Raw genomic sequence first — 68656 nt, forward strand, 5'->3', positions numbered from 1 at the left:
ACAAATCTTGAACATCTTCAACTTGTGGTGGGATTCAACATATTATAATCAAGAGAGTATATATACAATCGTCACAATTAATTCAATATTAATTGATGCCCCAAGGGAGCCCGGGCCCGGGTACAGACCCTGACCCGAGAGGTTCTCGAACTCGGGCAAGATCAGAGCAGAGAGAAAAATATCAAAGTGCAATTACTTTCAGTAAGCCGGGGTGAAAAACAGGATCCCGAATCTTCAGACGCCCGGCAAGTTGTGCACTTAGTTATCTAAGGAATTCCCAATAAATCACTTGGCGAGCCATCGTCCAATGAACAATTAGCCAATACCCGCGGTAAAAACTTCCCAGGCGGAAAAGTACCTCAGAGGCACCCGGGTGGAAAATACCCGGGAAAGAGACACGTTCTCTCCCTGACAAACACGTCTTCCGGACATCGCGGAGCCCATCCTCCCACACTCCATGACCAAGTCCACTCCCAGTACATGGCCCACTATTTTGCAACGTGGCCCATGACCCCAAGTCATGGACCACCATCCGAGCTTTGCGGGCAAGTTATCTACCAACTTCATCTATAAGTACCCTCCGTTGGGATTTCACAGAGGTATCGACTCTTCTCTGAATACTCACAAGCACTCACAAATATTCTTACTTTCTTCCTCAGTTTTCCTTTGCGTACATCACTGACTTGAGCGTCGGAGTGGATACGCCGGAACAACTTCCGGCGCCCTTCCCCCCCTTTTTACGTTCTGTGATTTCAGGATTAATACATAGGTCATCCCGGGCGTTGGTTCTCAGGCTATAGGGAACTCAAACTTCCCGGACCACCGGTCATTCATTATAGAAAATTCCAACCGCACAGATATTCAAACACCAGACTTGGCAGATTGCACATCCGGCTATTACCCGATTTGCGCGGTCGACATCATTGGCGCCGTCTGTGGGAAACTGTAGCTAAAGACGTAGATATGGTTACCACTCGTAAAACTACGGGGAACCACTCTGGTCCTCAAAATCCGGAAGGAGGTCAAGAAAATTCATTGCCCAGTCACCTCCCAGAGGAGTTGGCTCAGTTGATAGCTGCTGCGGTCCAAAAAGCCCTCGCAGAAAGGGGCCTACCTGAACCCAGCCACTCAAAGGAAAATGAGGCAATGGGAGAGTCTCCTCTTGAAAAAGAAAGAGACAGGGAAGAGAATTCCCAGGCGTTTTCCAAAGCTCCTACCTTTGTTATGGTCCAGGAGCTAGAAGATTTGAAGAAGAAAGTGAAAGAGTTGTAAGCTAAAGCAGGGTCATCTCAGGTTTCAACCCCGGCTGCTTCCCAGGGATACCCTTTCTCCCTGGAGATTGTGAGTGAGCCCCTCCCAGCTCATTTCAAAGCTACCAAAATACGGGAGTATGATGGAAACTCAGACCCTGACGAGCATCTCACCCGATTTGAGAATATGGCCATGTTACATTGCTACTCTGACAAAATCAAGTGCAAGGTGTTCCTCACCACCCTAGTGGACTCTGCCCAGAGGTGGTTCGAAAAGTTGAAACCCCGGAGCATACAATCTTTTGCAGGTTTCAAAGACACTTTCTTGCACCACTTTAGCAGCAGCAAGAGGTATAAGAAGACTGCCTTTAGCTTGTTCGAGGTAAAGCAATCAGGTGATGAATCTCTTCGGGCGTACATTCGCCGGTTCAATAAAGCATCCCTGGAGGTGCCGGCTTGTGCTCCTGAAACCAAAACTACAGCGTTCACTCAGGGACTCAAGGAGGGAGATTTTTTCAGGTCTTTGGTGAAGAAGCAGCCCGAGAATTTTGAGGATCTGCTGTCCCGAGCAGAAAAGTACATAAACATGGAGGAAGCGCAACGGCAGAAGAGGGAATCCACCCGCCGAGAAAGAAATGATCGAGTCGGGAAAGTTGAGGACAACGCCCGGGGAAATAATCTCGGGCGTTTCTCTAGATACACCCCCATGAAGCCGCACCGGGGTGAAGGAGTCCATCTTTGCAGCGGCGATCAGGGACCCAAATTATATCGGTCACCTCCAAGCCTGCCACACACTCCCAAGAGGTGCTCCTATCATGGAGAATGTGCTCATAGCACAAGTGAGTGCCGAAGACTGAAACGGGCCCCTTCCCAGTCGGGCCCCGGGGAGCAGACACAGTTAACAAAGAAGCCCCGGGGGCTCCCGTGGGTAAATAAAGATGCAGGGTACAAGCCGGGGGACAAAGGCCAGGTCAGACAAGAAAAGAAAGATAATACCGGTCAAACGTCTCGTGGTCGGGAAAACAGGGACGGAGGAGGGTCGCCCACCCTTGGGGTGATTAAAATGATCTCGAGGGGATCAACGGATGGAGATTCCAACCGGGCCAGGAAAGCACATTCCCGACAAGAGAGTTTTGGAGTGGAGGATGTAGGGAGGGATGAGGGGCCGGTGATCAGCTTTGGTCCCCGGGATCTTCAGGGAGTCAGCCTCCCACACAATGATGCCTTGGTCATCCAAGCGAAGGTGGCAAATTATGACATTCGTCGGGTTTTCATCGATTCGGGAAGCTCGGTGAACATTATTTTCCAGGAGGTCCTGGACCAGATGAATTTGGAGGGCTACCAGTTGCAGACAGTGGATTCGCTTGAACTTGGCATATTGAAAGTGTTGTTTTTACCGCACCTGCATTTGCTTATTTATAGGCAAAGGGTACTGAATACGGGGGAAGTCGAAGAGTTCCCGACCATACCAAACGACTGCGCATTTATGCAGTAAAAAAGTTAATCACAGCCGTTGGTGTAAGAATACGTGTATGGTCAGCAACCGCCTCGTAAATTGGTCCGAGTAATCAAAGGGACATGAGCCAATATCAATGCCGCAGTGTCATCATTGCCTCGGGGAATGAGGAGACCCCCGGCACGATTTTCGTGTCGAAAATCAGGGTTGTGTATGATTGCGATACTATACCATAGGTCGGGAAGTCTTAGGTTACCGACATTTTGTGAAGCCCGGGAAGCATAAGTCCTCGGTATTTTACGAGGCCCGAGAGACACGAGGCTCAGGCGTGTCATTCACAGCCCGAGAAGCACGAGGTCCCGACGTTTGTATTAATGTCTCGGGAGGTATTAAGTGCAGGGGTCCTGGTAAGTCATTTCATCAAATAATACAATCCGTGATGCACGTGTTAATTAATAGGTTTAAAATCGTCGTCTCCGGGCAATGATAGAGAAGGAAAATGAGATAAAATTTTTATTTAACCGTGTACATTGGCACGTATTACATCATCATATTTCTCTTCTACAACAATTATGCGTATCTTCAACCAAGCAGACAGCGGGGGAGTGGAGCCTTGCATGAAGCTGGGAGAATCGAGAATGTTCTTCAAGAGCTTCAATTCTTTCCGAAGCATCAGCTGATATACATGGCCATCCGTGAAGATGTCCACCCACTCAGCTATGTGTAGTTGTTTGCGCATTTTCTTTAGTTTGAGTACCAGGGTAGGGGTGATGGTCTCCTCATAATCATAGAGAAGTTTCAGTTCTTGAAGCTCTTCCCAATAGCCGAGAACTTCGTTAAGAACTTCGTCTTCTATGATGGATTTTTGGACTTCAAGGTTGGGCTCCCTCAGGGCCTCAGCCATCCATGGGGTTCTTGAGCTGCTTGCACCGGTCATATCTATTGAAGTAATCAGCAAGGGATAGTGGAAGGGTTGGAGGATACTATATAGGGAGGAGAAGTGTATCACAATCGTTGCTTCTCGAATATATCAACGGTTGAGATGAGTATTGGAAGTTGCACCGAGCAGGCGAAAAGACAGGCGTAAGTATCGAGATATCATAACAGTCTTCGAAACACGAAACATTGCGGATAAGTTTGAATTTTAGGGCTTACGACAGCATCAGCAATAATATCCACATCTGTAGAATTCTAAAAGATTCCGCTATCACCAGGAGAACTGTTTTTTACTGATCGGGACAGCGAGACAGACTCTAGCCCGACTTTTTTAGGCGGGAGTGGTGATGCCCCAAGGGAGCCCGGGCCCGGGTACAGACCCTGACCCGAGAGGTTCTCGAACTCGGGCAAGATCAGAGCAGAGAGAAAATATCAAAGTGCAATTACTTTCAGTAAGCCGGGGTGAAAAACAGGATCCCGGATCTTCAGACGCCCGGCAAGTTGTGCACTTAGTTATCTGAGGAATTCCCAATAAATCACTTGGCGAGCCATCGTCCAATGAACAATTAGCCAATACCCGGGGTAAAAACTTCCCAGGCGGAAAAGTACCTCAGAGGCACCCGGGTGGAAAATACCCGGGAAAGAGACACGTTCTCTCCCTGACAAACACGTCTTCCGGACATCGCGGAGCCCATCCTCCCACACTCCATGACCAAGTCCACTCCCAGTACATGGCCCACTATTTTGCAACGTGGCCCATGACCCCAAGTCATGGACCACCATCCGAGTTTTGCGGGCAAGTTATCTACCAACTTCATCTATAAGTACCCTCCGTTGGGATTTCACAGAGGTATCGACTCTTCTCTGAATACTCACAAGCACTCACAAATATTCTTACTTTCTTCCTCAGTTTTCTTTTGCGTACATCACTGACTTGAGCGTCGGAGTGGATACGCCGGAACAACTTCCGGCGCCCTTCCCCCCCCTTTTTACGTTCTGTGATTTCAGGATTAATACCCAGGTCATCCCGGGCGTTGGTTCTCAGGCTATAGGGAACTCAATCTTCCCGGACCACCGGTCATTCATTATAGAAAATTCCAACCGCACAGATATTCAAACAACAGACTTGGCAGATTGCACATCCGGCTATTACCCGATTTGCCCGGTCGACATCATTAATAATTGCAATTAGCATCATCATTAAATTGTAAAAAAATAATAATTCTCTCGAATCTGACAAAAAAAATTACTTGATATTATACACTAAAAAACCCCAAAAGATGGATTAATATACATACATTCCCATGCAAATACAACAAATTAAATGGGACGGAAATGAATCACATGTATTGCGGTAGCTGCAAAGAATAAAAAATAAATTATTTTCAATTAAATAATTAAAGGGAAATCGTCTTTTGTTCATGGGAGTTTCCTTTATTTTGATTTTGATAATTTATTTTATCAAATTTCAGTTTTAGTCTTTTATATATATTTCGATTATTAGCAATTTTATACATTTGTCATCGAAATTGATGATATTATACTAAACAAGTTAGTGTCGCATTGATGTTATACACGCTAGAAAGGATTGAAATTGTCAAAATAATAATAATAGACATAGCAAATGAAAAAAAAATGATAAAAAAATACATATAAGAAAAAAATTAAATTTTCCTTATTTTAATCAGAACGGCTTATCTTTTTTTCCCCTCTGAAAGACTATCTTTATTGGATAATAGGAAATAATATATGGGAGAGAAAGTAAAAAACCTTCCAAAATATGAACCATATAATCTTCAAGCATGAGCACAAAATAATTAAGGTCACTCTATCCGATCTAGCAGACTTTTAATATGAATGGCATATCTAATTTTAACCAATTTAGTTCAAGCTAATGATCCATTTTTTTTTTCGAAAACGAGGCTGAGATTTCCTCTATAGCCGTTTCTAACGTTCAACTTTGACTAATTGCAAATTTCGATAATTTATTTATCACTCTTGTATGAGTTAGAGATTTAGTGCGCATGGAAATAGACCCTGAAATTCAATCGTATGACACTAGCCAGGGGAGAATATAAACCCTGAAATTCAATTTTGTGGAAATAAACCCTGAAATTTACTCTTGCAAAACTGCAGTCTGTACGCGCGGAAGCCGAACCCGAATCAACAGAACATTTTCACCGCTCAGGGAAGAGAAGGCCGAATAAGAACACCGGGATTTCGATCCAATATGGCAAATTTGCGGCCGCGGCGGATTTGCTCATGACTACATTGCAACTGAACTAAACTTAGCCCGCTCCTGTCACGGTATATATGTGCTCTTTATTCTATTCTCATTTGGTAAATACATGTCACTCTTTATTCTTCTGCTCGAGTGGTAAACATGTATGAACCTTTTTGGAAGGTATTGTATCAAACACATCATTGTACTTTCTTGGTGATTATTTTGTAAGTGTCGAATTGTGCATCTTTGGATGAGCTGGAAGTGTTTTGTGTGTGGTTTGGGCTACGTGGAAAGAACTTTCTGTCGGGAAACATGAGTCAGAGAAGTCTAAGCAAACCATTCGAGCAGATAGGGCTTCCAACTTGCTATTGGAATTTCAAATTGCTACCAAGAAACTAATGCAACCAGATCTAATTCAAGACTCCAGTATGTGCCACAAATGGAAAAAGTCCTCGTTTGGACAGTTTAGATTGGATGTAGATGCGGGGTTTAATGATATTAAGGACTGGTTAATTTACAACAAAAGGTATTATTCGGGATCATCGGAGAAAAATAGTAGCTGCTATAGCTCAACGAATTCCCAATCCAGGTTTGGCTTTTAGAGGTGAGTTAATTGCCATTCTCCTGTGAACGCACCTATGCAAACAACTTGGTATTTTTAATGTGGCGGTGTATTTGGATTATTTAGAGGCAATCCGAGCAGTGAGTGCAACTGTGGAGTTCTTTGGCCCAGAGCTATTGGTACTGATCAATCAAATTAAATATGTTCTCTTGGAGCATGACTTTTTAGGATTTCATCATCCGAGAAGACTTGCTAACCGAGCAACACGTAAACTAGCTAGATTCGCTGCTTCAATTCCTCATAACGTGGATAAATTCTTTTGTCATGTTAGCATTACATTAATTAGTATCAGACACGAAAAAAAACTAAAAATAAAATAACAAATATTATTCAAAGATAACATGTTAAAAGTAAAATTTATCAACGTACGTACAAAACTAAAATCTTAAAACGACAAACACGTAATTGATTTACATCAACATATGATATTCCTTTGTAAGTATGAAACTTAATTACCAGACAATCGAGGCCAATTCTCCTAATGCTCAGCAAACCTAATGATGTCATACGTTAATTGTTAAACATATCACATTATTATAATGTTTTTGGCCCGAGATTCTAAACTCTTGAAAGTAAAACTTATTTTTGCTTGATTCGATCGACTATATTTAACGGGTCTTGCTAAATATATTGTTATTGAATAAATGGTTTACACAGCCAGCACGAGGAATTCAGTATTTCCGCCGCTTTCTCCGATCGACTTGATCACTATATATTAATTCATTACAGCTTGTTAACAGCATGCATGCATGCATGAACACAATATAAGTTTTTGAATGAATTGAATTACAAGACGGTCTCACGGATATAAAATATGAGTACACTAGACTTTCGAAATTAATTTAATTATTTACTACCAAAATTTTATGTTCGAAATTATTTATTTAGTAAATAACGAAAATAAATTCTGGATAGGAGATTTCGGATATTGTTGTTTGATATTGTGATACTGTATTGATTATAAACGTACTAAAAAAATTTGATTAGACGACTAGATTGGATCTTATTAATAATAAAATATTTTGGATCCTCGTGTTGCTGCACCATGTTCTCGACTTATTTAATGCATCCGATCAGATTAATTCTCGATGCTAAAAAAAAAAAAAAGCAGATCACAATTGTTTATGTTGGTTGTGTGATAGTCCGACCCCTTGAGAATTTAATTTTGGCAAATCTTGAACATCTTTCGGCTTGTGCATGGTGATCTATATTTCATTTTTTTTAATTTTGTAATTGTAAATTGATTTAATCGATAATAATTAATTATATATATATATATATATATATATATATATATATATATATATATATATATATATATATATATATATATACGCACAATAATTTTTATTTTCAAGACAATTAGTGACTTCAAAAATGACGGATGAAAGCGATCCCTCCCAAGTTTATAATGTTCAACTCTGACTAATTGCAAATTTCGATGTATAATATATTTATTGCTCTTGCAAAGGTTGAAATTTCCTTATATATATTACATTATTGAAACCGAGTAGAGACGACTATTAAATGCACATGGAAATAGAAACCTGAAAAGATAATCAAAATAAAATAATAAAGAAACGAATTTATTATTCAATTTCAACGGTAGAAAGTTAATGCTTATTTAAAAAAACAAGTTAATGCTAAGTAATTAAACAAATTTCTTTTCATCAGATCCGCAAATTTGTGGTCAAAATTATTTAGTATACGGGCTGAAACACGTTTTAGGCCAAATTTATCATATGATTATGTATTAATATAATAATAATAATAATCTATATTTAATGTAGCGTCATACATACTAGAATTTTCTCTAATTTTAAAATATCTCGATTGTATATTTTTACATGATAAAATATGGAGTTGACTATTTGGTATATTTAATTTAAATGAATAAAGAAGTGAAAAGATGAAATTTGTCGATCTACGTCCATTTTACAAAGCATTCCATATTTTATACTGAAACAAAAAAATTTACGACCATTGGTTATCATCAAAGTGCATTTGAAGTCGTTATCGAGCTTATCCTATTTGGTATGCGATAAGAATAGGTTTCTCGTCAAACAGTTTTACAGATTTATATTAGTGAAATTAGTCCATCTGGTACATATATGGAATCAAAAATAATATTTTTGACATAAAAAAATAATATTTTTTCATAAGTTGGGATCAAATGAGAAAATTTGTTATACAACGTGTTACATATTTCAATTTCATAATATGACGTCCTATCTTCTATAGATTTTTTGAAAAAAAAATTATAAGAAGCACAATCTATTTTGTGCAAAATGTGAATGTCATGGAAGAAAAAAATTAAAGAAAATTATAAATTAAATTTTCCCGAAACGAGATTTTTATATTCATATCACCTGTATTTTGTGAATTGGATACTTAAATATTTTATAAGTGTAAAAATGTAAACATGTAAGACAAAGTAAGTGTAATACGACAAGGGGAGTCAATACCAAAAATCCTTTGTTATACCGTGATGATTAAAATTTAAAAATAGTACATATCGAAAATTTTGGAGAAACAAAAGCTAAATTTTAAATATTTTTTGAAGATTGAGGATCGAATAATTAATACTATTTTTTTAGTATTTAAACTTTAAAGGCCCAAATAATCTCACTCAACTGACCCCTTCAATTTTCAAAGTCCCGAAAGAATGAACTCCAAACTCCTGCCTCTATCGGCCTTTCTAGCATTCTTACTCATCGCACGCCCCGGTATTTCTCAAACTTACTCCGACACCCCAACATGTCAGAATACATCGTACCCCGAGCTATGCGCCAACACCGTCGAGTCCATACCAGACCACCACCGGAAAACGCTCCCCGAAATCATCTCCGCCACTGTAAACGTCTCCATGACGGAGATCAGAGAATCCGCCTCCAACTGCTCTGCCATCCGCCGCAAACTCGCAAAGAAGCTCGAGCCCATTGACCTACGAGCTCTCGACGATTGCCTCCAGCTCTTTTCCAGCACAATCTCCCAGCTGATAAAGGTCCTCGCCGACTTATCCACCAGCAACTCGTCCACTACAAATTACTACGACGACTTGCTGACGCTGCTCAGCGGCGCGATGACGAATCAGGCCACCTGCCTCGACGGGTTCGCACACAGCAAGAACGACACCCGGAAACTCATCGAAGGCAGGGTGAGAAGAATCTCAAAGCACTTCAGCAACTGCCTGGCCATGGTCAAGAAGCTGAAGAAGAGAGAGACAAAGAAAAAACACCCCCGCTCCCTACTGCAGCAGGAGTTCCCTGAGTATGGAACAATAAGAGACGGTTTCCCCACTTGGCTGATCCGAAAAGACCGGAGATTGCTGCAGACTACAACGAACCAAACTCAGGTGAATCTGGTGGTGGCGAAAGACGGCAGCGGCAACTTCACCACCATTAATGCTGCATTAAACGCGACGCCGAGCAACAGCAACACAAGGTTCGTGATATACATAAAAGCTGGAGCGTATTTTGAGTACATCGACATGAGGAGTTCGAAGAAAATGATAATGCTTTTGGGAGATGGAATCGAGAAAACATGGATAAAGGGCAATCGGAGTGTGGTTGATGGATGGACTACCTTCCAATCTTCTACTTTTGGTCAGTTCTTTCTCTCCAGATTAATTATCCTTTCTCATATAATTAATTTCTCATAAGGAAAAAATATAATGAAAATTTAAAGTGTTAATAGGAACCCATTTATGCTACTGTATTCCTTGTAGTTTCTTATGAAAGCATTGAAGCCTGAAGTGCATGTGGAGTGAATGAATCTAATTAATTAATTGCACCACAGCTTTTAAAGTTACGTTATTCAAATTGAACATGAGTAGGTATTGAAGAAACGTTTTAATGGGTTTTATTAGTGAGATAAGTCAACTTTACTCATATTTACGATAAAAGTGATATTTTCGATATAAAAGTCATACTTTTTTATTGATGACCAAAATAAAATATTTGTCTCATAAAATTGACCAGTAAAACGTTCTACGTAAATTTTTGTGATCGAAAATTTACCTCAATTGGAACTGTAAAATCGATTTATGCAACAATTATTTTGTATTTATTGTCGGTTTATAAAAAAATATTGACTCAATTTGTTGTAATAAACGTCTTATAAAACATTTCAATTATCTAAATACTTTTTTTGAATATCATTTAATTACCTAAATACTTGAGTTTGATGTTTTAAAATTCATTTGAAACATATATATTAACTATTTAAAAAGACAACATTATATATATAAACAGAATTTGATCAAGTTATAATTTAATTTATTAAATTTTTAATACTTGTATATATTAATCATGTGTTATATGATCCTACATTGTATATTTTTTTATACCCATGTTTAATCAAAACCAACATACATAATATCGAAATATTAATATATTTTCAACCCCGATAAATTATTGGTAGAAAATTAGGATCCATGTATTTTTAGGTGAGGGAGTCACGTCCATTTAGTGTAGCACTTACCTTGATTTGACCTCGAATGTGTATATTTTGAACTTTAATGAATAATTTGATTAATAAAATTGGGTCTTAAACCGGGTCAAAATGATTATTAAAACATCTTAAAATTTTAACGATAAATATTTGACTATTAATCTATCCTTATTTAATCAACTCAACCAAACACACTCATAGTGTTACGTGGTGACAACATGGACAATTCATATAATTAATAAGCACAATAATTTTTGTGAGATTATCTCACAAGTCAATTTTATGACACAAATTTCTGAGCCAACGTAAATAATGAAAAATATTTATTGCGAATATAGATCGAGCCAACCAGATTCGCACATATGATTCTGCTCATTTGTGTTTCTGCATGCATGCAAGAATTCGTACTTAATTATGTATTTCTCAGACATGAAATTATAATTAATTTCTCAATTCTGTTTTTGCAAATAATTAAATCTCATATCGTTTGATCCCTTTATTTCTTGCAGCTGTAGTCGGAAACGGATTCATAGCCAAAGGCATCAGCTTTGAAAACTACGCCGGCCCAGATAAACACCAAGCCGTAGCCCTCCGCAGTGGCGCCGATTTCTCCGCCTTCTACCAATGCCGCTTCATCGGGTATCAAGACACTCTCTACGTACACTCCCTCAGACAATTCTACCGCGAATGCGACGTTTATGGAACAATCGACTTCATTTTCGGGAACGCCGCGGTCGTCTTGCAAAACTGCAGTTTATACGCCCGGAAGCCGAACCCGAAACAACAGAACGTTTTCACCGCTCAGGGAAGAGAAGACCCGAATCAGAACACCGGGATTTCGATCCATTACGGAAAAGTTGCGGCTGCTGCCGATTTGCTTCCTGTTTTATCACAATTCAGAACATACCTTGGCAGGCCCTGGAAATTATATTCCAGGACTGTCTATATGCTTGCAAAAATGGAAAGCCTTGTGGATCCTGCGGGCTGGTTGCGATGGGATCAGAATTCCTCGGTGAGTTTTCTTTATTATGGAGAATATCAGAATCGGGGACCGGGTTCAAATACGAGTGCTAGAGTGACATGGCCAGGTTACCGGGTTATCACCAATGCGACTGAGGCAGCTGAGTTTGCTCCTGGGAATTTTATTCAGGCGAGTCAATGGGTGCCGGCTACAGGGATTCCGTTCACTACAAATCTGACAGTGAGTTGAGTTTTACGGTGGTTGTTGGATTCCAGTGAATGTGGAATCGTTTTATGGTACGGTTGGCCGGAATTTTATGTCGTCTTATAATGAATTTAGAACAAGACATTATTTTTGTTAACTTTGATTTTGAAGTATGTTCCACTAATTTGTTGTTTTACAATTTTATTTTGCCAACTTGACTGGAATACCAACTAGTCCTTGAATCCTTTCCTTCTTTTCTATACATAAGCCATTTTAAGAGTAAATTAATCTGGTTCATATGGTTGATAGATAAAGCTTTGTACGTTATTTATTATTCGAATTTTCTTCCCAACCGAAGATCAGATTCGGGCAGGAGATCATCTCTACACGAAATAATTCGGCACTGGAATCGACCTTTAAATAAATTGAGCTTATAATTGTAGTAAAAGTTCATTATCAACTCAACATATATATATATATAATGTACTAGAGTGAGTGAGTGATATATAAGTGAACGTTTGATCAAATCAGTCTACATAGAGACCAGCATCTCAGTTTTCTAATATATATTCCCGAATCTCTGGCTGTCATGAGTTAAGTTAAGCCCTTGTGGAGCCGCTCTTCTTGTTTCTATGATCGATGAAAGATACATTTGAGTGCCTGAAGCTGGAATGAGAGCTTTCGGAGACCTTCTCCCGTCTACCTGTTTCATAGCGGCTAACCCGTTGGCCAAAAGACAGACCTAACAGAATGAATGGCTTAAGGCTCTAACCGCTGTGACACACCCAAGAATCTTCCTCTAAGAGCAGTTTGTTTTCTTGCTAATTAACCGCTTGTATGAAATTGTTGGCATATATATAATTATGATCATACTAGACATAAGTAGCTCTAACTCAAACTGTTTCTTTGCTTTGCTTGTATCAATCGAATGATCATCAACCCAATTCAATTATTACAAATGTGAGCCAATTTTCATCCACACAACTTGAATATATTCTTGACAAAATAATCCAATAATTTTCCGATCTTCTCTGAACCACCCCATGTAGTAGTACTGCATAAATACACTAGATTATAAACATCCAATAATCTTTCACGACATAGAAAAGCGGCTCTCTTCCTCCCCCGCACCTCAATGATCTTGTCCAATAACATAATCATGCACAAAAAAAGCTGCCATTTTGATGAAAAATCCAACACATTGTCGAACCAAGAAAGTTTATATATGATTAAAATGGTTTTGGCATGTGATCATACCTCAGAAGAGCACATGATAGTAGGCCCTAATCATTCTAAGCTCTCACTGCCCAATCAGTGTCGGAATCTATCTTGAGAATTATTTTATGCAGACTAGACCCCTTTAGTCTTAGACTATCCAACAGAATATTATATTATTATATACACCATATTATAAAAATTTAAAGATTTTGTGGATGACCACATGAGTTGGATGAGGAATTTTTTACAATTAAGTTTGGAATATAACATCTCGTCCAAAATTTGAGATCTTGACGTCAGATTTTTTATAGCCTACGATTCATTGGCCTCCATGAATTTAATTTTGAAAAACACTTATTAATGAAAAAAAAAATGAATGTGAATACCTTTAATTCTAAGTTGGACTCATATCTGAGAATTATTAGATTCGACCCGGCCCTGACCATCTTCGAAGCTCAAGTCCTCTGATCCGATCCCATGGCAAGTGAATTTCTTGATTAAAGTGCGACTACGCACATGCATGGGCTACTTTGGACGCTTTTTGAGTAATTCACAGAAATAGAATATGCGACTTCCTAGACCCTCCCCATCCTCATGATCACACCCTTTAACCGACAACACGTTATTTCTTACTTGTTCATTTTCAGTTCATGTTGTATGGATATGATCCCATGCTAATATTATAAGATAGATAAATTTTAGACATTATAATATATTATATTGAAAGATACGGTTGCTATACATACTACATACATAGACATATACATATATAGTTTTATAGAAATTGCAATTTAGTTATAATGTGTATCGTAATGTTCTTGATTACTCATCAGATACAATATTTATAGAGAACTTCATATTTTTAATATCGTGAATTACATGTTTTTCAATTTTAATCATGTTAGAAATATCCGAGCATAGTTCCATAGAAATAAATATATGGGCATTCATCGGATTTTCATAGATATCTGGGGTTGAGTTCCTGGAAAATGGGAATGGGGTAATCGTTAACTGGTAAAAGGAAAGAAGATTATTACACGTAACTGCTACTGTCCAATCCAAGGAAACAAAGCCAATTCTCGTGATAAGTCATATTCATTCTTACCGTTGTCAAAGTAACTCCAAATCCAATTAAAAAATAAAAATCATTCTTTTTTCACCCCATAAACCAAACTAAGCACGCTAGTAGGAGCAATAGTCGTATTTTAGCTTTATAAATATACTGGCTGGTGGTTCCTCTGCCAGAGTTGACGATTGGTTGGCACAAAATGGCTTCTTGTTTTCCCTCTTTTTTTGTTACTTCAATTTTCTTCTGCGTTCTGGTTTGCACTCTGCAATTTTTCTGCGATGCTTATTACCCTGTGAGGAACTACCCTTTCGGTGGCCAACGTCACCCTCGCTATGCTTCTCACAATTACAGAGATGCTCTCACGAAATCTATCTTGTTTTTTGAGGGCCAGAGGTCGGGGAGAATCCCCCCTAACCAAAGAATCACATGGAGAAAAAACTCTGGCCTTTCGGATGGTGCTGCAGTGCATGTATGTTTGCTGTTTGTTTCTTCTTGTCTTTCCATCTCAAAATGCGTAGATTTTCTTGGGGTGGTTTTTCTTGTAATGTCTGAAAGGTTCGTTCTTTTAGAGTATTCTGTCTGAATGACGAAAAGTTTGAAATGGGTTTGGTGTATTTTTTGATTATTTTGCGTTGAACTGAAAAGATTTGAGGTGGATTTGGGTTTAAATGTGAAATGCAGGTTGATTTGGTGGGAGGATACTATGACGCAGGGGACAACGTGAAGTTTGGTTTCCCAATGGCCTTCACCACCACTATGCTTTCATGGAGTGTGATTGAATTTGGTGGGCTTATGAAAGGAGAGCTGCAGAATGCCAAAGAAGCCATCCGCTGGGCCACAGATTATCTCCTGAAAGCAACTGCTCATCCAGACACCATTTATGTTCAGGTTTCCTTCTCTTCCTGTTCAACATTCTACATTGTTAGTTACAAAAATGGGAAAAAAGTTTGAGCGAAAATTAAAAAGAAACTGTGGGGTGAAATGAGATTCTTGAGTGATTCTGTACATTGTAATAATGTATTCTTTGCAGGTTGGAGATGCAGGGAAAGATCATGCTTGCTGGGAGAGGCCGGAGGATATGGACACTCCAAGAAGTGTTTTTAAGATTGACAAAAACACTCCAGGCACGGAGGTTGCCGCTGAAACAGCCGCAGCTCTTGCAGCTGCTTCCTTGGTTTTCAGAAAAAGTGACCCTAATTACTCCAAAATTCTTGCCAGAAGGGCAATGGGGGTATAAAATGCTAAGAAATTGTGAATATGTTATCTGCAGTAAGAGTATTGAATCTGATCCACTGTTCTTACATTTGGTTTGTGCTAGGTGTTTGAGTTTGCTGATAAGTACAGAGGTGCCTACAGTAATGGCCTGAGACAATTTGTGTGCCCCTACTACTGTGATTTTTCAGGGTACCAGGTAAAAAGAAAAATCTTTAGCAAGCTCTTTTGCACTAGAACCAATAGTTAATAATTCCTTTCCTCTTCTTAATGTGAGTTGTCAGTGATGAAGTGATTTTTTTTTAATCTATTTGAATGGACTGAAGGATGAGCTACTATGGGGTGCTGCTTGGTTGCATAAAGCTACCAGGAATCCAAATTATCTGAGCTACATTCAAGCCAATGGGCAGACCCTTGGAGCTGATGAATCTGATAGCACATTTGGGTGGGACAACAAGCATGTTGGAGCCAGAATTCTTGTTTCTAAGGTGTCTTTCTTGCAGATTCACGTTTTACTTCCCATAGTTTTTTTATTCCATCCATCCTACATGATCATTTGATTATGTTTACAATATCTTTGTTTCAATTTTCTTCAGGCGTTTCTTGTCCAAAACTTTCAACCTCTCCATGATTACAAAAGCCATGCAGATAACTTCATTTGCTCCGTTTTTCCAGGGACCCCTTATTCCTCTTCTCAGTACACCCCAGGTTCATTTTCTCAACAAAAGCCTACCATTTTCTTGATTTGTGCTTTTGATTAAATCCGTGGTAATTAATGAAATATTTTATGTTTGCTAGGTGGCCTTCTATTCAAGATGAGTGATGGTAACATGCAGTATGTAACATCCACATCTTTCCTTCTTGTGACCTATGCTAAATACCTGACATCTGCTCAAAAAGTCGTCAATTGTGGCGGAACCATTATCTCACCAAATAAGCTGAGAGCATTGGCCAAGAAACAGGTTGTGAAATTTGTCCTGACACTAATTATATTACAACAACAATAATTTAAACTGATGATTAAAGCTTCTGTCCAGTTACATTGTAGTTCTCCTTACATTCTTGACATGTGGAATATGTGTAGGTGGACTACATACTAGGAGACAACCCTTTGAAAATGTCCTACATGGTGGGCTATGGTCCAAGGTATCCTTTAAGGATTCACCACAGGGGATCCTCTCTCCCTTCCATCGCTGCACATCCAACAAAGATTCCATGCTCATCCGGGTTCAGCGTCATGAATTCTCAATCCCCGAACCCGAATATCTTGGTTGGAGCAGTCGTGGGCGGGCCGGATCAAAACGACCGGTTCCCAGATCAACGGTCAGACTACGAGCAATCGGAACCGGCCACTTACATCAATGCACCACTTGTTGGAGCCTTGTCTTATCTTGCACACTCATATGGCCAGATCTAAGGATTAAAAAGCATCAAAATTCTGTGCCAGATTTTCATTTCCCTAGTCTCACATTTATTAAGCATGTGGGGGTCCATTTTTACTACTTAATTATAATTATCACGTTATTTATCAGTACTAATTGTAATATTATAACGTTGTCTCTATCAAAAGTAGTTCGTTTATGTTACAACAGTTTGCAGTGTAAAACTGTGTGGAATGAATGCGACTTTCGTGCCCGAAACGGCGCATTGTCTGATGGGCACGCGAGTCCATGTAATTTATATACATCTTCTGTTCGCATTAGTTACAGAGCTGCTTTTGGGTATGTTGTGTTTTCCATTTTTCTTGCTTTGGGACTTGATGTGTGTGCTTTCCACTGTTCTTGACATAAATTTAGAAATTTAATACTTGTGTACTCTTGAGAAATTTCAAATTGAATATACAAGTTTTAATAACTCTGACATAATATGTAATTTGTATTGTAATGTTACTTATAAGAAAATTAACTAAAATTTTTAAATCAAGTTTCACTTTTTATTATCCTTAAGCTCGTTTATTTTAACCCTTTTGATAAAGTTCATGTGAAAAGTTTCAGTAATTTTATTGTATATAATATAATATTAATGATTCCGCAAGTTTCGCCATACCAAATTAGTGATTATGTTTCCACTGTTGGAAAAGATATAAAGCATTAGGCTTTTTATATTTATTGCTCTTGTAATAGCAATAAATTTATCCAAGCCCGGTATAATTATGGCGTATATATCGTTACTTTTTCTCCAAACATAGTACTCCTTTGACTAGAAAAAGTCTTTGAAAGTCGAAAAAATATTTGGATATGTTTTCCCTTTTCTTTTTCTTTTTCTTTTTCTTTTTCTTTTTTTTTTTTTAAAAAAACCTAAAAATAATGAAGTGAAAAAAGATGACATTTTATGACTTCCTACTTCATCATTTATTTTAAAAATGGTTTTAATCGTATTATCCAAAGAAAAATCGTTTCTTATTAATTTGGTGTGTTTCAGTCTATATTTATGGCTAAATTTTAATTTTAAAAAAATACACTTTTTCACTAAAAAAATTATCATACCATCTTTGTGAATATGATTTTGGCAAAAATTTTTGTGAGACGGTCTCACGGATCGTATTTGTGAGACAAATCTCTTATTTGGGTCATCCATGAAAAAATATTACTTTTTATGCTAGGAGTATTACTTTATATTGTGAATATGTGTAGGATTAACTCGTCTCACAGATAAAGATCCGTGAGACGGTATCACATGAGACCTATTCTATGCTTTTTAGAACAAATTGACGTCGTTTTTTAATTCAAATTGACCAGAGTCGTTTTTTAATTCAAATTGACCAGAGTGTTGACCAATTCTCCTTATTAAATTTTTTTCCCTAAAAAAACTACTTATAAAACCTAAATTTATAGAGTTATTTAAAAAAGCAAAAAACAAAAAAGACAGTTCCATTTTTGAGACCAAAATGAGATGCTCGAATAAAGAAAATAGTGTCTCTAATTAAAATAAAATAGTGATGACCGTTGGCGGGGGCCCAACATTTGACCGTTGGCGGGAAATTGGCGGGTAATAATACCGATAGTCACGTGGTCAAAAAGCTGCGCAGTGTGTCAGTGGCTTGATTTAAGATTAAAGACTCGTGAGGCGAGGAGACATTTTGATTCCGGGCTTTCAGGCCCGACATACATGACTATTTTTTAAAAGAAATTTATAAAATAATTCCGCTTCCTTCACGTGAACTCAAAACTTACACGTATATTCCATTTACTGGTTTTGACAAAAGATTTTGGTACAATATTCTAAAATTGAAACTTTAGTTGAAGAAGCATGCTTGTATTAATGGAGGACCAAATCCCATTGCAGATTCGGAATTCAGAAGAATAAGCATGACATTGGGGGAGCTAATGCTTTTGCTTTTTTATATTCCAACTTTCCGTCTATCATGCAACTGCTGTTGGCAGGAATGACAAGGCCCATTGGAAAATAATCAGTTATTTCCATTTACCATTTTTATGCGCGGTTCACTTCCTTTTGTTCGATTCTAATGAGAAATTCAATCGTTTGATTTATTTAGTTGCGAGTACATATCCAGAAGCTACAGCGACAGCTACGGAACCAAGGGAGGCATGGTTGCAAAATTATAATGTTTACTTTTACCTTGTCTAAAAAAAATTTATATTTTTCTTTTGTCACCCACCTCTATTTTCGGGCTTGTGCTTGTTTTGGAGATCCAAAAGCTCCAGCAGACGTGTTACGTAGTTAATACCATTCATTTGTAAATAAATAGAAGTAAAAGAAGATAAGGAATTATAAGAGTGCATCGTCTTCGTAGAAAATACACAGAAATATATACATATATACGCATATTTTCTCATCAACCAAAGTTTTGAATACATGATCTTCATACTTTATTTGTCATTCTAACATAATGCAGGTAGCAAGCATTTTATTTTGATTAATAACTAGGACAATTTAAGCTTACACATGAAAGAAAACAAAACCTATGGATCAGTGGCAAGAATTGCGTCCCATCTACTTCGATTCTTCATCTGCCAAGGGAACAGATTTCACCTACGCAGGAAAGGCAAAATCATAAACGTTAAAAATACATCTTTTGTTCCAAAACAGCATTCATTTTTTTTCTATTTATAAATGAATCATACTCGTTTGAAACTCACCAAGTTACGAAATTTGAGAATGTAGAACATCTCAAGATACCGACGAGTTTCACGCCTCTCAAGCTTCGACACATGTCTCCAGAAACTATATACTCCAGCCAATGTCAACAGCCTTTCTGAGTAAATCTTCCATGTGTACCTATAAGAATATATATATATATATCGTGGCACTTAGATTTCAAATGAATTCCTGTGTCAAAAGAAAGACAAGAAGCATGATAATAGTCGAGTGAATCCTGGGGTTCGGGAGAGAGGGACCACTTGATGGATTTTGAGGGTAAAACTTGCAATTTAGAAAAAAAATTAGTAAGGAACTACGTTGCTGATCTGCAAATGACTATATTATTGCGTTGTACAAAAGTGCCACACCTTTCTTGAATTCTTTGAAGCCCTGCATCAGATATATTGTCCCAATAGTTTGGATCTTCATTGCAATTTTTAAAGAACTCTGCCATGATGGCAGAAGCCTTTTCAGGATGATATGGGTCGATATGAAATCCAGATTTACCATGTTCAATAATTTCTAACGGGCCACCATGGCATGTTGCAAATGCTGGAAGACCGCAAGTCATTGCTTCAATAACTGTGAGCCCGAATGCTTCATATAATGCAGGCTATAAAAGAAAGGAAAATTTTTAAGTATGACGGTGTATTATGGGATGAGATTACAGCAGATGCAGATGAATCTTGCCTGAACAAAAATCCCTTTATTATCAGCTATATAACGGTAGAGTTCACCATTCCGTGCTTTATTTGTTTGTGAGGTTATCCATCGCATCTGACCCTCTAAATTGTACTGCTTCATAAGATTATGCATCTTCTCGATTTCTGATATTTCTTCTCTGTCACTCGACTGTTTCACATTAAGGTACCCCGCAACCACCACGAGATTAGCAAATTCTCTTAGCTTGTCATTCTTAGCATACATCTCTACCAACCCCGAGATGTTTTTAACCTTGTCAAGCCTCGCCATGGAGAAGATTATAGGCTTTGATGGATCTTTCAATATGCCACTGTTTCCAGCATAACGGAAAATAAATATCGATGCCACATTCCTCCTCATTTCAAATTCGATGAATCTTTCAAGAAAAGAGAAGTTTAAATAGCTTACACATGCTCGTCATTCTGCTGGGGATCATACAGCAACTTTTCAAGTGATTGATGAAAGCACGTAAGTCTTTTTTCCTTTTCGGAATATGGAAAGTAAATGGTATCATCTGCTGCGGGAGAAACTATGTTGAACTTGGGATCAAAGACATCAATACCATGAACAACTCGGTATAGACCTGGCATGGTGAATGCTGTATGATGCTCATACTGACCAACGGTATTCTTCCTGCAAAACAAAAAACCAGAAACAATAGTTGAAATGATAATATACTTAAAACTAAATGTCAAATGTGTAATAAAAAAACTATGGCAAATGCACAAAAATTCATCAACATGATCAATAAAAGTGAAATTTATTAACATACGTGCCAGCTATTTCTTGGTATGTACTGGCGATTATAAAATCCGAATTATTCATGGCTAGTATATCGGCAGTGAACTGAGACGAGAAGTGGTATTTGTCCTCAAACTTTTGCCAGTATATATCAGAATCTGGATATTTGGTTTTCTCCAGAGCATGGGCAATAGTGCACTGAAACGCAAAGAATACAAAATTTTACCATGAAGATCTACATCAAAGAAACTATTCAAGATAAAACACTATCATCACCTGCGTGATTCCCATCTTATATGACAAAAGAGATGCCACCAGGTTTCCGTCACTATAGTTTCCAACAATTAGATTCGGTAAACCCTGCAACTCTGCCACGATTTCATGTGCTGAATCCTGATCATCAAAATGAGATTAAGTTGCTGAATTACCGCTTCACATTAAATCCATATAACATAATACTCATTAAAGTCTTCCGAACTAAAAGATATTTATTTCATGAGCGAGACAATTGTCTGATCCAAAATATTTTTTCTATTGTTCTTAATGGTTTAAAGCTATAAAAGGAAATATTTTGATCATTAATGAAAATAAGTCTGGAAGAAAACTGGTTCATTCTCTACCTCAGTAAACTTTTCGAGGTAGGGCCAGACATCAAACCTCGAGATCCATTGGCGAAGAATGCCATTCTCAGTTCTAAAAGGAACTCGAAGGATATGTGAATACTCGCATCCAGTAATCTTTTCTAGTCGTTGGTTGCACGTGGTACCTTTAGCATCGGGTATTAATCGAGTAACCTGGAAAATAAGAGAGAACAATCTAAGATAGATAAACCAAACCCAAAGTATTAGCATAAAGGTAACCTGATCAAGTCAGATGGGCATACAATAAGAATTCTTGGAGTGATATCTATCCCTTGCTGTCTTATTCTTTGCAGCATCTCACTCTCCAAGGCACGTACTTGATCTAGTATATACACAATCTGTATAAATCAAAAAATAAGAAAGAACTTAGGAACAACAGATTTTGCATCATAGAAGTTGCATATTTTTAAAAAAAAAAAACTGATTACCTGACCACCCGTGTCGGGCAAGCCCAAAACATTTGCTTGACCAAAATAGCCATGTATTGACAATATGACTACATTAAACACCATGGGTATTCTACCAAGAAATTTTTCAACAGTAGATGGATCAGGAGCATTAAGGATGTCGGAGAGGAGCCGCATCATCTCCAAGGCCCGTTCGGCAGTGTCCCCCCAACCTCTCTCAAAACCCATTCCTTGCAATCTGGATCATTTATCTAACATCTATGAACAAGTGTCGCAGGGTGGATCCAGCAGGGGCAAAGGCTGTGGATACCAACAAATTTTATAATTTGATGTATTTTAAAAATTATAAGTTTCACTCCCTAAATTTTAATGAGTTGCCCCTTTGTACTAATTCTTGTGTTTGCTCCAATTCGTATGTATCTTATTGAAAGCGAATAAATGCATACACAGAAACTCACTCATAATCAAACTCAGTATAGGGTGTATCTGGATGTAGCTTAGAAACATGATCCTCTGCCTTGGCCAATGCAGACTCGAGCTTGGATATGCCTTGTATTCGATCATTCATCATCATCACCTTTAAACATCAGTTTAGCTATAGCTTAGGAACAAATTTATTTATAGAGTTCAAAGAAAAAGATCACACAGCCGAGGCAAGCGGTTTTTCTTATGTTTGAACTTACATGGCCTTTATGATTGTGCACGCGGAGAAAATCTAGCAATGGTTCAAGGGATTCTTTGTTGTGAAACAAGAGTGAAGAGAGATGACGATTGAGAAATTGGACCCCGTTTCCAATAGCTGATGATCGAGATGGGCGAGGAAATGTTGCATTGAATGGCTCAAAATCCAGTTCAAGAACATAAGGATCATCATGACTACAACCATTTAGAAAACCACTATCATTATAAGATCAGAAAATCACTCATAAAGGAATAAAACACAATAGAAGCCACTTACTGCCCATCCACAAGTTGTTCTCTGAAGTGTAAATATTCAGACACGTTCAGCTGCTCGACACTAAGTTGATGCACATTAACACGTACATATTCCCAAACACCAGGTCGTGGACGAATGGCCATAGCAACAAAAGGTGGTACAACTATAGCTTCCTGCACTCAATGATGTAGCAAAAGCTTGAAGGAGACCCAAAATATTTATCAGAACATCTTGCCAAAGTATGTGACCCCAATGAACTTAAAAGCATACTCGACAGTTGAACCACAAATCTAAACGTTGAGAAAAATAACACAGCAATTATACTAACATGGATTTAAAGAAAACAAACATTATTCCTGAAAAAGTAGAAAAATAAGAAAGTTTAATCAATAAATTCATATCCAAGACAAATACTCCCTCTACAGTATATTGGATTTACCAAAATGCAAGACGACATTTATCCTTGATAAAGTATACTTATGTGCCATACTGCATCCACCTGATAGGAATGAAATACTCTACTTTTCCTGCTACCCAAATATACCAAATAATGAAAATTACGGATAAAATATGCCCATGTGTATTTTCCTAAACAAATAGTAGCATAAGATTTTATTTCCACCCGGTATAGGTCACATCTTTCATACCGTTCCCAACAAACACTAAAAAGAATTTACGAGCTCAAGCCTAAAGCTGTGTTTACTCTGAGATATAATAAGATTACAAATGCAGAAGTATTACTGTGATTATTAAAAAAAACTATTCCTTGACCTTCGGCCATTTTCTCTAAACCAAAGCTTCAATGAATTCCCATCAGAAAATACAGTCTCGAAACCAAAACCCGGACTTAGTTCTTACTAGCATTCAGGGCTAAAGTGAAATAAAAGTACGACTGAAACCTACCTGAGCGGACTTCAAGACTTCACTGAAGGGGCCATCGTTAAGTTTCTGCATTGAAGCATCCTTACTGGAGATGTTTTCTAGCTCATCAATCAGGTGACGTGGCTGTAATATAGTTTTCCCCTGCGCCACATATCTTCACACGAGCAGAAACCAAATCAGAATATCAGATACGAAACAAGTCCAAAGAACGGCCGACCACGAAGTAATCAAACTTCATTTCTTGAAACATTTTCCCATCTTTATTAATCAATTGCAAGAAAAGCCGTGACAATATTTCTCATAATCAAAAGGGAAAGATCGTAAAAATGCATGCTAAAACGGGTACCAAATATTTTCATGTTGAACCAAAAATCAAACAGTACCGTGAAAAGAGGGAGATGAGTTCGTTGCGGTGAGCGGAAAGAGTCTCGTCAACTGTCTCCCTCATGCTTGGCGAGCTTTCCAGTTTCGTACTCGCCATTGCAATACAGACACTGCACTGAAATCCTTTACGAATTTCCAGTTTCTTCAGGTGGATGGAATCCAAAAACGCGACATAAAAGGTGACTCTTTTTCGAGTTTTATTACTCACTCAACAATTTTAATTTTAGGATTGATCAGAAAAGTCAAGACCGGGGTCAAAGTTACGATGAGTAGATCAAAATAATAATGGCTGAATTGGGTTCGTGTCCTTCGGAGATTGACGGTTGAGCCTCCCAAGTGCCAACTTCGCGCTGATTTGGTTTTTTCTATTCCAAGAAATTTCTGTTTGCGCCATTTGGCAATACATCTCCCACTTTCTATATCTACCCCCATTTAGGTTTTATTCCAAGACAAGTTGAATAAATTTGAGTTCAATTAAACCCGAGGATTTTAATTTTGGCCCATGTTACAAGACCTTTAACCCAATAAAAGAAGGCCCAAATTTATCCAGTAAGAATGGGTGGAATAGGAGCCCAATAAGAGAAGTCCCAACTTTCACGTAATTGCCAAGTCAAAAGCCCAAACAGAAACCTAGTGCAAATAGTGTGACCTATAAAAGCTTCAGTTTCTACGTCGCGCAGCAACATCTGGAGGAAGGAAATGGTGTCGCTAAAGTTACAGAAGCGGCTCGCCGCCAGCGTACTCAAATGCGGCAAAGGCAAAGTTTGGCTTGATCCCAATGAAGGCAGTGAAATCTCCATGGCTAACTCGCGTACGCTCTATTCTCTTTTGTACTCGACATACTGGCGATTATTCGAACAAGTTTTGTGTGGATAGCGTGTTCATTCTTTGGGAGTTGTTTTGTTCGGTGCTGTTGATCATGTAATTGAGATTCTAATGGTGCACTTTGGTATTGCCTGTTATGATGAAGAAAAATGGGATCGTGTTTTGTGTGCTAATTGTTTTGTAGGTGTTTATTATGAGCTGTATTATTTGAATAGAGTATGATTGTATGAGAGATTAAGGTTTTAAGTTGACTGAACTCCTTGATTCAGAATATCATATTCCATTTTTTTAAATTTTTGGATGAGCGGTTTAGAAGTGAGACCGAGAGCTTTGATTTCTTGTGGAGGTTATATTTTGATTGCTTAATGGATTATACGTGTTGATGAACTGCATTTAGATTCTACTTCCCAAAATGTAGTGTGGTAAAAACATAAGATTCACCTGTGTTTATGATTATAATTTAAGTGCAATCGATTATGCATGTAGTCTTATTGTCACTGTCATACATTCGTGATCGATTTCTGGTTCTCACTGCAGTGAAGTGTGTCTATTGTCGGCTGGTGGTACTGTTGCAAAAGTGATCCTATTTCTTTATTTCTCGTTACAGGGCAAAATATCAGGAAATTGGTCAAGGATGGTTTCATTATCAGGAAGCCAACCAAGATTCACTCGCGATCCCGTGCACGCCGAATGAAAGAGGCCAAAAGAAAGGGACGCCATTCTGGATATGGTATCTTTTTCTGATTTTGGAATGCCTTATTATGTGGGAATTCTTCTTTTAAATTACCTCAGACTTTTCGCCTCTTTTAATATTTGCTGATGGCCTCTGCTTGTCATTTGAATACATGTTATCTTAGCTTAGACCAGTGTTGTAAATGGCGGTACCGCGGTGACAGCGCGGTCAAGGTGGTTGAATTGTTTTACACTATTTGTGTACGTATTATATATAATCATGCAATATATGCATACACTAGCTGATGTTTATGCATGTATAAGCTCATACGATATGATAAAATTTATAAAAGGTGCAATTTAATATATAAATTCAACTAACAAGATCATTTCTTTTACCAAAAGCCTAAGTTTAAAATTATTCGAAATTAAAAGTTCTAACCTTGTGGACTGGCTAGCTGGGGCCGGCGGTTGAGGTGGAAAGAGGTAGGGCTTGTAGCACTTGTGGGTGATTGGGTTGGCTATTATGTTTTGAAGAGATAGTGTAAAATGTATTGATAACTAGTGTTTTTTATTATTATTTTTGACTTTTTTCACCCCTGCCCGCCTTGCCGGGGGCCGCCTACACAATCTCCTAAGGCAAAGGATTGCCACGATGAAGTGCTTTTTTTAGCTTGGTTGCCAACTTAGCTATCCACTGAAAGTGGACAGCTCTGAGCCTTCTTTATAGGATTGGTTTTGGAAAATCTCAGGTAAACGCAAGGGTACCAGGGAAGCGAGGCTGCCCACTAAAATTCTCTGGATGCGGAGAATGAGAGTGCTTAGGCGCCTGCTTCGCAAGTATAGGGAGGCAAAGAAAATTGACAAGCACATGTACCATGACATGTACATGAAGGTTAAGGGTAATGTTTTCAAGAATAAAAGAGTGTTGATGGAGAGCATCCACAAGTCTAAGGCTGAGAAGGCTAGGGAGAAAACCTTGTCTGACCAGTTTGAAGCTAAGAGAGCAAAGAATAAGGCTAGCAGGGAAAGAAAATTTGCCAGGAGAGAGGAAAGACTAGCTCAGGTATTACTTTGGATAATATTTATCCCTATAAAATTTTGTAAAAAAGTGTAATAAATCAGTGTTGCGTCTGCGCATATTTCTTATGATTTTGACAAACAGAATTGTTTTGCCATATAAATATTTTAATGGGCTGTAGACAATGAGAGTGTGTGTACAGGTATAGCTGCAGCCCCATTTCACGTTTTTCAAATTGTTTCTTTGATGTGCTGCTTAGGTTGTATGTTTCTCTTAGATCTAGTGAAAAATATTTGTCACCTATCTAATAAACTTCCTATTTTTTTAAGAGATTTGTTTCATTTTTCACTATTATAGGGACCCGGAGAGAAAGTAGCCCAATCTGCAGCAGCCGCCCCTGCACCCTCTCAAACGACTCAGTGAGTGACTTGTAGCGTCGTAAATAATTGGCAATTTTTCACTTGTTTGAGTTGTGCGAGCTGACGAGTTTGAAAATTTGTATGCGATGTAGGGCAACTAAGAAGTCGAAAAAGTGATCTGTCTGCGCAACTGATGTCAGTATGTAGGTGCGTCTCTGTACATGTTCCTGGTATCACTCTCCGGTTTTTGTATCTCAGCTCTTTTTGGTCGTGTCACATTTCTGCCGTTTTGTTTGGTGAGAGGAACTCTGAAACACACTTTTATTTATATATATTTGTACAATGTTTTTTCATAAAATGTTTTTATTTGATGACATTGAGGTTTACACTTGCATCTGTTTTTTTTTTTTATGGTATGCGGTTTTTTGTTTAATTTATGTTTTAAAATCTTCGTTCCCTTTCGGCATACCTCTACAAGTTTCCAATCACTTTTCTATTTTCTGGAAATGATGGAAAGATGTCAGAAAACTAGGGAAAATATATTTTAGAAAAAAAATAACGGAATATTATTATTTTTTATTTTATTTTGGGAAGGAAGAAGATTCCTTTTGGAAAAATTAAAACAGCTCAGGTGGATATCATTTTCAAAGATTGAATTAGTTTTATTTTGCTGCCTTTGAAAGGCAATGCAACATTTGAAATGAACAATAAACAATAAATTGGCACGGTTTGAAGTTGAGGTTAAAATAATAATGTGAGTATCAATAATATATTAAACGGAGAAAATAAATAAATAATATAGTTAATATAGTATTTGGTTTGTTTTATAAATAGAAATTTTTTTTGTTTAATTGATTAAATTTGAGATAAAATTATTTCGTATTTTTAATATTTAACAAAACTTTGTTACTATAATTTTTTATTTTTTGTGAGTTGAGAAAATATTGTTACAAATTGAGTATCGAACTCAAAATTTCGTCATAAATTTAAGATTTTGATGACAGGTAAACTGCAACTCTCGACAATTTCAGTTCATTCTTAACGTAGTACGTTCCCCCTTCCACCAAATACGGATACCCCATGTGGACTTTTACGATAATGGTAATCAATTTCATAATGAATGTCATTTGCTCGTCTAGAGTCCAAACAGGGTTATTCCATCCTACATATAGAAACACTACTCACATGATAGAATCAAGGGTTCAAATTTATCCGGGTACATTAATTTTTTGAAAATCACATATGTGTGCGAATCTTGTCCATCCAAATCATGTGAAGACATTGTTCCCTTAGATAGCATCGATTTAACATCGTAATTTAGTAGACACGGAAATTATAAAATTTTAGAAATATTGTTTTCGTATTTTTATGAAATAAATAATGTTTTTAACAAAATGTCAATTTTTTTACCTCGTAATTAATAAAAAGAATTTAGCAATAATATCACTTGTTTAATTACATAATTTTGAGAAAAATATTTAAAACTGATCATCAACCTAATTATATAATTATAATTGATTCAATAAAATATACACAATTAAAAATATAATTACTCTATACATATCAACTGAAAACTGATATTGTGTCCAAATTGGTACGCAGCGTTAAACAAGAAAATTGGGCCACGAAAGGACCAAACAGAGAAGTGGTCCCTGACCTTTATGGGCCCCGTCCTTTGTCTGGTAACTAAGTGATGCCAGCCAGCCCACTGTTTCGGATTCAACATGAATCTTAAGCAAATGTAAATCACACGCCATTTGGACATTAACGTTTGGGGAGGTACGACCAATAGCATCTATTGGTACGGACAACAAGAATTCTAAAGCCATTTGTAAGATTTAATTAATTATTAATTAAATTAAAAAAATTACCCCAGAAAAGTGGGTTTTTTCCATGTAGGAATTTTTCTCCGTTTTTTGCATAATATAATTTATAAATTATTTGTAATTTCCTATACGCATTATTTGTCTATGGACTTTTAAAAAAATTTCCAGGCTTCGTCGTATGATTTCGAAAAGTGGTGCGATAAAGCTATCGTTTAATTAATAATTAGAATTGGAGAAATAAACGACCAAAATTCCCCACAACTCCCATGCATAAGAACAAATTCCGTCTGCCAGTCCTCCTCCATAATTACGTGTTTATTTTGTCCTAATTGTGCTTAATGCATACTAATTACATCACATCATAAACTTTTCCTGTGTTTTCTTGTTACACATGTATATAATATATATTTAATGTGTGTGTACGTATGTGTAGTTTTATCTTGTAATTTGTAACGATGTTCGGACGAGATAATGACGGATGTTAGAGAACTGTTGGGTTATGTTATGTCGGCGTACATCCGTTGAACTTGAAAAATCACGGGAGTGATTAATGGCTCCTAATTGTGTCATTTAATCGCTTAAACTGTTACTCAGACGCACTTTCCAGATATTTTCTTCATGTCAGTGGAGAAAAATCCATTTCTTCGCCGAGAATATACCATTAATTATCTTTCAGTACTCGTGTGGGGGAGGAGACGTTTCTTGATTATTTTTGGGTCCAAGTTTTTACTTTTCTTCTTAATCGCCACTCCTACTCTTGTAATCACGCTCCCTTTTCATTATTGTTTTCTCCTCCTTTTTTCTTTTCAAGTTGCTGTTAGTGAAAGATTTTTCTTGAAGGGCAGGATTTTAATCTGGGATTGAGGAATAGAGGCATGAAGAGGCTAGTAAGTACGTTCTCATTTTTTTTAAAAAAAATTGTCTGTAATTTACTGAGTGTTTCGTTATATGGATCGTTTTACCTTCTCGGCGTTTGTTTTTGCAACCAGAAAAGCAACGAACTGGGTTGAATTTAGTTTGAATATTCCATAAAGTGCGAAATTTTACTTCTTTGTTTGAAAAAAATCTTAGCATTGAACTGCAGTCTCGGTTTGCCTTTTTGGGCTTTTTTGATGAAATGCTCACTTTTATGCAAGTTAAGGTTGTATCGATCTTCACCTCAGATGAGTTGTGTATCATTTAACTTGGTGTTCGTATGTGTACATGACTTGGAATTTTTTACTATTGTTTTCTAGATCTGTGGATTTTTAATTTTAAACAGGAAACTGAGCTTAATCAGTGAACTGATTATCAATCTGTCTCTGTTTACCTGTGGGCAAGTGATTTTTTTAGTCTATCAGTAAATGAACTCGTGTTACTAGAATCCAGATTTTCTTGGTTCTAGTATATTCTGAACTGGTTCTATAATCATAGATTGTGTTATGAAATGTTGTCTTTGTACATTTGGGCCTTTTGAGCCCTAGTAACAAGACTACATTTTTTTGTTAATGGTACTCATAAAATTGATTTTCTTGCAGAAGTTGTGTTATTTTGTATCCAGAGTTTAAAGTGTGATTCAAGGTTTTAGTATCCTGTTCAGGTAACGATTCATTTTGTTTTCTTTCTTCTCAGATAGTTTTGCTTCTGCTACTGGCATGGAGTTGTGCCGCACAATACGATGGAGAATGTGAGTCAGTCAGGCCTTTAAAGCCCAGACCGCACAGTGTGTCGGTCTCTGAGTTTGGAGCAATTGGTGATGGGAAAACTTCAAATACCGTAGCATTTCAGAATGCTATATTCTATCTCAAGTCCTTTGCAGACAAGGGCGGTGCCCAACTTTATGTTCCAGCAGGAAAGTGGCTTATTGGATGCATCAATCTTACCAGCCATCTTACCCTTTTCCTTGAAAAGGGTGCAACTATTCTTGGCTCTCAGGTTATACTCGCAGTATGAAAAATTTAAGCTGCTTTTTCTGAAGGATACGAGTAGACTCTTAGGCTGGAAAGACCATTGTTACTGTTTGTATTTCACTTAATTCAACTGCAAAGTTGCTGTAGTTTTCATTTTTTACATCATTTTAGCAGGATTACAGCAATTGGGCTTTAGTTGAGCCCTTGCCTTCTTATGGTCAAGGCCTCGACGTTCCTGGTACAAGATATCGAAGCTTGATCACTGGATATAATTTAACTGATGTGGTTATAACTGGTAGTTATATGTCCTATAGCAACATTTTTAGTTTTCAAACAGTATTAACATTCTCATGCGATATATGTTCTACTTATTGCTTAGGGAATAATGGAATCATAGATGGACAAGGTTCGATTTGGTGGCAAATACTGAATACCAGGTCCTTGAATCACAGCCGACCAGATCTAGTAGAGTTTATTTGCTCAGACACTGTTGTCGTATCAAACTTAACCTTCTTAAATGCCCCGGCTTGGAACATACACCCAGCTTATTGCAGGTTGATCGCTTAACTTCTCCGAAGTTTTGATTTCTCTTCTGTGCTAACACAATAAACTATTATTTTTGGCATGGATTTAACTCATTTTCCTGCTTTACATTCCATGATGCAGTAACTTTCTTGTTCAGAACATTACAATTTATGCTCCTCCTGACTCTCCATATACTAGTGGAATAGTCCCAGGTCTGTCTGTTGATTCATATTCTTATTTTATTTTCACATATTAAAATTCTTGTTTTTGCCTGAATTTTATGATTGAACGCAAAAAACAAAGAGGGTAATTTTTCATTTTATTTTTTTTTCTAAATAGGATTGTAAAAGTTTACTCGTTACATTTTAACATCAAATATCAAGACTTTGTGACATTTCATTGTTCGTATGTTATTTTTTCACAATCTTAAAGCACTAAATATGCAAATTTCAGATTCTTCACAGTATATCTGCATCGAAAACAGCAGCATCAGTATAGGATATGATGCTGTTTCCCTTAAAAGTGGTTGGGATGAATATGGAATATCATTTGGAAAACCAACGTCTAATGTGCATATTCGAAGGGTTCTTTTGCAATCTTCTTCCGGCTCAGGTATCGCCTTTGGTAGCCAGATGTCTGGTGGGGTTTCCAACATACTAGTGGAGCATCTTTCTGTGCAGGACTCTGTGATAGGGATTGAGCTAAAGACCGCAAGGGGGAGGGGTGGATATTTAAAAGACATTTTTGTATCTGATGTTTATTTTGAAAATGTGCAACAAGGAATCAGAGCAACAGGTCAAAGTAAGTTTCATCCGGATGACAAGTTTGATCCTCATGCACTGCCAGTGGTCAGTGAGATTACATTTGAAGACATGGTCGGTGTAAATATGACTATTTCTGGGTTTTTTTCTGGGATTGATGAATCTCCTTTCACTTCGATTTGTCTGTCAAATGTTTCTTTCTCTGTTGGTTCCAACATAAACGAATCTTGGGTATGTTCCAACGTCATGGGCTGGTCTCTCAATGTGTCGCCTGAACCATGTTCAGAACTCCAAAACTTGTCTACTGATTGTTTTGATTTTTCACATCCAAAGAGCCAATTTTCTGTCTTGTGATGCACCGTTCTTGAATCCCAATTTTTCGTGTATTGGTTGGTTCAGATTCGACAACAAAGAAAAAAGCTCAGTTCCATTTATGTTCTTGGTTTCTCTGTTTGTGTGTGAGGAAAGTTTTGGTAGTGCAGAAAGAAAGGATCATTGTTTCTTTTAGCATTGTTTGTTCATTTCAAGTGGACTGATGATTTTTTTTTACATTGTACATTCTTGAACTGGAGGTTGCTGTAAGATTGATTGACATAGGTTGTGATTAGAGGCTTCATTTTTTTTTTGATAATATTATTTTCATGTTTAATCGTTAATATGGAGAGTGAATGTTGGGTGCTCGTAAAGATAGAAGACAAGCTGCTTACAAATAAAGATGCCACTTTTTAAATGTTTCCAAAGTCTTTTTATAAAATTTAGATGGCTTCCGACTTTGCCATTTGGGTTTTACTGAAAAATCCCTCTGCGCTATATTTTGTTATGATTCAGTCTCTACAATATGTTTTTTTATTCAGCCCTGACAGGAACACTTTTTCGTCAAACTCCTTGGGATAAAAAATTTACGCATAGCCCTCGTTACCTTTTTTTTTCTTTGCATTCTTCCCTATGAGTGTTTCTTTTCTTTTGATTTTTTTTCCAAATATCTAAAATTAACAGCTCCAAAATCTCCTAAAAATTGAAATTTTTTGATGGATTTTGAAAATGAACTAGTTGTAAAGCAAAACTTTTTTCTCCTGATTTGTGTGAAATCGGAGTCAAAAACTCGGAAAAGCTCGATAGTTATGAAAAATAAGCTGAAATTGCGCAGTTTATTAAAAGTTATGGTTTTTTCTTTCTCTCGGTCAACTCTCATTTTTATCACTTCTTCAAATTTTCAAAATCCATCGTGAGGTCGTTGAAGATCATGTCTATCACCTGAAAATCTTAAAATTTTGTGTTATATATTTCGAAGTTTCATGTTATTTTCAACCAGTTGCAATTTGTGAGACAACTTGTTTTGGTACAATATTTCTAATAATTTGAAAAACAAAGCTTGAGGCTTTTTCAGTGGCATCCAATTACCCAATGAATTCGTTTATTTATGTCAACTACTTGGTTTGTTACGTTATTGTAAAAATGCTTATTTTCTTGGTAGATGAGATCCTATCAATGTGGGCACTATCTTCACTTCATTTTAATGGGTAAGATCTTGCTTAACATACAATTTAAAAAAAAAAGTGGGTCCTATATATGCATGGTCAAATCTTGATCATCCATCCTATCATGGGGACAATCCCACATGGGTAAGATGAAATAATCATGTTTTTTCTTGGAGTAATGTATCGTGGTTATTGGTTGATGTTTTATCTCAGTAATTTGCTAGATATATTTGCAGCAAAAGCACATGTGAAATATCGAAAATGCATACTTCGTCCTCATGAAAATTAAATAGACATCTTAGCCTTTGAATTTTTATAAAAAAATGTTTTTTTCGGGTACTCGACTAATAAAGTGGATTACATGGAGTGTTTTCATATCTAGGGGATATCAGTTCATCCATTCTTGAATTGTACCAAATATTTCCCTATGATCATTGACGATCCACCATTTGAGCTAAGGTCGCATAATATGTCCTTATTCATACTGTTGTACTTAAGTTGTGTCAACTCCCATGATACACATATGGAGGTTAGACATTTACCACTTATAATAATGCATTAGGCGAAGATGGTGTTGTAAAAAGCCATTTACGTGCTCTATTAACATCGAATCCTTATCGAATTGGACGAAATAGTACTTGATTAAGCCATAATCATATCTAACTTATGCAAATGTCACCCTGTTAGACAACTAATAATGTGACCAAGTGTACATCGAACGTTTAATAATCATATCTAACTAGATCCGTTTAGTTTTAACATATATAATCTGGAAAAAAGTTTTAATATCGATAACTGATAAGTGCAAGTTTTGCACTTAAATAGCAATAAGAATCCAAATGAATTACGCTAGTTTTCAACAGAATTGTGTGTGGTTTTGTTTAAAAGATAATGGAGATGTTTAAAATATGAGATAAGACTAAGAAGATAAAGAATGAAGAGTCCAATGAGTAAAAGATGTGTAAAAAGGTTGAGTTTTGGCACCTCGGCGCCTGATCATAGGCACCTAAACGCCGAATTATGGAAAAAACAAGGCTAAAATTCTTGGCTTCAGCACCTCAGCACGAGACCACGACGCCTTAGCTCCAATGACCGATAAAAGAGACATCTCTGCAAGAAGGATTATAATCAATTGCCATAGAATAATGAGAGAATAAAAAATTAATAAACTCTCATGGGTATAATTTAAATTTAATCTTATAATTATTAGTCGCAATTAATTTTAATTTTTTTTGAAAATCTCAAATTTGAATTACCATATAACATACAACATCTTTTTAATATTTACGAATTACGAGACTGAAATTATTACATACTCTAAAAAATAATGCAATCTGAATTGACCTACAAAAACTCATAAAATTGTGATTAGAAATAAGAAGAAGAAGAAGAAGAAGAATTATTCAGAGTTAAGACAACCCGAAAAAGGAAAAAGGAAATAGCTTATAACAGCAAATAAAGTGAACACTGACCTGACTTGACCTAAAAAGGCTTTACAGAAAGCACATAAGCCTTAAATACTATCACTATCATAATAACTGCGAACCCAGTACAAAAGTTGAAAAACTCTAGTCTAATCCTATATATATATTCAGTTGGGACTTGGAAGTGCACGATATTTGGTCAAGTTCACTGAGATTGAGATGTCAATGAACAAAGGAGACCATGGTTTTCTTCGTTAGTACGAGGCACCAGACAGTGAAAGCCACTTTCATGCTCCCCGTGCCGTCATAAGTCGTCAAAAATGGTGGATAACATTAATTCCTGTAAAAATCCACTCCTAGCCATCTCATTTCTTCTCTCAGTCGACAGAGTTGATTGTATTCTGCAATCATGAGAAGTGTGGGAAAAAAAATGCCACAGACAATATTAGATCAATGAATTAACATCTTTTCAGAAACAGCTTGAAGCGGATCATAAGAAGGCTCAATGAAATCAAATTCAGGATTACAACAAAGACACCCATGTAGAGATAACTCAAATGTACTCTCATGGGAACAAAAAGCATTTTCATATGGCTCTTCTCCATTAACAGAAAGGAAAAGATCATAGCTGAATGAAATGTTTCCTATTTCATGTAAGATTTCAAAATGGAAAAGTTGGAATGGAGTAAATTACAGTTTTCCACCTAAACCACTCTGTGTTCTTCAATATCTCGAAGAGAGAAGTGAGCCATACAACCTGACATGCACCACATATACCACGAAGATTAAATTTTAATGATGCAAATACTTTTGTAACAAACTCAAGGACACATTGATGGCAGTGCCACACAACCTAGTGATGCTACGGCACCATTTACTAAAAAACAGCACAAATTGGAAACATGTCCATCTGGCAAGGTGTTATGACTAACTGATAATTAACATAACATCTGAACTAACACATTTACTCAATTACCAGCTCACGCGTGACTGGTTATATTCACAATAAAGATGGACACAACTCACAAACACATATAAAAAAGAATTGCCCATAACTCAATTCTAATTGGAACAAAAAGCATCAAGCTGGTTAAATATTGGTTGATTGAATTGGGAAAGAAAAATAATATTTTCCTTACCTCTCCAAAGAATCAACATTTGAACTTTGCCTTCTTGAGCTAGCCTCAGTTGAGGAAGCAGATTCAATGGTTCTAGGTCTATAAGCAGGTTGTGGACTGTTCACGAATGACAAAATCACGGAATCAGCTGCTGCCTCAGAAGAAGAATCAACCAAAGAGGACTCCTTAATGCTTCGCAAATGCCTCTCCTGCAGCTCTTTCCTGAATAAAAGAATTGTTGATCTGGAGCGAGAACTACGGTGCTTCTTATTGCAGAGGGCGTAAAATTTGAAGTTAAAGTTAACACCAGAAGACAACTTAATCAGGGTATCAATATCAACAACAGAATAACCACAGATAGGAAATCCCGCCACAAATAAAGATCAAATTAGTGCATGTATTATTCAAAGGATATTTTTAAAATACTCTCGTGCTGTGTGATTACATGTGAAGCCATGTTTATTCCCACCCTTGTAGCACAAAAAGGACATATCTGCAAACAGAAATATGATCATGATGGAAACATACATTCCAAAGAAACCTAAGGATAAAGTAGCTAGATGCAGAGTTAGAAATAGATTTCAGTGACATTTCGAAAAATTCATGACATCGTTGGACTCAAACTTTCATCTGCTGTCCACCAAGCAACATATCAATCAAACTAAACTTTGAATCTCCTGACAATGCAGAAACCATACTCTTAACACTAGTAGAGATTAGAGGAATACGTCTCTCCTTTTCTTTACCCTTCTCCCCACCATGCTATTTGTGTCAATCGAAACATGCTTACAAAATACTGCTACATGCTTGCCCCGTTCCCTCCTCTCTTAACCTATGTTCACACCTTAAAATTTAAATGCGAAACGTCCAAGTTAAGTAAGACAAAAAGATTCCCAGCTAATTTCATCAATAAATAACTAGCTATTATCATCTGTAAAATAATTATCCTACCTTTCTACACTACTAAATAGAACTGAGATAATATCAACAGAAATTCAACAAAAAAACAAATAAATCTTTGAATTACCCCGGGTTTAACCTCCACACGATGGTCGGCATCGATGTGGCAGCACAATCCGAGGACATCAAAATCCTCGATACAAAAGGGGCAAGCCAATTCATCCGATTTCTCTCCGTTTTCAGCGTCGTTGACTTCTTCGTCCTCGTACTCCCCCTCCGTTTCCTCTCCCTCTTCATTGTAATCATCTATCAAATCGACAATCAATAAAAAAAAAATCAAAATAGTAAAATTAATAAAGATTGAATAAGATGGACCGTATCCGAATTTTATCCACTAACCCATGCAGCGATTGGAATAAAAGGAACCCCCGTAAAACCGATCGCCCATGGATCAATTTGATTATATTATTCCAATCAAACCTCTTCAAGAAAAAATATAATAGACCCAAGAAACGATTTAGACAAAGGGAACAAAAATTTAATTAGGGTTTTCAAGAACAGTATTTCCCCAATTCTCCGTCGATAGATAAGCAGAGAAGAGGACGGCAGGAGGAGTAGGGTTTTTTTTAAAATAAAAATAAAAACAATTTAAAAATTAGTGCATTGTGGTTGAAAAGTTTACAATAGCAGGTCAATTTGCTCCAGATTTTTATTTTTTAATATTTTTATATAAAAATGGAAAACAATTTTGAAGGGGGAAAAAACACCAGGCCGGCCATTTTTTTTCAATCTTATCGAGGTGTTAGGGTTTGTGAATCCGAGCATCTCAATTATTATTTTTTATTTTATGGAAGAACCCAGTTTGTGAATGGTTCTTCAATAATTTTTTTCGATTTTATTTAAAAATATTGGGTTGTGATATATTCGACCATCAATCATTTTTTTATAGTTTATTGAGATCTCCCGAAATAACAATTAACTTTTTAATTTTGTAGTCTCGTTCGTTAAAATTGATTTTTCAATAATAGGTATTTTGGGAGACGATCTCACGAATCTTTATCTATGAGACAGGTCAATCGTATCGATACTAACAATAAAAATAATACTCAAAGTATAAAAAATAATCGGAACGGAAACATTGAATTGGGTCAATTATTCGGATCTTTACTTGACCAAAGCTGGTAGATCGTAGTTACTTTTCCGTAACAGACTCAACAAATTTTTATTAACAAGAGTAAAAACTTTATTTAATTAAAATAAGAAAGCTCGCGAAAATATGCATTTTTTTAATTAATATAGGAATTTGACATTAGTGGATAAGGCATACATTTTTCGTACACTCAAAAAATACAACAGAAACATATAGTCGTCGTAAAATTAAAAAAAAATTAATGGTTAGCCCTCTGGACCGCTAGCCCCATGTGATAATAATGTCTTTAGTGATATTTTCTTTAATATTTATATTATATTAAATGAAATAAATTATACAATATGATTGTTGAGATATCTTCAAATATATTCTATTGGTTTGGTTTGAAATTAGAATGAAAAATTTGATTATCTAAGTACATTTTTTATGTTTTAATGTCAAATACACTCTTAACATGATCATGATTTCAATCACATGAATTTTATTTGAAATCCTCACACATCCAAATCTATCGATAATAAACGTAAAATTTTTTTCAATATGTAATTCGTCGATACTAGCATTTCAACTTTGTCGTTATGCTTTATCCATGTCATATACAATAGGAAAAATCATATTTTTGGTATTGTAACTTGTAAATTTTTTATTTTTTGTGTTATGTTGCTCGTCAATTTACGGTTTAGTCCTCAAATATGCAATTTTGATAAAGTCTAGCCATTTTTAATTGAAATGATGATGTATAAATGGAAATTGTCGGCGTGTAAAATGTCATGTTACAACTCTGGTAAAAAAATATTAAAATAAAAATATTAGTTTATATATATATATATATATATATATATATATATATATATATATATATTTATAGATAAATAAATGCTCTGGATACACCATCACACTTTTATACCCACCAAATTTTCACCAATCAACCGTCAAATTTATTGGTCTGAATTCTGAAATCTGCATGCATGCACGCATATCAATTACGGTCTCATAATTTCAATCGATGACGGAGCGACGGATTAACAATATTGTCAATTAAAAAGCAGCAACCCAACTTGAAGTGACCCAAATTGAAGAGGCACAGCAAGTTATCCCCAAGCCTAAACCAAACAGACAGGGGACAGATACAGCAGATCTCGCCATGGGAGGCGTGACAAAGTTAACCACGAAAGAAGTCACTTTTTTTTTTCCTGTTTTGTTTCTTGCTGCCAAAGTTAAAAAGATGAAGATATATAATTGTAAAGAACTCTTTGATGAATATATGGAGTACTTGTTCTTGTTACGAGTTTGGCACAGACTGGAAGTGTTTGTTTCGAATCATATCACTCTTTAATTTATTGAATCAAGCGATGCATGGATATGTTTTTTCCATTTTCGTCTTGCACCACACCTCCGATTTGGAGGAAGCTCCAAAATTGTTATATTTATTTAACATAATATTAGATTCAACAGGACTGGACCGGACCGTAAGGCCCTAAACCACAACCTGTGCTGAATGAATCACTTTTTCATTTCTTTCAAACACGTGAATGCATTTTGCAATGGTACAAATTCATAAGGAATGTTCGCAGATTCGGTCAAGTTTACCCTCTGCGATCAACGCCGCCTCTCGGAGGCACCAACGGCCCTTGCGCCGCGACAATGGACTTGTAGATCTCCGCTATCATCCCTTCGTCGTACTCCTTCATCGGCAACCTCCCGAACCCGTTCCCTATCATCCGCGTGCTGGCGATTCTCAGCATCATATCCACGTAAGCGTCTCGCATCCGGAGTATAAATTTCTTCGGCGAGAACCGGAGTTTCAGCTCCACCGGCGGCGCCAGTTTGATCCTCCAGAATCTCCAGCAGCTGGTAGATCCATTAGCAGCACCGGAACCAAGTTTCAGCACTCGCATTCGCAGTTTTCTTTTCCGTCTGGAATAGGAATTCAGCCGCGTGTATCCCTTCCTCCGCCAAGACCTTCTTCCTCCGTTGAGTAAATTTGTCGAGTCCCTTTCCATTTCCATATCTTCTGATTTTTTTGGGTATACTTTACTGAGTGCATTTAACGATATGATATGGTGGGAAAAAAGTGAAAGTTTTTACTATATGGAAACAGAAGACAGTTGGGAGTAGGCTGTTTAATGTTTCAATAATTTTCATGTATGGAAATGATAGGTAGGAGCTGGAAAATTTAGTTGAAGTGAAACATTATTCCAAAAGGTGAAATCGCTCGGGCGCCCCTCACACCCTGTCCGATGGGTATGTGAGAGGAGGTAAATCATGGTAACCTGACCTACCAGCAGTGGCTAGACCCGTGCTCACCGCGCACAAGGAGCCTCCCCCCTACGTCGAAGGGAGTTACTCCCACACTGCCGCTTGCGAGACTCGATCCTTAGTCATTATTCCAAGATGTCACCACTGCTAGCCAGTCAGGCTAAGCCCATGCGGGCGTTGAAGTGAAACATTACATATCCATAATCATAGTAACAAAATATTCAAAAAATTTAAATTACAGTGAGACAGATCGACATGATAACAACATATTGGACATATAAATAATGAGTAGGTTTCTTGTAACACGATTTCACGAATTTTTATCTGTACGACGGATTAATCTTAACGATATTCACAATAAAAAGTAATACTCTTAGCATAAAAAGTAATAATTTTACATGAAAGACTCAAATAAAAGATCTGTAAGATCGTTTCACATAAATTTTTATTATAAATACAATATTCAACGTTGTGTCATCGTGTCATTGCAAAATGTAAAAAAAAGATAGTATATGAAGTGAATTTTATTATCTTAGAATCTACTTTTGACTTGTTGGATGTTCAAAAATCAAATGTACTAATATTGCTATTTCTCCTAATAAAAAAAGAGTTCATTTGAAATTTGAATAGGTGCTTCATGATTTAATTTTGTGGCTGTTTAATGATTGCATTCAAAAACTGAATTGTTTTCTACAGTGGTGTTGAATTATTTGGAATTGAAATTGATTTATATGCAGTTAATTTGCTCAGTGTCCTGTCCGCACGTACTCATACTTTAATTAATTAATTATTGTTGGTGCCCAAGTCTACTGCCCGTCACCGAAGCATTAAAGCGGCCATTAGTTTGGAGTAGCCGATTCATTATGACATTTATTGATTTATTCATTTATAGAGTAGGGTTTTTTAGTGTGAAATTTGTTGAATAGAATGAAAAATAATATTTTTAATATAAAAATATAAATAAAATTTGAGAAATCATCTCACGGATAATTTTGATGAAATTAATCTTCATCATATTATTTGTTATTACATATATATATATATATATATATATATATATATGACGTGATCGACTCGTCTCATTGACGTAGATTTGTGAGATCGTCTCATTGGATATCTAGTCAAAAAATTAATATTTTTTCACGAGTTGAGTCGACTTGGAAATCTGTCTAATAAACGAGTTGGAGATCCATCTCATAAAAATATCCGATGAGACACCTCACAATATTTTTTTTTTATGTCGGTTTTTTTAATTATACACTGAACAACCTTTTCCGTGTTAATCTTACTTCAAATTAAGCCTTGTTCTTCAACGTATTATTGACCGAACTGATATGATTATCGGATAAAAGAGAAGATCGGATAATACCTTTTGTCTCTCGATGTTCAAGTTATATATTTATCTGATATTATTATTATTATTATTATTATTATTATTATTATTATTATTATTATTATTATTATTATCTCTTTCACATTCTTCTCTGAAGAATTTTCTGCTCCCAATATTTCATATATAATTTAATTACGACATTATTTGTATTACTAGATCTTTCACTTTATCCCCTCTTTTTTTAAATTTTTACTGTGTTGATCACTATATGTTTAAAAATTTTACGGAGCACATATGTTAATTAATCATTAGTTTATGTTTTATCTTTCTTTATATCGGAACATTAATTCTCATTAATTTGCATATTTTAAGGTAAAAGTTTTGTGTGCGGGTGTAGCGCTTTAGGTCCTAAATAATTGTTAAAACCTAAAAGGTAATTAACATCCAAACAATGTTTATAGTCGGCTACTACACAAAAACTTATGTGAAACGATCTTACTGGTCAATTTTGTGATATAGATATTCTTTTTAGGTCGTTCATTAAAAAATATTATTTTTTATTATAAGTAGGACGTGATTAACCTGTCTCACGAATAAATATATGTGAAATTGTCTCACAAAAGACCTACTCCGACTACTAATACTCTGTTGCTCTCTCGAGGTATTCAGAAATGGAACCAACTCAAAAAACCGAATAAACCACGTGATTTTTACTCGATCATGGTTTGGTTCCATATTTAAATTAAATAATCCGAATTAAATCGAACTAATATGATGATTGATACTATGTGATTTTTTTTTTCAAAAAAAAAAAATTATCTTCTAATTACGCACGTAAATAAACAAGAATAAATTCGTCTAGAACAAATGTTGTAGCTAGCATTTGATATTTTTATTGTTTTCTTAAAACTATTTATTTTTATTTACTATTTTATAAGAGATATTTGTATGATATGGGTGATAATGAAGATATATATTCTCAGTATCAAAATCTTTTGAATAATTTCATAGAATATAACCAGTCCTCACTTGATTTTTTTTTGTTAAAAAAAGTTACATTATATTTTATGGTGAACTAACATTAAATGCAGCCCATGAATATTGAAACATGAAACGATTTTTATCCTAATTCCAAGATATTTTTATCATAAATTTCCCCAAATATTATATTATTCATACTTCAAGAAATAATGCGAAGGAAATTAGAATCATGTACGACGAAATGTCCATTTGCATCAATTTATTTAATCTTCTACTTTTGATATCATTACACACATTGTAAACAACTTGAAATCAATATATATGAAGTTTAATTTTTCCCTAAAAAGAAAGAGAATTTTGTATTCAAACTGGGAAAAAAATATTTAGTTAAAATCTCACGATATAATGATTGTAAATATCGATGTTGTGATATATGGATATACCTTTAGTATTATAAAAAATTCAAAAGCTATTAATTAACTAGATAACAATTTGATTTATTAAATGGAATAGAATCCAATGTATGCAATATTTGGTCCTTAATTTTCATCACTTGGCAAATAAATTTCTTTGCAAAAACTTGTGTGACACGATCTCACGAGTCGTAATTTGTGAGACAAATATTTTATTTGAGTCATCTATAAAAAAATATTACTTATTATTTTAATAATATTATTTTTTATTGTGAATATCGGTTTTGTTGACCCGTCTCACAGACAAATATTCAAGAGACATATTCTAAATCTTTACCTATGCAACCGAAAACATCACACCTATTTGAATTTATGCGACATAAAAACATCACATAAATTGAAGCAGATGATTTCATTTTATAGTATATTGCCCCCAAATATTATATACGGATATATAATATCTTCAAACCATTTTAACTTATATTTTGATTTATGATAAAGTAAAAATAAAGATCTCGACATTACAAATAGCCCACATATATATACGAACAAATCAAGCTATTTATTGTGGTATAAAATAATATTCTTCACAAAGCTTGTAAAGCTTCGTGTAATGGTTAAAATCTATGTACGATACATGAAATCTGGTTGTCTTTAAAGTTTTAACCAAGCTTCTTCTTTGTTAATTACAAATCTATATTCTAAATTGATGTGATTAAGTTATTGAGCATCAACGAGATACATTGGTAATAACTAAGATTGTAACCTTTCCAATAAACGAAATTTAATATGCAAATTTCATATACATGAAACAGTTACAGAATTATATAAAGAAATGAGTAGGTCTCTTGTGAGACAGTCTCACGAATTTTTATATGTGAGACGAGTCAACCCTACCGATATTTACAATAAAAAGTAATACTTTTAGCATAAAAAATAATTTTTTTTTATGGATGACCCAAATAAGATATCCGTCTCACAAAATATGACCCGTGTATAGGGACGAATCCAGGAATAAGAGTTTGTGGGAGCTTGAACTCAATATGATAAGTTATATATTATTAAAAATAAATTACATTATATCGTTCAACGAAGTTGTGTCCTACGAGATTTTAAAAAAATTCATGGAACGACTAAGTTGATGGGTTTTTTAAAAATAAAATAAGAAGAAAATTATTAAATTTGTTGGAAAAGTAATTTATGAATTATATTAAAAAATAAAATACAGAATGCAAGAAGTCATTAAGAAAAATATGATATGCTAACATGTATCTTAGGAAGATGGACCGAATCTCAGGATTTAGGAAGAACAAATAAATGAGCAACTACTCCAACAAAAAAAGAACCCCAAATTTTGTGAAGATTGCGTGAAAATTAGGAGAAGATGCGGCTGGGCTGGGCCATTGAAATTTTAACTTAAGTGTTTAAAAAAAAGTGGGCTGAGCTACAACCCAGTATAGCTCATGTGTATATCTGTCTCTGTGACATTCTCACAGAAGTTTTTTCCTAAATAAATATATATTTTCCATATGTATATAGATTTATTACCCTTTTTCATTAGGAATGGAGCAGCTTCGGATGGTTTTAACACGCTCGTACGTCTTTATCTCTTCAGAAAAATTTACATAGATGTTACTATGTTATATGGAAACATAATTTATATTTAAAAAATCTTGAAAATTTACCAAAATATACTGAAGTTGGCTCTTGGCATATCTTTTTCTTTTCTTCTGTTTTTTTTGCATTTATTTATTATTTCGACCAAGTGAAGACATGACGTCGGATATTATAAATAAATATTTCGGCTAAATAAAGTTTAAAAATAAAATAAAAAAGCCGGAACACTTTAGGCTAGCATATCATTAATTATTACAGGCAGATTACTCCCGTGATTTTTTTTAATGAAATTACTTCTATTAAATTAGGTAAAAAGAAGAGTACCAATACAGGTACACGGGATATCCCTAGACTAAAACACAAAGACATAGTTCTTAACGTCATACTACATACTACACGTCGTCTATGACATATATCGCACTCGGAATAAAACGATAAATTAAAATCTTGATCTTCTTAATAATATTTTCAACTTCCGGCTTTTCATTTTCAAAAATTGCCTTGTTCCTCGAATTCCAAACATGGTATATCGTAGCTGCTAGTGCCATACATCTCATCTTGTTAATCATTGAGTTGCCTCGGTAAACACCTCGAAAAGCTTTGAGGACAGCCGTTGCCGATCCCATACCTTTCTTCATGTCCAACCAATCTCGAACCCCATCTCATATCTTCTTCGAAAACCTGCACCTGAAATAAATGTGGTCGTTGGACTCCTGTGCATCACTACACAACACACATGAATTATCCAGAACAAACCCAAGTCTATCCCGAGTAAGAAACTTAGCGTGTGCAAAGAGCCAAAGCGCAAACCGGTGCTTAGGTAGAATAAGGAGATCATTGGATGCAAACACTGGTAGCGTCTTATTAATCAAAAAATATTGCTGGGCACGTGAATAATGTTCCCACAATTAACTAGCAATCTCTCTATATATTAACAACGGCGATTGCTTTTTTGGAGTGTACGATTTTTTTTTCCCAAGAGAACAGAGAATTTATAGAATGGGATCCTTTCTCTCTTCTTGTTTTCAATTGTTTTGGTTCGTTGCATGATTTCACGTCGACTATATCAACCTGGAAAACAACAAATTACGACCTGACAACCTGCGAAATGTGCTACTGATCTTGCGACAACCCGTGTTAACCTATTGTCTCTCCGCCGCCGCTGCAAGTGCCATCAGCACCGCCACATTATTACCACCTCCTGTCATGGGAACCAACTGTCCTCCGCCACCAATGCCACCCCACCAATACTACCGGAGCTCAATTACTGTCCACCGCCTTCACCACCCAGTAGTACTAGTGGACAGTGGTGGTAAGGGAGTTTACTACTTCTCACCGCCTCCTCCCACCGAACCCACATATTTTCCACCACTTTACGATGCGTCACCGCAAAACGTCCCCTATTCGTGGCCCAACCCTACATTCCACTATTTACCTTTCTCTTACTTCTACCCTCCTTCACGTGGCATCCCCATCTCGCATTCGGCGAAGCTTAATATCCACCCTTAAATCTCCGCTTCACTTGTCATCTTCTTCTGTCTTTTATTCATCACATTAGTATTCACAAAATTACAGTCTACATGTACTGTCTGAAGTTAATTATCTCTAAAAGCTCGCTCCTAATTATATTCTTTCCGTATTCGGTTTCATGTTTGACTATTAGTTTTCAGGTTCATTCGTTAAGATTGCAGCAGAGACATAGCTCCAATAAAGAAGAGAGAGACGAAAAGTAAATCTTGGATGGAAAGCAAGTGGAATTCTGATTCAATTAAAATTTCAACCACGTATTTTTCAAAAACTCCTAAGCTATTTATCGTCTATTCTTCATAAAAATCACGTACATGGTACATGTAAACCATATTGTGACCTGTTATGGAATTTTATATATAGATACTAATGGACTAGCGCGTTTTGCAACTTTTCCGACTCATTTTCTTGGTTTCTAAAATAAATGACAGGACGAAGAGTTCGGCACGCCACTATTCAAACATTGTATTGTATTTTACGTAATATGTAATTTTTTTGTTCTTATTTCAGCTATTTCATATCGTGTGTGCGCTCGATATCCTTTATGCGCGGGTTCTTGCAGCATGGGGGGAGCACGGAAGGTGTTTGCGAATCATTTTCGACGTCTTTGTGGACAATGTTATTGAAACTTATTGTGTTTGGAAGCTCAATTATCCACAGTACAAAACTATCTAACTCTATGGTCTATGTGACTCGTTTTGATGTGTGTCTATCGTGTGCTATTCAAAGTTTGATTTGGGTTTGACTCCATGCCGTTGAGAAACCGAGTAAAATGCAGTAATAATTCAAAAAATAATAATTTAAAGCATTCACCCTACTAGTCACAAACACGACCAAACAATCATATTCATATGGTTAGTGATTACATAACTTGTCCAAATTCTTACTAATTTTTAAGGGTAAGAAATCACACATCCAATCATCAAAATCCAAACTAGAAAAATGAAAGGAGAAAAAGAACCGGAGATACCCCACTAATCAATTAGCATAAAACTAAGAATCTGTTACATCTAAACGCTAAATCTTGTTAGAAAATTGATTTTGATTCCTCAGATCTCCAAAGATCTAAAGATTTCCCAAATAATCAATTAGCATAAAACTAAGAATCCATTGCATCTAAACATTAAATATTGTTATAAAATTTCATCTCTTTTTTCAAACTATGAAGATTTTCGAGACCATGGGTACCGCTAAGCATAAACAGATCCGTAGGAGAGAGCCATCAACAGTATGGCCGCTTGCTCTTCCTCCCTCAACTTGCTCAACATCTTGCCCGACCTCTGTAACACGACTTCGCTCCCCGAAGCCATAAATCGCATTTTCAAAATCTCTCTAACTCCATTACGGCGATTGACAGAGGTCCGCTTCTTCTTCTTGTGGGCACTTCTTCCAGTATCCAAACCCATCAGCTGTCGTCTCTTCTTATTGTGTTTGATCCCACAAGCATTACACAGAGACTGGATACAAGCACTCCAGAAGAATCAATAAACCCGGAAAAAAAATTAAAAGGTAGAAAAAATCAAACGATTGCGTGATTTTTGTTCACCTTGGGCCCCTCCGGGCCGCCTCTCCAGAGTGGAGTTCTTGTAGTGCGACAGCCGCTGCAGCATTTCACCGAACACCTGTCGCTGTTTCGCTCATCGGAATCTTGCTTCTGAAAAATCGGTTCACAGAACAAGGGGGACTGTTAGTTTGCAAGATTTAATCCACAGAAAGGGTAAAAAAAATGGTGAAAAAACTACAGTCGTTTACTCCTCACCTCATCCTCTTTCAGATCCATACCAACAAGCAGGTTGTTACTTCTTGAACACCAAAAGCTCAACAAAAAGCCAAAAAAGAAACCCACTAGACAGTATGTTATACAGGATCAAAGAACGATATATTGAGAAAAAGGACGAAGTAAACAGGAAATGGAGATCGGACTCGATCGATCAGAGGTGCCGTTATCTCTACTTACGATAGAATATAATATGATAATTAAAAAAAAAATCCCAACAGAGAATCTAGTGGACTCTGTTCAGTCTACAACAAACCCTAGAGAGGCCTAGCTGACTCTAGAATTCCTCCTGAGATTGACCATAATGCCCCTCGTGCGTTTCAAATTTCAGGGTTTCCGTCGAGCAATCTCGGCCGTTCGTTCCTGATTCTCCCAGATGAGGAAATATTTTGAAAGATCATGATTTGAACACACATTAATTACGCTACATCTTACAAGTCATATTTTATTTTAGAATAAATTAATAATCTTTTATGAAAATGAGGTTAGTCAAAAAATCATATTATCCGATTTTGAATGCCTTAGCTTCTCATATAATTCTCACTCCACCAACAAATGAACATAAAACGAAAGAATACGACCATTATATATATATATATATATATATATATATATATATATATATATATTTTTTTTTGAGTCTGTTGGCATGCCAGACAGAAATTGATCACTCTTTCTCAATGCTTATTGTTTCTAAGACAATAAAATATAGTTGTTCTTTTTTTTGTGTGTATAAAATTGTCAGTTAGCAATGTGGTCCAAACTCCAAGTGCAGCTATTTAATCATATTTATACTATATGATAAATATTATTAAGCAAATTATTGCTGTGGCCTTTTTGTCAGTTATTACCAAATAATGAACCAAGTAGTTAAGATTCCCCCAAACATACCTTGGCAGTTGCAAACGAAAGTCCCTTGTGCTTATTAAATGAAGTAAAATTGCAATTTTTATGAGAAATGCATGAAAAATGAAAATATTTATTAATTTATCAGTAGAAATATAAATTTTTATGCAATATTTCCAAAGTTGTTAGTTCAAGAGATTTGAAACATAGAAATGTCTAATTTCTAATTAAATCATTTTAACATGTTTCTTATCTTATTAAAAATTTATTGAATTTTAGATTATTTTCCTTTGGTTATAACTAGAATGATGGATTTCAAATCCAATGCTAAACCTTTCATACTCACAGACAATTAAAAAAAAATGGATACTTTACAATCTGACAAAAAAAAAGACGAGCAGAAAAGTTGATCAGGAATCAGCTAAGCTAGCCTAAAGTAGCTGTGGCTTCCATCGATAAAATATACTGTCGTTTTGACTTTTGTGTTCTTCGGACACTTTTAAATTACAATGATAATTTGAATCCGTTTCGCGGGGCAATCGGATCTTCTGTAATTGGTTTTTGAAAATTATTGCTTAAAATTATGTAGTGATTCTAACGATCTTGAAAAAATTTCGAATTTCCTTTTCTTAATCAAAACTTTTGTATAACTTGAGATACAAGATTTAAATATCTTTTTTCCCCTAAAACAAAGCAACTTAATAGAAACTTATATTTGGAAGTGTATCAGAAACTCAGAATCCAACCCATAACCAACAAGGGAAGAAGACCAAAAGGCCCGCCATTGCATTATTCAACTTGCTGCATTGCGATCCCCTGTTAAAATGGGAAAATGGACCAGGTTTTTCGAGATTGTTTTTTTGGGAAAAATAGAAAATCCAAACCAACAATTCATTCTGTTGTAGAAAACAAAAACATCATATCTTCACCTTCAAAAATAAATAAATAGATAAAACATTATTCACTCACGTTCACAAGCATCGGTCAAGGAAAAATGCACAGACCCAAATGTATTATAAACCAGTACATTCACAAATATGACGCGTTCCTTCAACCTCTTATCCCGCATAACATATAATGTGACCTCCATGAAATACAGTATATAAATAGGATCACTCAATCTGTAATGACAAAATACTCAACAAAGAGTGTACCCAAAATAAGACAAGAGACCTCAAAAATGTAAAAAAACGATATTATCGTTTAACCTGTGTGATCAAACCCACACGACCATCTTTATTCTTCACGCAAAATATCGGCACCATAAACCATACAGACCGTCGTCCCACCAGACTTCGACTCCTCAGCCGCATCTCCATCAGTACTTCAACTCTCAAGAGCCAAGAAATTCCTGTACATTCTCTCGAACATGTTACAACAACCATTTCAGAGTACGATTATGCATATCATATTCAGCACACATAATGAAAAACTTGAGGCTACCTTCAGCCAAATTTGAATCCTCCAGATGGAACAGGAAGTTCACCACCTCCAAAGTTGAAACCAGATTGGGGACCATCACTAGATACCAGCTGCTCGTCGTCTTCTTCTAACCAATATGTTTCAAGTATCTTTACCGCCTTCTCGTAAATTTCGTTGTTATCGTGGCTCTGAAGATTTTCAATCTTCTCTAGCCCTTCCGCATCATCAATCATCTGGGCAAAGACATTCACATCTCCCGTGTCACCCATGTTCCTCTCAGCTTCTCCAACCTTCAGGATGTTCTCAAGACCTTCCAAGCAGACTGTGACGATTCTTGGGTCGGGAGAAACCAGAAGATCGCACAATGGCTTTATACAGCCCTCGCGTACTAGAAACCTGCCAAACAAGTTTGAAATCATCTTCAATCAAAATATGCAACAATATATAGAATAACAGAATGGAGGCAAAATATATACTTGATTTGGTCGCTAGTTCCGCCAGAAGTGGCATTAGATATAGCCCAAGCAGCCTCTTTCTTTATTTCAAACTCGGCATTTTGAAGTAAAAGAACGAGGGGGGAAATTATGCCAGCTTCAATCACAGCCTGCTCGTTCAAATGACAGCTTCAATAACTCACTATATTACTAAGTGGAAAGATTAAAGAAAAACAATCCCACAATTTTCAGCGAACCTGAATTTGATCCCTATTTCCAGCAGTGATGTTTGAGACAGTCCAACAAGCTTCCTTCTTGATGCTTTTCTTATAATTTTGCATCAACAAGCTAAGTAAGCAAGGAAGAGCCATGTTCTGAATGATGACCTGCACATCATTAAAAGAAAAGTTGAGTTAGAAAAAAACTTAATTACAAAATCCGACAGTCAGCGTCAAAATTAACAGTGTAATTGCAACATCAAGTTTCATCTCAAAATTTCTACAGAGTACTTTTAACTCATATAAGGATAGTAGAAGAGCAGTGCATCAAAGCCCAACACTGACATCAACAAACTAAAATTAAGTTTCACCAAAAGTAAAAATCCAACCTCAACCTCATTTTATTCAATATATAGAGGGAAATCACAATTGAGAACATCCTTTTCTAGTAAAGAGTTCTGACATCTGCAGAGTTTCTAAATCACGACAGCACATCAAGACACATCTTTATACCTCTTGGAACCACAAAATTATTTGAAATGAGACAAAAGCTCAACGAGGATTTGTAAAATTCATTAAATTTGTTTGAAACGACAAATAAAATTCAATGAGAATCTGTATTTTTTCAGGCAGAGATTTAAAGCTGATACTTCTGGGACTATATCGTCGAATAGATTACAAACACCTGCCCATTAATAAAGCTGTATATCAGTCTATTCAATTAACATCAAGATAATCATATACCTCATTTTTAAAAATACACCTCTAGTACTCGATATCTCAAAATGGAAAATTATATAATCAGCGACTTTTGTGTTATTTGAAGTACAACTGATTTATAAAATACCGAGCCCCAAATATCCTCTGTATTCAACCATTGAAAAATGACACATTATGAAGAAACCACACAAACCAATAAATTATTTAACCTATATGGACATCACAAACAGGGAATCCCACAATTTAGAAAACATACAAAGAAGTGAATTAACGGCAACGCCCTTGCATAAGAGACAAAACAAGCAGAAAAGGCCACTCATCATCCCCTAATGAATTCACATAAATGAACTAGACAATTTTTTAGTCAAGGAAAAAGTAGCAGTTCAACTACATACCTGAGTCTGCAAATCGTCGCCTGTCACAATATTACCCACAGTTCGCAGCGCAGGGATCAGAACAGATGGTGAGGGATGGCTACAAAACCCAAAAGGCCAAACCAAAAAGGGGTGAAACAAAAATAATGATGCAAAACACTGCGAGTCTACTGAGACCTCTAAATATTTCACAACCAAACAACATAAATATCTGATTTCTGAACAATGTCATATAACTGCATCACTCACAGTAAAAGCTCAACCAGACGAGGGCATACACCAGCCTCTATCACAGCTTGAATTTTATCATTCGTGCCATCAGAGAGATAAGAAAGTGCCCAGCATGCATCTGTGAGGACTTCTTCATCATTTGTATGTATAAGATGAGCAAGTGCAGGGAGGGCTGGTTTCACCTGCCCAGGGATTCCAGATGACATACATTCAAATTCAATTGTGTATATGAGAAGAAACTATTACAACAAAGCATCACAACAAGCTAATAGAACTAGAAAGGCATACCTGATCAAACCGGGGTTGTGGTTTTCCCCGACAAAAGTTTGACAGTGTCCATGTTGCATTTCGCAACATGGATAATTTAACTTCATCATTAAATTGAGCCAATAAGGGCATCAAAGCTCCATAACCAAGGACAAGATCACGACACTTTGGTGAATCACCCGCAACATTTCCTAAAGCCCATACAGCCTACGAAAGATTATTAAGCATTGATTCCAGAATCACTTGATTAAACTGGCTAGACAGTTTAATGAAGAATAGAGCAATTCATTTTGCAACATGTACCTGTTCTCGAACATCATCACTTGGAGAACTAAGAAGTTTCACAAAAATAGGAACGGCACCATGATCTATCACAACCTTAGTATTATCAGACGTCCCCGATGCAATGTTTGTGAGAGCCCACGCTGCCTCAAACTAGGTCAAAAAGTCATTACAGGACCAAAAAGATGGATACATTCAACACTTAAAATAAAAAAAAAAAGCAGCACCAACAAAAACAATGAGACCAAAATCTTACCTGAAGCTGTGGGTAGTCCTCTCTTGCGAGAAACTCAACAAACCGTGGAACAACTCCAGACTGAATCACCTCATCAATTGGTGGATTCCTTTCTGTCAAAAAAAAATTCCTATAAAACGCCAAATTGACACAAACAAAAGAGAATTATCTAACAAACAAGATGTGCGAGGAAAAGAAAGAAAGAAAACCCTGATTCGGGCCGTAAACCCTGATTTTTTTTACCTATAGAAAGAAGTTTACGAGCCTGAGTTGTGGCCTCGAGTTGTAATGCTCTATCGTTTGACCAAATTCCAGCCACCATTGCTGGAAGACTCTCCAACTGAACATATATAACAAGTAAACATTTTTAATTTAATAAAGAAGTAAACCTTGAACGAATCAGCATACAAACAGCATGGTTAAAGACACAAATACATAGTTGTGGTACTTCAACATAACATCAATCCTATATAATTGGCATATTCACGAATAATGAATGTCGAGCGAAAAGATTAAATTTTACACTCAAGTCATAATACTAAATTCTACAAAGACGAGTTATTGATAGCCGCAGATCGATCGATCAATCCAACCGAGTCGATTGGAAAGCATAGGGGTTACTCAAAATTGAGCTCATACATGACCGATTATCAATTAATACCTTTTTATCGAGCTGCGGTACATCGACCGTAGGCTGCAATTGCTGAGCTTGAAGCCCCTCGCGTCTCTTCTTCAGCAAACTCTCCTCCCTCTTATTCTTCCGGATCTCCACCATGTTATCCTCTCGCCGCCTTCGACCCTCTTCCGCGTCCACCGCCACCTTGTACCTACTCCGGCGAACCTCCGTCCTCGCGCTCGGCCTCAACGACATCGTTCTTCTCGATCCAACCAAAAACCAAAATAAAAAATCACAGAAATTAAAACCTACAAGATGCAGTTATTTCTCGTTTATGCTCCAGATTAAATCGAAGAATCAAGCAATAATTTTGGGTACGGATGATAAATTAGAGAATTTTTTTGATTTGTACTTCATAGGCGCAAGTCCAGATATTTAAACAGTACATAAGCAGTTCCAACTACCGAATACTCCACCGACTTTAAAACGGGCCTGGATTCTTTAAACAAATGGGCATAATTGTGGCCCATAAAATCTCATGTTAAAATAATCAATGGGCTTCTCATTTAAATTTCCAGTACAATAATTCAAAAACAGCTATTATTTTAGGTTGAGTTTGGATTGGAGAATTTAAAATTACATGTGTTTTATTTGAATGTGATGAATATTCGAGTAGATTTCAAATTCATTTTATTTTAAGTAGTGTTCTAAAAATCCCTGTCTAGGACCGTCTAGGCGATTTTAGGATAGTTGAAGAGGCACCATATTAATCGACCGTCTGGCTGGACGTTTAAGTTTAATATCAATATATTATGTTGGAAAAATGTTGAAAAAATTTAAATTTCATTGTACAACGGTTGTAGTAAAGTAGTAAACTGATGTGGATGATTCATATATAAAAATTTATTAATATATATTTATTATTACAATTTTAAATTTTATAATAATATATATTTCATATACAAACATAATACTCATGAACCATTTAATGAATTTAAGCTTTAAAAAAAACCGTCCAGGCCCCGCTTAGGTAACCGCCCGCCTATCGCTTTTTAGAAAACTGATTTTAAGTTATGTAATATCAATAATAATTGTGGTAGAGTAAATATATACATTTAAGAACGACGTCGTTTGAAATTCATTTATCAAATACAAATACGCAAATCAAATACTACCATCCAAACTAAACACATATATTTTTATATTACTAGAATAGTGCACGTGCGTTGCACGTGAAAACGATTTTATTCGAGATAAAATTAGTTGATATAATAAATAAACATGAAAATTATATTTTTTATAAACTCATATTAATTACATATATGAAATTTACATGTTTTCACATGCTTATTTTAAATAATTTACTTTCCGTTATGTAATTTTTTTTGTTATTTCTGTGTACACGTCAAGTTTTAATAACAAGTACGGATATCGTCCGACAAAACTTGATATATTACAAATTTACATTAAAAACAATTCTTTAATTAACTTGAACAAAAACTTGAATAAATTAATAAACTAAATTGAAATTAAAATAAAAGAATGAAACAAACACAATTTAAATAATTTAAATTAAAATAATTAATAAACGACTGTTCAAATATCGGTTAATGCACATATCAATTCTTAAGCAATGCTTTTGAAGGAATTCATTATTTTATCAATATACTATGTCAAATTATATTTAACTATGTCATTTTTTTATTTAATAATTGCAATTGCAACAATGAATGGTGGATTTCTCTAGCATTCGTTTTTTAGTCTATGATGATCAGCATGTACTCAATCTCATATGTTGTTAGGACCGGCTAGCTATTTAGAGGGGGTGAATGAATACCTGTTAAAACTTTCGGTATTATTGGTTTGAGCTAACAAAATACAATCGCTTTATCTCAACTCAGTTGAGTTACAAGTCAACAAGGTAAAATATATGCGCAGAAAAAGAAATGTGTTCAAATTTGAACCAAATAGATACTAACACAATAATCGGTAGATGCAGTTATCCCAATGTCAAAAATATTCATGATGTTCAGTAGTTTTTTGTTGATGAAAATACTGTTAAACAACCAATTCAAGCTGATTTTGATGGAGAAAATGGAGAAGAAATGCAGCATCCTTTGGAGAATGCATAATATGTAGAGTACAAGCAACAATCAATAATTAATCAACATATTTCAGTCAATGAGATAGAAAATAAATAAGATCTCAACGATTTAAAAGAAGAGCAATATGGATGACAAATTATGAGGTAACTGGTAATAACTAAATTTAAGATTAATTTGTTCATTTTGCTCTATTTTCTTATTGTGATCCAGTAGCTTTCGAAGAAGGTGTCAAAGAATCAAAATAGCAAAAGGCAATGGATGCTAAAATCACATTCATCGATAAAAATAAAACTTGGGAACTCATCGAGCTTCCAAAAGGTCAAAAAACGATATGTGAAGTAGATTTACAAGAGTAAATTGAAAGAAAATGGAAAGCCGACAAATTCAAAGCACCGTTGGTAGCAAAAGATTACAAATAAGAGTTTGGAGTCGGTTATATAGAAATATTTACTCATTTGTAAGACATGATACGATCAGATTGGTAATTGCCTTATTAGCACAATATTCATGGTCTATCTTCTATTTGGTTGTGAAATCGACGTTCTTACATGGAGACTCAGAAGAACATATATGTATCCATCAACCTCCTTGTTATATTAAGTTGGAAATGAGCATAAAGTGTATAAATTGAAAAAAAACTTTGTACAAAATTGAAGATGAATGAAAAATCTCATTGTTTGTTTATATGTTAATGATCTTATATTCTCTTAAAATGATAGTGTCATGTTTGAAAAATTTAAGAAGTCCATGATGGTTGAGTTTGATATGTAGGATCTTGGCAAGATGCATCATTTTCTTGGTATGAAGTAGTTCAATCTACTTATGAGATTTTTATTTCACAAAAAAAACGTGTTCAAAAAGTTTTGTGCATATTTAATATGAAGAAATGCAATTCTGCAAGTACTCCCGTAGACTATGGTTTGAAGCTAACAAAAATTTGTGAAGGAAAGAAGATTGACAACACATTTTACAAGCAAATTGTTAGAAGCTTAATGTAGTATTTGACAGCAACAATGTCGGATATTATGTATTCTTTCAGTCTCATAAGCAGATACATTGAGAATCCTACAGAAATGCATTTTTAAGCTGTTAAGAGGATTTTATGATGCCGACAACGAACACAAGAACTTGGTCTCTACTATAAGAAAGGAGAACAATTAGATTTGAAGGAGATCGAGATTATAGAAAAAGAACTTAAGGATATGATTTTTTTCTTAGATCAAGTGGTTGTTCCATGCACTTCGAAGAAACAATCAATTGTTACTTTATCAACCATTGAAGCTAAATTTGTTGCATCAACTTCACGTGCATGTCAAGCTTTTTGGTTGAGAAAAATTCTCGAAGAGCTTAAATTCAATAATCATGATCATTTTGCAATTTATTGTGATAATAGTTCAGCCATAAAACTATCAAAGAATCTAGTCCTCTATGGAAGAAGCAAGCTCATTGATGTGAAATATCAATTTTAAGTGACCTCACAAAGAATGAAACAATTGATCTCATCTATTGCAAAAGTGAAAACCAAGTAGCTAACATGTTTATCAAGTCCCTGAAACTGCCTGCATTTCATAAACTAAGGGAGCTACTTGGTATTAGCATACTACAAAACAAATTTGAGGGATGATGTTCTTATTAAGCCGATGTTTACCTTATCGGTTTAAGAGAGATATTATTGAATTGTTAAAGGTTTGCCGAAGTACTTAGTTATCTGTCTTGTCAAATAAAATCTGTTAGTCATTGTTTAATATTAACAAAGTATTACAGAAAATAATTATTTTAGCATATTTGTTATTTCATGGTTTAGTGGTCAAATATTGTTGCTATTTTTATGGTTTTTTTCATATGTGTATTTGCCTATAAAAGGCTCATTGCTGAATAAATAAAATATATAACAGAAAACAAAATTCTTCTCTTTGTTTGATTTATATTTTATTCTTTGAACCACTAACCACAAATCTATATGTTCATTTAACTTGAAGTTTAAAAAATACATTTCGAACCATTTTTGCTTATAAAACGTATATGTTTATTTGGCTTGAAGTTTAAAAAATTAAGTTTGAACTATTTTTTGTTATGAAACATAGAAAATATACCTTTAAAAAATATTAATAGTAGCCTAATTTTTCATGTGAAAGAATGCATAATCAAAAAATATGTAAGAAATATTAATAGCATTCAAATTTTTTATTTGAAATAATGCATAGTTATGTATCAATTAAATAAATAAATAAACTAAATTAAATTAAAAATATATCAATTATTAACGTATCAATTAAATAAATAAAATAAATTAAATTAAAAATATATCAATTATTAACTAATAATTGGGAAAATAATGCATAATGATGTATCAATCTATCAATTAAATTAATTAACTTTATTTAACTTGAAGTTTAAAAAATTAAGTTTGAACCTCTAACTAAAAATTAATATGTTCATTTAACTTAAATTTTAAAAATTAAGAACATACATTAATCATATATAAATCAATCAAATCAACAAACTTTAGAGCAATATTATATGAGTATGTTCATTTTAATAAGTCGGTGGAATCACAATACATTATTATTATTATTATTACAAAAAATTAAGGACTAAAATTATTCACATCGTGATGACCTCACAATTATTTCAAATACAATAAAGCACCATTATATACAAATATTTATTTAAGCTAAATTTAAATATTGAAACCATATGCAAATCAAATATTAGATCACCAAAAATGTATGGATGAGTGTTATAGATAAATATAAATGAGATAATGACATATTTATATATTCATTTAACTTTAAGCCAAAAAAATTAAGTATGAATCATTTTTTTGTTAAAAAAATAGAAAATATATTATATGTTTAAAAAATACTAACCACAAATTTATATGTTTATTTAAATTGAAGTTTAATAAATACATTTTAAATTATTTTTGGTTATAAAACATATATGTTTATTTAATTTGAAGTTTGAAAAATTAAGTCTGAACCGGCCCGCTAACAAAAAATTTATATGTTCATGTAACTTGAAGTTTAAAAAATTAAGTCCTTACCATTTTTTGTTATAAAACATAGAAAATATATTAAAAAATAGAAAAATTTATTGTAGGTTTAAAAAATACTAACCATAAATTTATATATATGTTCATTTAACTTAAAGTTTAAAAAATAAAGTTTGAACTATTTTTAGTATAAAACATATATGTTTTTTTAACTTGAAGTTTTAAAAATTAAATCCGAACCGCTAACCAAAAATTTATATGTTTATGTATTTGAAGTTTAAAAAAACATAGAAAATATATTAAATAAATAAAAAAAATATTGTAGGTTAAAAAAATACTAACCATATATTTATATGTTCATTTAAATTGAAGTTTAAAAAATAAAGTTTGAACTATTTTTAGTTATAAAACATATATGTTTTTTTAATTTGAATTAAGTCCGAATCGCTAACCAAAAATTTATTTATCTTGAAGTTTAAAAAATGAAGTCTGAACCGCTAACCAAAAATTTATATGTTCATGTAACTTGAAGTTTAAAAAATTAAGTTCGAACCATTTTTCGTTATAAAACATAGAAAATATATTAAAAAATAGAAAATTTATTTTAGGTTTAAAAAATACTACCATAAATTTATATGTTCATTTCACTTGAAGTTTAAAAAATAAAGTTTGAAGTATTTTTAATTATAAAACATATATGTTTTTTTTTTTAATTTGAAGTTTTAAAAAATTAAATTCGAACCGCTAACCAAAAATTTATATGTACATGTAACTTGAGGTTTACTAACCATAAATTTATTCGTTCATTTAAATTGAAGTTTAAAAAATAAAGTTTGAATTATTTTTATTTATAAAACATCTATGTTTTTTTTAACTTAAAGTTTAAAAAATTAATTCCGAACCGCTAATCAAAAATGTATATGTTCATGTAACTTGAAGTTTACTAACCATAAATGTATATATTCATTTAAATCGAAGTTTAAAAAATAAAGTTGAACTATTTTTATTTATAAAACATATATGTTTTTTTAAACTTAAAGTTTAAAAAATTAAGTTCGAATTGTTAATAAAAAAATTATATATATATATATGTTTATTTAACTTGAAGTTTAAAAAATAAAGTTTGAACTATTTTTAGGTATAAAACATATATGTTTTTTTAACTTGAAGTCTTAAAAATTAAATTCGAACCGCTAATCAAAAATTTATATGTTCATGTAACATGAAATTTAAAAGAATAAAATGTATTAATTAAACAAATTAGATAATTAGATAAGAAAATTGAAAAGTCACCTAAATAAGACATTAATTAAGTAAAAGTTGGAAAAGGATAAACAAGTAAAATCACAATTCAAACTCATATATTTATAATAGTATAGATATAGATATAGATATAGATATAGATTACCGTCTCAAACATACATACATCCATCCATGATTTATCCATATATTCCGTGTCCTAAAGAAGGCAGCAGCAGCCGTGGAAGAGAAGCTATAGTCTGTCGCGAACTCACACCGTCTACCATCCAGCAGCTATCTTTTATTGCTCAAAGATACAATGCCATTAATCTCGCTGAAGGATACCCCGATTTTCCCGCGCCTCTCTACATAAGCCATCAGTTCTGACTTCAACCAGTACATGTCCATCCAAACGAACAAACAGTTTCCCGTCATTTTCCGATTAATAGTATTCCAAAAGATTTAGTTAATTTCTGAAGGCACGTGCACGGAATTTGTGACTACGTTGCTCGCAAAATGAAATGAATACATGGAATTGATGTTGATCCCGATACTGATATAGTCATTTGTAGTGGCCAGTCCGTGGCATTTGCGGCGGCAATGGTTGCTCGTATGATTGGTGTTCTTTCTTTCTTAGATTTGGCTCCATTCCCATTTTCTGACAGTAAACTCATATCTCGTGTGTCGGGTTTGTTTTGGTTTCAGTTATTGATCAAAGAGACGAGGTCATACCGTTCGATCCGTCATACGTCCGAAACATATGACACTTGTATTAAGCTTGCAGAAGGAGTTCCGGTGAGCTTGTTAAGTTGTTGCAGTAGTTTTTCTTTCGTTCGAAAATGATATATTTGTCATTGTGACAATATGGTAGGCATATGTGGCTCTCGATCCTCCTTATCGGACAGTGTATCCGGATAAACTTGAGAAGATTTTTATTGATAAAACTAAAGCTTTAGTCTTGAACATGTATAGTTTTCAACGTAAATCTGTGTTGATACTCATGAAAAATTTAGGATCCGCTCTCAGCAAATGTCATTAATCCAGACGCGGGTTTTGAAGTTACCCTGAGCCTGAAATAACAAAGAAGATCGTTAAGAGGGGGTCAGGAGGGTGTCCTGACGTAGCCCCTCCGACGCTCAAGTCAGTGATTGAGGACATATGGGAGGAGCAGCTAAGGGTGCTGCTGAAAACAATATATTGAATGAAATATCATACGCTCAAACTTGGTATTTATAGGAGAATACCTGGGCTTGTCACCTTCACCTGTGGGCTACCTGTGGGCCTTAGATATGGGCCGGAGGTTTGGGCCAGATCTTGATGGGCTCATCCATGGGATATCATGTGTGTTCTCTTGCCTTGTGTATGTGTTGCATTAGTCCATTTGTTCCTGATAGGAGATGTGTTCTTACAGCAAAGTTCTGTTGTTACCTCTTCTCGTCGAATCTGAAATCTGATCTTGAATCACGAATACAGCAGCAGCAAAAGTATCAAGTCGAGGCAAGGATTATCCTTTGTCCGCAAGACGAAATTGCCCGTATATAGTGCTATACGTCGAAGGCAATCGTCCCCAAGATACAACGACTTCACGTCGAGAGTTTGCAGCACTTCAAATCTCGAAATCAGCGAACACAAAATATGCAAAAGCTTTCAAGTGTTTTTCGAAATTAGATGCAGCAAGATGAGAGGAGAAGATGCAAAATTTCAGCAGCCTTTGAATGTGGATGGAGGGATTATTTATAGATGATCACCGGTTGCTTTGAAGAGAGACGTTTCTTCAGACCGGATGCAACGAGGAGACACACTTCTATGCAAAGGACACAAGGTTTGGTGGAAACGCAGCCATGAACGGATGTTTAGAAGCCAATGGACGCACATGTTCGTCTGAAACAGTGCAGCGCGCGCTGCCGCACGCAACGCACTGTCTCAGTGCGCGCATTTCACAGTAGGGCAACGCACTGTCTCAGTGTGGGACAAGCCACATTGAGACATCTCACTTCCCTATACAACTCCTCACTTTTCTCCTTCTTTTATTTTCATTTATCCAACAAGTTCTACTGTGAAAGGGTGGTGTATGGCATTTGGTTATTGATATGTTAGGTGCATTATTTTTAGATTCGAAAATATACTTGATTTTTTCGTAGTTTATAAAATTGGGCTTGACATTATTGCTGGAGCTTGCCGGAGATGGGACGTGATCACTACCACTTACTAGTAGGCTTACCACAACATAAAATAATGATGTGAACTCCCTGTACCCATATATCTCAGAAATAATATGTTCTGACTAGTTTGTTGAGCTAAATGACATTCACCATTTCAAGATCCAAGTCATAATCACCACAAAAGTTGTGAAACCAGAAAAAAAAATGCACAAGAATGCTACAGCAGCAAAGAAGCTTACAGCTTTATTATATGCAAGCGATGCATCCTCCGTTGATTCGACCAAATATTTCGTGTATAAGATTACAATAGTTGATAAATATACCAGGTAATAAACTGAATTTTGATTTGAAAAGATTTCATTTGTTTACCTGGTTTTATGGAGTGCCGGGATGGTTTCTGAAGTATAGGTTTCAAGGAATAGAATGTGTTCAAGAACTCTTCGTAAACAGTAAGAAAGAACAAAATAGACAGCCAAAGATCATTACAGAATAGTCGTTTCTGTTTATAAAGAACCAGGTCAGCTGCAGGGAATACAAACCTTAGTTTAGCGCTCATGGTCTCACATCTTTTGCATAGCCAAGTCTTTTGTAGATCATCCTATGAAACACATAAATTAAAGATATAAGAATCTTCACCGAAAGGTAGAGATAGTGTCTCGAAACACATCTTTGAGCGATTGCAGAAAGTAAGTTAATTGTAGACATACATTAAATGATGTTTACATGGTTCTATCACATATGTTTAAAAATATGATAGCCAGATATCTTCACACACACACACACATAAAATAGAAAGTCAGGCCTCAAATTATGATTCCAAGGTCTAACACAGGTTTTCAAATAATACACAATACAAGAGCGATAGATTAAGCAAATTTTATAAAGATATACGAGCATAATCATGAGTAACATCGTATATTCAAAACCGTAAAGAAAAAAATTCGATCCAGCATGAGTTAAAAACTCAAACATGTCAACTTCAAACAAATCAAGCATACGAATCATTAAAAAATGCTAGTGCAAGCATAAAGAATACCATCAGAATCTGAAAAGAATAAAGTGAAGGGTGGACGGTGAGGCTCAAAATAGAGATACCTTTCAGGAAGCCGGGAAGTCAAATTCTGACCAGCCAAATCTGACAAACAAAGAAGAAATTGAAGTTGAATCACTGCTATAATCTTATACACGTGGACAGTCAATATCCTTGATAAAGATTTAACTCGTGATTGATGATTGCAATCAATCCCAAAATGACAGCATCGCAAAGCTTACATTGCAGTAAAGCAAATCTTTCTAAGCAATTGACAACACAATGATAGCACAAAGCGGTCAACACAAATAGACATATTGATGGTTATTCATGCACATGTAATGGCACACCGACCAAGCAGTAAGCATCATATATAATGGCACGCTGACCAAACAACAAGCATCATATATGATATGAAATTCAAGATTTATATGGATTGGAAATTCTGGCTGACCAATATCATCTATAACAACAGCATCTGCTAACTTATTGCATTTAGCATCAAGCCGACTTCCAATCTCACAGGCAAGCAACACCTGGTACTCTGCAATGCCCTACATTTTCAGAAAATTAAAGCATTCTGCATTTTTGTAACATAATAAAAACTATCAAAACATTGAAGCACTTTTGACCAGCATCAAAAGTAGTCCAAAAGATATTAGTCAAAACTATATTTATAAGAGGTGTCATACCATCGATATCGGCGTCTGTTGATGTTGTGTTTGCCATAAATAGGCTGGCGTTATTCCGAGGAATCTATTTGGAACACCACAAACTTCGGATTCTAATGCATCAGTTGTCCCGACAGATAAAGAATTATTTGCAGCCCCAGCCCCAATGTTAGAGAGATTTGTAAAGTTAGTTGAATTTGTGCTTGAGCTTATTGTGACACTAGTACTTGTATCCAATGTACTTCTTGACACGAAACTCCATTTTTCAGCTTCATCCTAGTGAATCTCACCATCTTTGGAGATAAGAGGAAGCCGAAACTTTTGAGCAGCTTCTGCAACAACCATCCTATGTTCAAGAATCTCGTAGACCTGAAATTTTGATGGTCTAAAATTCATCAGTTTTGTAACTCCTTAGTCAAACCTGGTTTCCATGCAACCAAGAAATTCAATCTCGAATGGAAAGAGAGTATAATAAATGCAAGGAATGAACCACAATATCTCAATCTCTTAAACAACTCCTTCCATATCAAAACAACGAACAATCACTGAAATAAAGGTCAAACTGACTTAACCGTACGAGATTATATTATTGATTCCTAACATTTTATAACTCATCAATGACATCTTATTTTGGATAATTTGATGTGTATATAACTTTAACAGAGTAACGACAACCTAAGAATAAGCTGAAGCATATATGACTCAAGTTTAACAAAACCTATGACCCTTACGCCGTAAACAATTAATTGTTTATGTGGATAACACATGGCCAATGCAAACCAGCATAAAAGATGAATTACTGAGTAACAGAGTGCGAACAAAGTACAACCTGAAGTGAGTGTCTCAAACCAAGCTCCAGGTAAAGACCCTGAACATCACGAATGCTGCCCAAATTTGCTATCGAATTTGCCTGGTGATACTCCTCCACCATAGCTATAGCTTCTAGGTATATTGCCTATGCAAGTGTACAAGCAATAAAATACACAAGGCAGCCAGAAAAACTCCAAGCAATTACATACTAGAAAATTTTAGCGAAACCAAAGACCACCAAACCACCGGAAGACCCACAAATTGATGAACAAGGTAATTCAAATTTCTCAAAAATTCCAGCTTAACCAGCATGCAGGCTTCAAACAACTCAATTCACAAAAATAAAAATTCAGTTTTTATATTAATACGAAATTAATAAAGTGTGGTTAGCGTATTCATATTGAAGTGTGTTGACTTGAATAGTTTGTTGTTATCGTCATCGACAAATTTCCATTATTATTTATTTGAAAGACTTTAGGAGATTAAATAAAATAAAAATTTAAAGGAGAAAACTGTAAGACATGACGTCAGTTTTGGTGGTAGCAGATGGTGGCGGCGATGATCATCGCCTGCCGCTACTCCAGCACGACCGGACGGATTATTATTCTACTACACTACCTGTGGAGGAGCTGCCACCAAGTAATTCGGCTGATTCAAAACAACGTCTCGTCTCTCTCGATGTTTTTCGAGGCCTCACCGTCGCTGTACGCCTCCGTTGAATCTAGATATTTGATGATTTCAAAATTCCTGGAGAAATTTATGTTCTTTTTATGATTAGCCGTTCTTTTCTTTTCCTTTTTTTGGTTGTTTATCTTTACGATGTTTTTTTTGTATACAGCTGATGATTTTAGTTGACGATGCTGGAAAAGCGTTTCCATCTATAAATCACGCGCCGTGGTTCGGAGTTACGCTGGCTGACTTTGTGATGCCATTTTTCCTCTTCGTAGTTGGTGTTTCTGTGAGTCTCGTGTTCAAGGTATGGAGAGTAAAAAATGGCTTCTTGTTTCTGATGTCTGTGAACTTTATAAAGTGGAGTTTGGTCTATTAGTTTTTGGTGGAGACTGTGCATCTTGCATGAATTGAGGTGCTAATTCGTTAATATTTTTTGTTTTGTTATGCAGAAAGTAACAAACAGATCAGCAGCCACGAAGAAAGTGATTATACGGACTGTATGGCTCTTTCTGCTAGGAGTGATTCTTCAAGGTCACAAAATCGATTTTAGCATTTTTTTGTTAAAATTGTATAGTCTCTGATTGAAGTGGATGAAACAATGAGTTGCTTGATTCGGCAAGTGGGGTCTAGCATAATTGGACTGTGAAATTAGCCACTGATGCATTCTCTTTTTCTTCTTTGATGGAGATGAGATGTATTTATCAATGGGCGAGTCCTCAGTTTTGATTATTTTAACACCACCTACTCATAAACTTAATATTGTGCCTAGGTGGGTATTTTCATGGACGCAGCCATCTAACTTATGGGGTTGATGTGGAGAAAATACGCATGATGGGAGTGCTGCAGGTAATACAACTTGCATTTTTGCCATGTGATGATGTTATGGTCATACATGATTAAAAGGAAAATGTGGTTGACAATCTTTAGAGGCTTCCTTATATAGACTGGCCTCCAGATAAACTGGCTCAGAGGGACAGTTGTGGAAAATTTGAGTTTATGTTTTTTTTTTGCTGATGGTTCCTTTGAACAAACATTCAAAACCTTTTTCTTTTGCAGAGAATTGCCATTGGATATCTGTTAGCTTCAATTCTGGAGATCTGGCTAGTTAAGAATACTGTGGTCGATTCAACAGTAGCATTTATGGAGAGATACTCTTTCCAGATGTGAGTATATGTTCATGTTTGTTAACAACGCTGGTGCGTGAGTTGATGATATGATTATTGGTAAGTTGATAATATGATTATTGGTAATGACTTGAAACAATGTAAATTTCTGAGATGAGATTGTATGTAAGATAAAAATTTGGAAGCAATAGAGTGCTCTCTAGAAGCATGGACATCAATCATTTCGGTAGTATAAGAAAATCAAGATGATTTAGCAAGTGAACTTACTTGAATTGGAAATTCAATTTTTCTCTCTAACTTTTAATTTATTAACTGGAATCCGATTATCCAATTAAGGAAAAAATATGTTACCTAGGTAATCAAGCATTTGTCTCCTGTGATGTAATCTCGGGACCTCGGCTATTTTCCCGTAGAATTAGAAAACCAGGATGTGTCAATGAGGTTTGGCTCTTCATGACCGCTGGTCCGTGATTCAAATTTCTATTTTGATCATCACATTGTGTTAATTTATAATAGTACTTTGCAATTAATAGGGATTTCTGCCGTAGTACTCTTGGTTGTTCAAGTAATGAGTAAGGACTTGTATCTGTTAGCTTCACTATAAGAAGAAAATAAACTAGGATGCTTTTAAGCACTTTCTTTTCCTCAGCTGTGTGATGCAGGCTAACCTCTTGCATGTCATATGTGGAGAAAGTAATTAGATGTGTAGTTTTTCCCTTTTCAGTTTCTCGTGTTTGTTCCTATCTGCTCATTTCTAATATGCAGGGGGGCTGCCATTTTATTAGGCTTGTTATACATGGTTTTGTTGTATGGCCTTTATGTTCCAAACTGGACCTTTGATATGTCAGGACACAGCATCAACTTACTGACATCACCTGGAGCTAACACTTCAATTGTAAGTCAAAAATTGTGATTTTGTTTTAGATTAATATGTTTGGGGATTTTTTTGTTTTTGTTTCATAAAACATAGTAGGAATTTTACCCCACTTTAATCCGAAGGAGGGCTTTAGTACCTCATTCTTTAGAGCAGTGAATACCGTGACAAGTTAACATGCTGAAAAACAGTTTCTGAAGAAAATATGCGATTTAAAACTTACTGCCAATGATAATCTGAAGACTCACTTGGATTTTTGTGCTTCATGTGTGGTTCTGTCCAAGATATGTGTTTTTCCAAGTCCATAATTATTGGGCATCCCCTACAAGATTAAGTTGTTTCATTTTTCATCTCTATATTTTGTCCTATCTGCACGTGTCTTTCCTTCTAACTTCATCACTCCAATTTATTTTTCTAGGTTGTTTACAATATTATTACAGCTATTACCCTTCTTTTCTTAGGTTCATTGTGGATTAAGGGGCAGTCTTGAACCTCCTTGCAATGCAGTTGGCTTGATTGATCGAATTCTTCTTGGTGAACATCATCTTTATCAACGTCCTGTTTATAGAAGAACAAAGGTCGTGACATGCTTCTTTTCCATTTGAATTTCCTTTACTGTTGTGGAATGTCTCCAAGTTTTTCACCTCTTAATATTATAATAATAGTGTTTGTATGTATCTACTTTTCAACAGGAATGCAGTGTCAACTCTCCAGATTATGGTCCTCTGCCACCTAATTCACCTGCCTGGTGCTCGGCTCCATTTGATCCTGAGGGCATTTTAAGGTAAGTTGTATACTTTTGTCACTTTCCAGGTTGATATCATCTTCAGACAAAATCAGAATATCCATCATAAGTGTTGTTTTGGGCAAGAGATCCAAGGCTTAAAAACAGGGTTCATTTGAGTTTAATTAGCTTTTTATTTCAGTTTTTAGCTGCAAGTTTATCAGTAAATTAGCTGAACATCCATTTGGACTCTTTTCTATTACCTTTTTAGCTGCAAGTTTATCAGGGAGTTCCATTTTACAAAATTTGTGCTGTTCTTTCCATTTTGAGTTGAAAATGAACTTCTTTTTT

At 35.4% G+C, this 68656-nt stretch overlaps 11 protein-coding genes and 1 pseudogene across 15 annotated transcripts in view; 6 read left to right on the forward strand and 6 right to left on the reverse strand.

Annotated features, from left to right (window-relative positions):
* Positions 1 to 1437: 1437 nt before the first annotated feature.
* Positions 1438 to 2745, forward strand: LOC140803649 (uncharacterized). The gene has a single exon (XM_073159551.1). It carries the CDS (start codon positions 1438 to 1440, stop codon positions 2743 to 2745), a length of 1308 nt encoding a protein of 435 aa, XP_073015652.1.
* A 6372-nt stretch (positions 2746 to 9117) lies between these two features.
* Positions 9118 to 12350, forward strand: LOC140842297 (pectinesterase-like). Its single transcript, XM_073210076.1, has 2 exons — positions 9118 to 10093; positions 11450 to 12350. Exons 1-2 carry the CDS (start codon positions 9154 to 9156, stop codon positions 12148 to 12150), a joined length of 1641 nt encoding a protein of 546 aa, XP_073066177.1. The 5' UTR covers positions 9118 to 9153; the 3' UTR covers positions 12151 to 12350.
* A 2073-nt stretch (positions 12351 to 14423) lies between these two features.
* LOC140842298 (endoglucanase 17-like) lies at positions 14424 to 17328 on the forward strand. Its single transcript, XM_073210078.1, has 8 exons — positions 14424 to 14861; positions 15074 to 15280; positions 15423 to 15623; positions 15711 to 15803; positions 15931 to 16092; positions 16201 to 16312; positions 16403 to 16566; positions 16689 to 17328. Exons 1-8 carry the CDS (start codon positions 14592 to 14594, stop codon positions 17019 to 17021), a joined length of 1542 nt encoding a protein of 513 aa, XP_073066179.1. The 5' UTR covers positions 14424 to 14591; the 3' UTR covers positions 17022 to 17328.
* A 1949-nt stretch (positions 17329 to 19277) lies between these two features.
* On the reverse strand, positions 19278 to 24822 carry LOC140842294 (sucrose synthase 2-like). 3 transcript variants are annotated; one of them, XM_073210073.1, is made up of 16 exons: positions 24399 to 24822; positions 24037 to 24169; positions 23155 to 23306; positions 22880 to 23072; positions 22655 to 22773; positions 22218 to 22434; positions 22032 to 22127; positions 21769 to 21942; positions 21425 to 21541; positions 21180 to 21346; positions 20816 to 21040; positions 20396 to 20717; positions 20074 to 20318; positions 19705 to 19843; positions 19523 to 19597; positions 19278 to 19488 (listed from the first exon to the last, which is right to left on the reverse strand). In XM_073210073.1, the coding sequence occupies exons 1-15, from the start codon at positions 24494 to 24496 to the stop codon at positions 19559 to 19561; spliced, it is 2436 nt and encodes an 811-aa protein (XP_073066174.1). In that variant the 5' UTR covers positions 24497 to 24822; the 3' UTR covers positions 19278 to 19488; positions 19523 to 19558. The 3 variants fall into 3 exon arrangements, with proteins under 3 accessions (XP_073066174.1, XP_073066173.1, XP_073066175.1); XM_073210072.1 differs by having other exon boundaries at positions 19278 to 19597; XM_073210074.1 differs by lacking the exons at positions 22880 to 23072; positions 23155 to 23306; positions 24037 to 24169; positions 24399 to 24822 and having other exon boundaries at positions 19278 to 19597; positions 22218 to 22496.
* A 211-nt stretch (positions 24823 to 25033) lies between these two features.
* On the forward strand, positions 25034 to 27668 carry LOC140842302 (large ribosomal subunit protein eL19y). The gene is made up of 5 exons (XM_073210082.1): positions 25034 to 25210; positions 25832 to 25954; positions 26649 to 26962; positions 27275 to 27336; positions 27429 to 27668. Exons 1-5 carry the CDS (start codon positions 25099 to 25101, stop codon positions 27451 to 27453), a joined length of 636 nt encoding a protein of 211 aa, XP_073066183.1. The 5' UTR covers positions 25034 to 25098; the 3' UTR covers positions 27454 to 27668.
* Positions 27669 to 29634: 1966 nt separating this feature from the next.
* LOC140842303 (probable polygalacturonase) lies at positions 29635 to 32884 on the forward strand. 2 transcript variants are annotated; one of them, XM_073210083.1, is made up of 6 exons: positions 29635 to 29989; positions 30714 to 31016; positions 31163 to 31286; positions 31371 to 31545; positions 31658 to 31728; positions 31970 to 32884. In XM_073210083.1, the coding sequence occupies exons 1-6, from the start codon at positions 29978 to 29980 to the stop codon at positions 32629 to 32631; spliced, it is 1347 nt and encodes a 448-aa protein (XP_073066184.1). In that variant the 5' UTR covers positions 29635 to 29977; the 3' UTR covers positions 32632 to 32884. The 2 variants fall into 2 exon arrangements, with proteins under 2 accessions (XP_073066184.1, XP_073066185.1); XM_073210084.1 differs by having other exon boundaries at positions 29644 to 29989; positions 31166 to 31286.
* A 2299-nt stretch (positions 32885 to 35183) lies between these two features.
* Positions 35184 to 37859, reverse strand: LOC140842304 (protein DEHYDRATION-INDUCED 19 homolog 3-like). 2 transcript variants are annotated; one of them, XM_073210087.1, is made up of 6 exons: positions 37712 to 37835; positions 37597 to 37677; positions 37325 to 37503; positions 36713 to 36790; positions 36319 to 36578; positions 35184 to 35580 (listed from the first exon to the last, which is right to left on the reverse strand). In XM_073210087.1, exons 2-6 carry the CDS (start codon positions 37643 to 37645, stop codon positions 35484 to 35486), a joined length of 663 nt encoding a protein of 220 aa, XP_073066188.1. In that variant the 5' UTR covers positions 37646 to 37677; positions 37712 to 37835; the 3' UTR covers positions 35184 to 35483. The 2 variants fall into 2 exon arrangements, with proteins under 2 accessions (XP_073066188.1, XP_073066187.1); XM_073210086.1 differs by having other exon boundaries at positions 37597 to 37859.
* Positions 37860 to 39933: 2074 nt separating this feature from the next.
* LOC140803651 (uncharacterized) lies at positions 39934 to 40356 on the reverse strand. Its single transcript, XM_073159552.1, has one exon. The coding sequence runs from the start codon at positions 40354 to 40356 to the stop codon at positions 39934 to 39936; it is 423 nt and encodes a 140-aa protein (XP_073015653.1).
* Positions 40357 to 47444: 7088 nt separating this feature from the next.
* LOC140803547 (GATA transcription factor 15-like) lies at positions 47445 to 48495 on the reverse strand. The gene is made up of 3 exons (XM_073159457.1): positions 48237 to 48495; positions 48024 to 48131; positions 47445 to 47934 (listed from the first exon to the last, which is right to left on the reverse strand). The coding sequence occupies exons 1-3, from the start codon at positions 48255 to 48257 to the stop codon at positions 47668 to 47670; spliced, it is 396 nt and encodes a 131-aa protein (XP_073015558.1). The 5' UTR covers positions 48258 to 48495; the 3' UTR covers positions 47445 to 47667.
* Positions 48496 to 50084: 1589 nt separating this feature from the next.
* LOC140842305 (importin subunit alpha-like) lies at positions 50085 to 54324 on the reverse strand. Its single transcript, XM_073210088.1, has 11 exons — positions 53945 to 54324; positions 53527 to 53623; positions 53305 to 53396; positions 53070 to 53201; positions 52788 to 52973; positions 52518 to 52681; positions 52290 to 52368; positions 51214 to 51342; positions 50999 to 51126; positions 50544 to 50918; positions 50085 to 50451 (listed from the first exon to the last, which is right to left on the reverse strand). Exons 1-10 carry the CDS (start codon positions 54152 to 54154, stop codon positions 50546 to 50548), a joined length of 1590 nt encoding a protein of 529 aa, XP_073066189.1. The 5' UTR covers positions 54155 to 54324; the 3' UTR covers positions 50085 to 50451; positions 50544 to 50545.
* Positions 54325 to 62339: 8015 nt separating this feature from the next.
* LOC140842307 (AUGMIN subunit 4-like) lies at positions 62340 to 65246 on the reverse strand (annotated as a pseudogene).
* Positions 65247 to 65361: 115 nt separating this feature from the next.
* LOC140842306 (uncharacterized) overlaps positions 65362 to 68656 on the forward strand; it is a 4656-nt gene continuing 1361 nt past the window's right edge. Inside the window, exons 1-8 of the mRNA XM_073210089.1 lie at positions 65362 to 65615; positions 65750 to 65887; positions 66033 to 66114; positions 66353 to 66429; positions 66640 to 66746; positions 67473 to 67602; positions 68043 to 68159; positions 68274 to 68365. Coding sequence (XP_073066190.1) covers positions 65433 to 65615; positions 65750 to 65887; positions 66033 to 66114; positions 66353 to 66429; positions 66640 to 66746; positions 67473 to 67602; positions 68043 to 68159; positions 68274 to 68365 — 926 coding nt within the window. The 5' untranslated portion in view covers positions 65362 to 65432. The remainder of the gene's footprint in view (positions 65616 to 65749; positions 65888 to 66032; positions 66115 to 66352; positions 66430 to 66639; positions 66747 to 67472; positions 67603 to 68042; positions 68160 to 68273; positions 68366 to 68656) is intronic.

This window comes from Primulina eburnea, chromosome 10, assembly GCF_022965805.1.
Source record: "Primulina eburnea isolate SZY01 chromosome 10, ASM2296580v1, whole genome shotgun sequence".
Classification (NCBI taxonomy): domain Eukaryota; kingdom Viridiplantae; phylum Streptophyta; class Magnoliopsida; order Lamiales; family Gesneriaceae; genus Primulina; species Primulina eburnea.

Bases quoted from the DNA above. Each gene is read 5' to 3' on its own strand.
- LOC140842305 (XM_073210088.1), bottom strand. From the start codon at position 54,154: ATGTCGTTGAGGCCGAGCGCGAGGACGGAGGTTCGCCGGAGTAGGTAC. The intron at 53,624-53,944 runs GTATTAATTGAT...ATATATGTTCAG, and splicing joins TACCGCAGCTCGATAAAAAG to TTGGAGAGTCTTCCAGCAAT. The intron at 52,682-52,787 runs GTATGCCTTTCT...ATCCCTGGGCAG, and splicing joins CACAACCCCGGTTTGATCAG to GTGAAACCAGCCCTCCCTGC.
- LOC140842298 (XM_073210078.1), top strand. From the start codon at position 14,592: ATGGCTTCTTGTTTTCCCTCTTTTTTTGTTACTTCAATTTTCTTCTGC. The intron at 14,862-15,073 runs GTATGTTTGCTG...TGTGAAATGCAG, and splicing joins CGGATGGTGCTGCAGTGCAT to GTTGATTTGGTGGGAGGATA. The intron at 15,804-15,930 runs GTAAAAAGAAAA...AATGGACTGAAG, and splicing joins GTGATTTTTCAGGGTACCAG to GATGAGCTACTATGGGGTGC.
- LOC140842302 (XM_073210082.1), top strand. From the start codon at position 25,099: ATGGTGTCGCTAAAGTTACAGAAGCGGCTCGCCGCCAGCGTACTCAAA. The intron at 25,211-25,831 runs GTACGCTCTATT...TTCTCGTTACAG, and splicing joins AATCTCCATGGCTAACTCGC to GGCAAAATATCAGGAAATTG. The intron at 26,963-27,274 runs GTATTACTTTGG...TCACTATTATAG, and splicing joins GAGAGGAAAGACTAGCTCAG to GGACCCGGAGAGAAAGTAGC.
- LOC140803547 (XM_073159457.1), bottom strand. From the start codon at position 48,257: ATGGATCTGAAAGAGGATGAG. The intron at 48,132-48,236 runs GTGAGGAGTAAA...CCGATTTTTCAG, and splicing joins TGGATCTGAAAGAGGATGAG to AAGCAAGATTCCGATGAGCG. The intron at 47,935-48,023 runs GTGAACAAAAAT...GCTTGTATCCAG, and splicing joins GCGGCCCGGAGGGGCCCAAG to TCTCTGTGTAATGCTTGTGG.
- LOC140842297 (XM_073210076.1), top strand. From the start codon at position 9,154: ATGAACTCCAAACTCCTGCCTCTATCGGCCTTTCTAGCATTCTTACTC. The intron at 10,094-11,449 runs GTCAGTTCTTTC...TATTTCTTGCAG, and splicing joins CTTCCAATCTTCTACTTTTG to CTGTAGTCGGAAACGGATTC.
- LOC140803649 (XM_073159551.1), top strand. From the start codon at position 1,438: ATGGCCATGTTACATTGCTACTCTGACAAAATCAAGTGCAAGGTGTTC.
- LOC140803651 (XM_073159552.1), bottom strand. From the start codon at position 40,356: ATGGAAATGGAAAGGGACTCGACAAATTTACTCAACGGAGGAAGAAGG.
- LOC140842304 (XM_073210086.1), bottom strand. From the start codon at position 37,645: ATGGGCGATCGGTTTTACGGGGGTTCCTTTTATTCCAATCGCTGCATG. The intron at 37,504-37,596 runs GTTAGTGGATAA...TCGATTTGATAG, and splicing joins TTATTCCAATCGCTGCATGG to ATGATTACAATGAAGAGGGA. The intron at 35,581-36,318 runs GTAAGGAAAATA...TCATGATTGCAG, and splicing joins AATGTTGATTCTTTGGAGAG to AATACAATCAACTCTGTCGA.
- LOC140842294 (XM_073210073.1), bottom strand. From the start codon at position 24,496: ATGGCGAGTACGAAACTGGAAAGCTCGCCAAGCATGAGGGAGACAGTT. The intron at 23,073-23,154 runs GTAAGTGGCTTC...AAATGGTTGTAG, and splicing joins GAACAACTTGTGGATGGGCA to TCATGATGATCCTTATGTTC. The intron at 21,542-21,768 runs GTAGAGAATGAA...TTTGATGATCAG, and splicing joins ACCTCGAAAAGTTTACTGAG to GATTCAGCACATGAAATCGT.
- LOC140842303 (XM_073210083.1), top strand. The intron at 31,287-31,370 runs GTAGTTATATGT...CTTATTGCTTAG, and splicing joins AACTGATGTGGTTATAACTG to GGAATAATGGAATCATAGAT. The intron at 31,729-31,969 runs GTCTGTCTGTTG...TGCAAATTTCAG, and splicing joins TACTAGTGGAATAGTCCCAG to ATTCTTCACAGTATATCTGC.